Raw genomic sequence first — 72,089 nt, 5'->3', positions numbered from 1 at the left:
ATATATATATATATATATATATATATATATATATATATATATATATATATATATATATATATATATATATATATATATATATATATATATATATATATATATATATATGTGTGTATATATATATATATATATATATATATATATATATATATATATATATATATATATATATGTATATATATATATGTATGTATGTATGTATGTATGTATGTATGTATATATATATATATATATATATATATATCCACACACTTTGGCTCCATCGTAGATACATATATATATATATATATAATCATTCAATCAATCAGAACATTTGTAGAGCGCGATACTCACCCGTGAGGGTCTCAAGGCACTGAAGGGAGGGGGAGTGCCGCTACTGCTCGAATAACCAGGTCTTGAGGTGTTTCCTGAAGGTGAGATGGTCCTCGGTCAGTCGTAGGTGTGCGGGGAGGGGAGGGAGTTCCATGTCCTGCTGTGTCGTTCTGCAAATCCGTGGGATGGTAGCGAGGGCGAGGCTGGTGGAGCGGAGCTGTCGGGTGGGAGTGTAGAACCAGAGGCGGTTGTTAAGGTATTCAGGGCCCATGTTGTGGAGCGCTTTGTGTGTGTTGGTGAGCAGCCTGAACGTGATCCTCTTGCTGACGGGGAGCCAGTGCAGGTTTCTCAGGTGGGCGGATATGTGGCTGTGGCGAGGGATGTCAAGGATGAGTCGTGCGGAGGCGTTCTGTATGCGCTGAAGGCGTTTCTGCAGTTTGGCTGTGGTTTCTGCGTATAGGACTTTCCCGTAGTCCAGTCGACTGGTGACGAGGGCCTGGGTGACCGTCTTTCTGGTTTCGGTGGGGATCCACCAGAAGATTTTTCGGAGCATGCACAGGGGGTTAGAACACGAGGATGAGACTGCGTTGACTTGCTTGGTCATGGTGAGAGAGGAGTCCTGGATGAAGCCCAGGTTGCGTGTGTGGTCCTTGGGTGTCGGTGCTGTGCCCAGCGTCGTGGGCCACCAGGAGGCATCCCAGGTGGATGGGGATTGTCCGAGGATGAGGACCTCCGTCTTGTCCAAGTTGAGCTTCAGATGGCTGTGCTTCATCCATTCTGTGACATCTTTCATTCGTCCTGGATGTTGGCTTTGGCGGTGAGAGGGTCTTTGGTGAGGGAGAGTATCAGTTGGGTGTCGTCGGCATATGAGATGATGTTGATGTTTTGTTTGCATGCCATGGTGGCGAGGGGGCTCATGTAGATATTGAAGAGGGTTGGGCTGAGTGAGGAGCCCTGGGGTACGCCGCAAATGATCTTGGTGGCTTCAGAGCGGAAGGGAGGGAGGCGGACTCTCTTGGTTCTGTCGGAGAGGAACGGTGTGATCCAGCTCAGGAGCTTTCTTCGGATCCCAGTGTTGTAGAGGCGGGTTATTAGGGTGAGGTGACAGACGGTATCAAAGGCTGCCGAGAGGTCCAGGAGGATGAGAGCGGTTGTCTCTCCGTTGTCCATCAGGGTCCTGATGTCATCGGTGGCTGCGATGAGGGCGGTCTCGGTGCTGTGGTTGGCTGGAAATCCAGACTGGGATGGGATGAGTGAGATGTTTTCTTCGAGGAATGCGGTCAGCTGTTTATTGACGTCTTCTCAATGACTTTAGCTGGGAAGGGGAAGTCTTTGGGGTCCGCTGTTGGTTTCTTCAGAATGGCATTGATTTCTGCGTGTTTCCAGCTTCCGGGGAAGGTGGCTGACGTGAAGGAGCTGGTAATGACGTTCCGGAGGTGAGGTGCGATGATGATGTCGGCTTTGTTGAAGATATGATGAGAGCATGGGTCAGAGGGTGAGCCGGAGTGGATGGTGTTCATGACGCGGGTGGTGTCTTCAGCGCTGATGGGTGTCCATGCGCTGAGGCTGGTGGTGGGGGCCATTGGTTTGTGGCTGGAGGCGGAGTCTGGGGTCCGAAGCTGTTGTGTATATCTGCGATCTTGCGGTGGAAGAATGTGGCGAGGGAGATGCAGAGGTCTTGTGATGGTGTGATGTCGTTGTTGCTGGCGCTGGGGTTGGAGAGCTCTTTGACGATGCTGAAGAGTTCCTTGCTGTTGAGGGTGTTGTTTTCCAGCCGCTCTTTGAAAGATGCCCTTTTGGTGTTGTTGATCATTTGGTGGTATTCGTGGGTGGCACTCTTGAGGGCTGTCATGTTTTCTGATGTGTGGCACCAGGCTTTTTCAAGGGTTCGGCATGATTTCTTTGCGATTTGAGGGCGTCTGTGAACCATGAGGTTTTTCTGTTGCTAGTCTTGCCTGGGGGTTTCTTCAGTGGAGCAAGGTCGTCGGCGCAGTTGGTGATCCACTGTGCGAGATTATGTGCTGCGTCGTCGTCTGTGTCTGGGGTGTCGACACATGGGTTCTGGCTCAGGGATGTGGTCAGCTGGGCTGTGGTGACTTTTTTCCAGCATCTGCAGGGGATCTATAGCGTGTGGTGGTGGGATGTGGTCTTCTTGAAGGTGAAGTGGATGCAGCTGTGTTCGGTCCAGTGAAGACTGGTGGAGTGACTGAAGGAGACGTGGTTGCTGCCGGAGAAGATAGGGTCGAGCGTATGGCCAGCAAGGTGGGTGGGCGTGTCCACCAGTTTCTTGAGTCTGAGGTTGCTGAGGTTGTCGAGAAGGGTGATTGTGTTTTTGTCGTTGTTTTTCTCCAGGTGGAAGTTAAGGTCCCCTAGGAGGGTGTACTCTGGTGTGGCTAGGGCATGCGGGCTGATGAAGTCGGCGATGGTTTCCCTGAATTGTGTCCGTGGGCCTGGGGGTCTGTAGATGAGTGTTCCTCTGAGGGTGGTTTGGGGGTCGGTGTGGAGCTGTAAGTGTAGGTGTTCGGCGGCGATGAGTGTGTCTTCGGTGTTGGTCGTGACGCTGATGGTGTTTGCGTAGATGATGGCGATTCCTCCTCCAGTTTTGTTGACGCGGTCCTTCCGAGTGATTTTGTAACCGTCCGGGATGGCTATGGCGATGTCGGGGGCCAAGGAGGCGTTCATCCAGGTTTCCGTGAGGAAGGCGACGACTGGTGCTGTTGTATCAAGGAGTTCCCAGAGTTCGATAGTGTGTTTGTGGACAGATCGGGTGTTGAGGAGGATGCACTTGAAGTGGTTGTTGTTGTTGTTGCTGCGTTCGGAGGGTGGGGTGCAGGTTCGGAGGCAGGTGAATTTGCATGCTAGGTAGGTGAAGGGTCCGTGGGTGCGCCTCGGGGTGGCTCGGTGGCAGGTAGTCCTGTGTTGAGTGTGGTGAGGGTGGCGGCGTCGTAACTCAGTAGGGTGTCCAGGCAACGGCTGGGGCTGGGGCCAGGGGTTCTGGCACTGGGCACGGTCCAGGCACGGACTGGAGCTGACGGGCTTGCCTTTGGAGTGCCTTCGGTGTTGCGTGCCCGCTCCACGTGCCCACTGCGCGGCCTCCATAAGAGGCGAAGTGGAAGGAAGGAGCAGCTGGGAGGCGGGAGCAGGGTGGCCAATGGGCAAGTGGTAGGGGGTACAGAAGGCAAAAGGGGGCGGGCCGCGGAGAGCAGTGGCAGGAAACTGGGAGCGGGGGGGCACGAAGGGCCGCAAGGGGCGCCTAAATTACAGTACAATAGCACAAATACAAATACAAATGATGAAAAAGCAATTTACAATGACGAAAATACAATTACAATTACCAGGGAGGAAAGGGATGGCAGTGCAGGGGGGACAGGAACACAGTTATCAGGGGCGTACCGGAGGAGCAGTGGATCAGCGACTCGGGCAGATCAGGGAAGCGGTGCAGCATGGGGAGCGGCCTGGGGTCAGGTGACACTCACCTGCGCTGCGCAGCCTCCATAAGACCCCAAGTGGGAGGGAGGAGCAGCTGGGAGGTGGGAGCGGGGCGGCCAATTGGCAAGTGGCAGGGGGTACAGAAGGGAAAAGGTGGCGGGCCGTGGGCAGCGGCGGGAAGCGGGGGGGCACAGAGGGTCACAAGAGGGGCCTAAATTACAGTACAATAGAACAAATACAAATACAAATGACGAAAAAGCAATTTACAATGACGAGAATAAAATTACAATTACCAGGGAGGAAAAGAATGGCAGTGCAGGGGGGACAGGAACACAGTTACCAGGGGCGAACCAGCAGAGCAGTGGGGCAGCGACTTGGGCAGATCAGGGGAGCTCTGCAGCGTGGGGAGTGGCCTGGGGTCAGGTCACACTCACCTACGCCATGTGGCCTCCATAAGAGGCCAAGTGGGAGGGAGGAGCAGCTGGGAGGCGGGAGCGGGGCGGCCAATGGGCAAGCAGTGGCAGGAAGCTAACCTCTGCTGGCAGTTGCTTTTCGTCGCGCTGTAGTCCCCACAACCCCTTCGCATCTATGGGCTCACCTCCTTCCTCAGATGCGGGGTGGGCTCCCGTGGTCCTTCAGCTGTGTGGGGACTCTTCTCGGCGAGCCACAGCACTCTGCGAATCATCCGACACCCTGGTGAGCTCCCGCTCGGCTTCTTTCATACCCGGTGCCTTCTCGCTTGACCTGTGGGCTCTCGGGCACCTTTCCCCAGGGGTGCAGGCCTACTAGGTGTGGGATGGGCTCCCGATCACCTTCTTCTTCATGCAGGTCCGGGGCTCTACACATGCCCCTCGGGCCTTTCGGCGGGCTACGCACCTCCTCGTAGCTGAGGGGTGCCTTTCACATGGCAGCTCGCTCCCCCTTTTTTTCTCTCTGCTGGGCAGCTGCACACATGGGCACAGCCCTCTCGTTGCCATTGTAGAGATAACTGGCCCAGAGCTTGTGCACTCTGCCCCTTTTATTGTCAGGGTCACCTGACTGGTGACGCCAGTGGTGGGTGGCTGTTCAGTGTATGTTATAACATGCTAAAACACAGGAATTCTGATCGGACGATCACTACAAAGAGTAATGGATGGTTTCCCGGAAGCACCAGGCGTCTCCTTGCTTCCCGGCGCCTGCTGTCTGTGCCGAGCTCCGCTCTCTGCTGCCTATCAGCCCGGAGCCTGCCTCTCCCTCCCGCTCCCTCTGCACACAGCAGCAGTTCTTCTTGGTCGTCCGGAGCCCGCTCGGGCTCTGATCCGCTATTCTGGCTGCATTGCTGCTAAGGATTCCAGATTGCTATGTGTGACATTTCCATAATTTCAGAGTAATTATGAGTGACATTTCACCCACTATGAGTGACACTTTCTCACATGAAAAAATCAAGCAGAAAAGATGAGGGAAACACATAACTGATATTACACCCATTTGAGCAACGTGACTGCCTCAGCAAAAATAAATTTTCATAGCATAGCAAGTCAGTGCAACAGTAGATCTTGACTCACACACTCTTCCTGCATAGGGCAACTATGGTCTGAGACTGGCCTGATTCACCAGAGCACAGTAAGTAACTGTATCTGTTATAATCTGACACACTGTACATCCAGCACCCACTGACTGCAGGCAGCTGCCTGATCGTGCACTGCCAAAAAGGAATTTGCTAATTAACACACACACACACACCCGCGATGTAGCTGAATAAACTGAAGCACTACATTTAGGCCTTAACAAGAGATATTTGAATATTTCCTGCTAGGTAACTCCATGTAACCAGCATTGCTTGACTCATTTATATTAACTACGTAATGTATTCCAGGAGCTGTATGAAGTGCTGACCCATTGGGATTAGCTGGTCCAACTGAACAAAGCGACATTGTTGATTATTAAAAGAAAAGTCCAGGGCAGGCACATGTGGAGAGAGAGGGAGGGCAGAGAAGGCAGTCCGGCAGTGTGCAACTGCAGCATACGGAGTCTGGAGGGCTCACAGGCGCTTTCCAAATTAATGTATTTTGAACAACCTGCTGAACTCAAGAGCCATAGAGTTTGCTGGGAACTGTATACATGGGTTTTTGAACGTTCGTTCCGAGCTTCGCTCCCCTTCCCCACAATAACTTTACTTGATTGATCCTGTTCCAAAAGGAAAAAAAATACAATTTTTACAGAAACAGAACTCTTCAGAGGGAACAGGGAAACAGCAGGTTCTGCTAAGAACACCTTGCAAAACGTAGGTACAGAGAAGACATTTGCAAGCCTCGAAGATAATTAACTCTTACTTGTTTCAGAAGTTATTCTTCACACAGCATTGGCATAGCTAGAGCTTCTGGCGCCCTAGGCAGGTAGCGGGGGAGGGGGTACGTATTTGCCCTGGAATTTGTTTGCCAACCTACAGGATGTACACTTTACTCAATCAAACTTGATTCCCAGCCTTATCTGTGATGGTAATGGGCCAACCGCATTTCTACCACAGACTCTGGTTTCTTTCTATTACTTTACTTTAATACATAACAATAGATTCAGATATCCTATGACCAATTTTTTGCTTTTATTCTACATGTCCTCTTTCAGGGAATAGCCCACGCTCCTTTATACTCTCACTATGATGATGTTACTCTTTCTATGGGTTTTTCAAAAAATGATTGCTTTATTCTTAAATCAGCTTTAATATTATTCAACTTTTAGGTGTAAAGGATTTGTTCCAACGTTCAACCACTGAACGGTACCCTCATCAGGACAGAAGAAGTGAATTAGGACTCATGTATGAAGAAAGGTTTAATACTTTGTTATATGACTAAACACCCATTAATATCTAGGGAGTGGGGAAGCAGAACACTGTCCTATTTTACCATACAGTCAAGCAATGACAGGAGCAAACTGCTGCAACTAAAGATACCAACCAAACCTTTTCTCGATTTCGCTGTTGCTGAAACTAGAGGCACTTGGTTGAGGAAGTTGGGAATGGAGCTCTGTGAAAAGAACTATTTTGGGGTAATGACCGTTCTAAATCCCAAAATGAGTAGGCTCACCAAATATGCTTTCCTCCCCTTATGACAACCGTTTTTTAGCTCTTACCTCAGGTTCTTGTTGGCCATGTGTAGAGTCAACCGTGGTGGCAGGGCCCTTACCGTAGGCCGGTGTGTCGCTGAAGACTACAGGGTTCAGTTTCCTGCATAGTGGCACACCTTTGCACTCTCCGAGTGTCACATGACATGCAGGGGTCTTAAAGCCTCCCTTCTTCACCTGTCTCAGCCACCTTGCTGCTGTGTCCTGCAGTCTGCCACTGCAGAGCACCAAGTGTGACCAAACAAAGCACTCTCCCTTGACTGCCTACTGACAGCTTTACAGCCACAGACAAAAGCAGCACATAGAGGCCTGGCATCAAAGCACTGCTGCTTTGAAAAACATGACCTTTACATTTTATATTTATTCAGCGCGTCAAATTTGCACATGGTATAAATAACCCAGCAGCACCTACAAAAGGATATATCAAAGCCCATTCTGTTTTAAAGCTACAGGTTCAAATACGCTCAGAAAAATAAAAAAAATGCCATTTTGTGGTCAGAAAAAGCTGTCAATCTACTACTAAAGTGAGTTTTGGAAGGATGCAAATATATTCTGACATGCCATTGCCAAGTTGCTGCAAAGCATTTTGGGGTAGGGATTTTGGGAAGCATCCTGTCTGGGCCTTTGAGCCAGTAGGCTTTAATGTGGACAGTGGAGAGCTTTGAATTTTATCCTTGCATGCCCTGGGAGCTGATGCTGAGCTTTCAGGGCTGGGTTGTAGTAAGTTCAACACGCACAAAAAGAGTTATTCATTAGCAAACAGACGGCACGGAGCCGCCTCTACGGGGATGGGGGCGGGGGCGGAGCAGCATCTCCGCAAGGGTTTGGAGGGGCACAGAGCTGCCTGGGTGTTTATGAAACATCTACAGGGCACAGGCAGGCAGGAGATCATGACCATGCCACAACTGCTGCCAGGTGCGCAACACCCATTGGACTCATAGGACTTCAGCCCCCCGTCCTGTGTGGCAGCCCGGGATTAGACAGCTTACCGGGCACACACACAGCCGCACCTGAGCACTTCACAGGTCTTTAAAAGACCATTTGCATATTAATGAGCCCCTGCAGTTGTTTCTAAGAGCCCCTGCAGCTCTGCATGTTGCCTAAAGATTCAGCCCCCCCAAAAATGTGTATTAGCCCCCCCGGAATTTGGCTCTAGTTGCGTCTCTGACTGAGGCTAATTCATAAAACCAATACCATAGCCAACGAGGTGCGTCTGTACTACTGATGCTGTGTACGTGCGTGCGTGACCCTCGCCCTACCGCCAGTACCATCTCTGCAGTTCAGCTTTACTTCTCCTTCCAAGGGAATTAAAGTAGTTGATCTGCTAACACCACCCAGTTCCACAAAACTGCACAAAATATAGCTGTATTTCTTTTTCCCTTTTACTTACAAAGAGGTCATGTTGTAGTAAAATTGTTTTGTGTTGATCTAGAATCCCACTTCCCATTTTACATCCCATTGTTGTTTCCTATAGGATGGAATTTCACCAGACATGACGTGGAGACACAAACTCACAAATAACCACTAAACTTCTAGAGTCCAGACGCAATTGCTGCCACCTCAAAAAGGCCTGGAGGAACATCAAATCCACCGAAGCACTCAGCAATTTCTGAGCTGCTACCAATGCCCACCACCAACTCATCAGCAAAACAAAGAAAAAAGCAAATAAGACAGATTATTCACACACGCACACAACAGCAAACAACTCTTCAACATCATCAAGAAGTTCGCCCAACCCACCAGCATGTCGACTCCCTCACAAGAACACTGCAACAAACTCAGCACCTTCTTTCACCACAAAATCAAGAGCATCTACGACAACTTCGGCGAAGACAACCAACACACAAAACCCCCAGCAACCACTGCTGACACCCTGAAGCCAGCAATTGACAACTGGACAGCCCTCACCACCGAAGACACATAGAAGACGGTGAAATTATTCCACTCCGGGGCACCCGCGTACCCCTGCCACCTCCACATCTTCAGAAGAGATGCTGACACTATTGCACCCATTCTCCACCACACCATCAACCGCTCCCTGGCAACCGCCTCGTTCCCTGATGACTAGAAACACGCAGAGATCAACCCCCTCCTGAAGAAACCTTGGCAGACCCCACCGACCACAAGGCCTGCTCGCCCCATCGGCAGAAACTACGGACTCAACTTTGTGTCATACGCAGATGACACCCAACTCATCCTCTCCCTATCCAATGAACCCAACATCGCCAGAAACAACTTTTGAGAAGTCATGGAAGCGATTGCCAAATGGATAAAAAACAGCTGGCTACAACTAAACACCAACAAGACAAGTGCTCATAATGGACTCAAACCCCGACACCTGGAACAACTCCTGGTGGCTCCCCACCCTTGGAAACCCACTCACCCCCACGGACCACGCACACAACCTGGGAATCATCCTGGACTCCAAGCTCAAAATGTATGCCAGATCAACTCTGTCTCGTCCTGCTTCCATACCCTCCGGCTCCTACGTAAGACCTTCAAATGGATCCCCTGAAACACAGAAAGACCGTCACTCACACCCTGGTCACCAGCAGACTCGACTACAGCAACGCACTCTACGCCGGAATAAACAAAAACCTCACCACAACCTACAGATCATCCAGAACGCCGCCGCAAGACTGGTCCACAACCTTCCAAGACACTGCCACATTTCCTAGCACCTGCACACACTCCACTGGCTCCCCATCGAGGCAAGAGTCACTTTCAAGATGCTCACCCACGCACACAAGGCCATTCACGACACTGGACCAGCATACCTGAACAGCCAACTCAATTTCCATGCACCCCAAAAGACCCTATCATCAGCCCAGCTCTCCTGCGCTGTGGTCACACGCCCCAGAAGAACTAGATCAAGAGGCCATTCCTTTCTTCTCGCAGCCGAAACCTGGAAGGCCCTTCCGCTCCACCTCAGGCAGACTACATTGTTTACCATCTTCGCAAGAATCCACAAAACCTGGCTCTTCGATCGATAGACTGGAGCCTGCAAACCCCCCTCCCCCCAGCGCCTTGAGACCTTTATGAGTGAGTAGTCACAATAAACAAACCCACTCCTAAGACTGATTTGCATATGGCTGGGTCCAAACTGGGGTGGCATGGTGGGCAAAAGAACAATGGATTTAACCCAGATCTTTTGACTGGGGGAGAATGTTTGCATTGTCAGCATTCCGTCCATCATTTGTTTGCTGTAACACTTTTCGCCTTAAGTGGGATGAGTATGCACAGACGTGGGTCCCTTGCTCACTGTGCTACTGGATTCGGGCTAGCCTGCCTGAAGAAGAGTGACATACCCTGAAACTGTTTCCAGGATGCTTGTATCCGGTCCAGGGAGGATCTGGCCTGCTAGTTCGGTCTGCACTGTTCCCATGGGGCACAGGGTCAAGACTGATTTGCATATGGCTGGGTCCAAACTGGGGTGGCATGGTGGGCAAATGAACGATGGATTTAACCCAGATCTTTTGACTGGGGGAGAATATTTGCATTGTCAGCATTCCGTCCATCATTTGTTTGCTGTAACACTCACAGCAGGAGAGCAGTGCCAGTATTGGATAAAGGGGTCTCTTCCAGCACTCCTGAGAGCACTGGAGACCTGCGCTTTCTCTAACATGATATTATGCTATACAATACTTTTTTACTATATTTTTTAATATTGTTTACCATGATATCTTGTCATTGATCTCTAAAAATGTATTTAGATCATTAAAATTCATAATTTGGGACAACCAAATATAAAACAATGTCATTTCCAACTTTTCATTTAATTTTAGATAGTAGTGACTCTGTGAATCAGACCCCAAATCCATGAAATTAAGCACCAGAATCCAAAAGTAAAGCCATAGCTGAAAGGTCCACTTCCTGGGACATCTTAAGTAAACAATATTCCGGACCATTCTTAATGACACGCGTGTGTGTGTGTATTTTCATTTGTCAAAATACATTGCATTTGTGAAACACAGACAGAAATACTTTTGCAACTTTTGATGCTAGTGAGTGCTAAGTTCATAAAATAATAAGTGACATGCTACAGAGTTTTGATCAGAATATTGCTGCCTTTGCTACCGAAAGTCAAGGTGCTGAATGATACAGCTGCGTTTCTGTCACCCACCGCTAGACCCTCACTGACAGTTTATTTCACGCTTGGGGTTCTCTTTCTCTCCAGTCATTCTCTTCTTTCATCTTACCCACTTTTGTGTTTTTAATTCTTTCTCTGGATCATAGTCTGTTTCATAAAAAATAAATTAAGATTTTTTTAAATGAATGAGAGTTGGCCACAGGCTCAAAGTAATCACTGCTGAATGCATTTGTTTTTATAGATTTGGGCACCAGCCACAGAGTGGCAGCTGCCATGTACCCAGGAAGGTGAGGTGAGAGACTTTTAAAATGTGCATGTCTGGCTGGCCGTCCCAAGACAGCCGGCCAAAGAGACATGCGCAGTTTAAAGCACACAGCTTCCTGTTGCCACTTGGCAAGACTGGCCCGCCGTGTCCTGCCACTTAGTTCAGGATGGGTTGGTTGAGAAAATGAAAAGGTGATAAATAAACGTTATCACCAGTTTATTTTTTCAGTTCAGGTGTGTTGGGCAACGCTCCAACACTGAAACAGAGGAGCCGCCCCTGTCACCAAAGCGGTGTAAACATGGTGCCACCTTTGGAACATTTTCCAAACGACTTCCTCCGCGCATTGCTTCACAATATAGATTATCATGCATCTGAGGCGCCAGCTGGTGACTGCTGCTCCACAGCTGCCCTTCTACAACTGCACACCTGTAAGAGTCTGAAAAATGCATTCTCGAATGCCAACATCTCTATCACAGGGACAAATTGCTACTCGATTGATGCATTTAGAATTGTAAGGGAACAGTGTCAAAAAATCCAGTTTGGGCTGTAGCAGGCCGAGCTATTTATAACTAATCAAACCCAAAACAAAAATACACACACATACGTGCAAACTCACAGATGCATGATCCTGGGCAACTCCCCTTCCTTCAATCCGGCATCTCTTTGGCGAAATTGCCTAGGCCTGGCCCAAGCCCCTAAAGACCAGATTAAGAGCCTTGGTGTATGGCTGGATTGCTCCCTTACTTTAATTCAACAAGCAACTAAGCTTTCAGCACCGTGCTTTGGCCTACTAAAGATGCTTCTAAAGGTCCTCCCCCTTCTCCCTTTCCATGCTAGAAAAACCAGGGTTCAAGCTCTGATCCTCTCCCGTTTGAGTTATGAGAATGCCTTATACCTAGAAGCCCCGCAGTATACCATCAACTAGCTCCAAATGATTAAGAACTGCGCCACCCGCAGTCTTCTGCATATTCCTCGTTGGCTGCCCGTTAAACAAGCTCTAAGGAGCTTGCACTGGCTGCCGATCAGGGAAAGGATTCACTGTAAGGCTATGTGCCTGTCCCATAAAGCCTTTAGGAAGAATGGCCTGCCCATTCGACAATCTCTGATCATTCCTTATCAACGGAGGAGAGACCTTCGGTCAACTGACCCTTTTCTTGACCTTCATGCCAGAATAAGGAGAGCCAGATGTGGTGGGCTCTCCTTCTCATATAATGGTGCCATGGGTTGGAATGGAAAGAGCCTAAACGGCTCTCATTCCGAAAACTCTTAAAAACGTGTCTGTTCTAGATCTATAGTCACTTCTTACTGTTCTGTTTCCTTTACCTGTCTGCAGCTCTGGGCGGCCTCCGGGTAGCCATTGTGCTTTATAAATTGTATTTATTTCATTCATTCATTTATTCATCCACTTAGCGCACGCACAGACGTATTTAACGCACACACGCGTAACAACAAATCTATAATTCTAATTTACATTGCAGAATAGTCATCCCCCGAAGGTGGGAGGCACAGCACTAAGCAATCTCTTATATGCCAATGATTTGGTTCTTTTGAGCCTCACACGGGTCGGGTTGCAAAGGCTCCTAGATAAATTATTTAGCTACACCACCACGAACCAACTAGAGGTTAACCTAAAGAAAACCCAAGTGGGACCCTTTGGGAGGAAACGGCATGTCGGTGGTGGGTGGTCATACAATAATATAAGCCTTGTTACACGGAATACATATAAATACTGAGGTGTCCACTTTGACTCTAGGGGTAGCTATACCAAACAGTGTAATGAGATCACAGTAAAAGCTACGACTCTAGGGGTGACCCTTGCCAAGCTTTCAAAAAACCTGTCCGGTCCAACTCTATCGCCAGTCCTGAGAGCCTAAATTGGGCCTACCCTATCATATGGCATTGAGATATTTAGGCGCAAATTGAACACAGTTTTAAATCAACATGTGACTAAAATCTATAAAAGGTACTCTATCTGCCCAAAACTGCCTCTGCTGCCCAGATACGATTAGAGCTGGGCTTACTACATTACAAGGCTTCTAATATTGGGACTTACTTACATTTCTGCCATAAATTGAGACAAGCGGACACAGGCACACTAGAGTCCCTGGTCTGGCTAGAAATCACTCAGAAAAACCCAAGGGGCACGTATGGTCGCCTTTTTAAGAATTCTATTCGCGAAATGCCGGCTGGTGATCCATTGGCCCTCAACCCTAGCATGACAGCATTTAAAACCACTATTAAAAAATGTGTGAGAATGAGCTCTCTCATTATCGACAAAGCCCTTTTTGCCAAATGTAGTCATGCTTGGGCAACTACGAACTCCTATGGGCGATTGTCGTCTGCCATCTACTTGTCTTGTATTTAAAACGCAGCTTCATGGCTATTAGAATGGGTGATTGGCGATTCCTAAAAGATCTGCCCCCTTGGCGGCACATTACGGAAGACCTTATGTGCAGAGGGTGCGGTAAGACAGCAGAAACATTGGTCCACGTGGTCTGCCTTTGCCCCTCCCTTATCTCCCAATGTAGACGCAAACTTAAAGCTGAATGGAACAGGCTGGGCGTTCGGACCTGCAGACAAGCAATCATTGCAGCTTTGAACTCTGAAAACATAGACTTAAATATAGGACTAATAATCTATATACGGCAGGCATATTGTAATTTTACGCATAAGAGGCCCAGCTAACGCTCCCGCATTATTTAACCGTCTTAACCAATACGTACTTTTCCTCTAAGTTCTAAAAAGAGAAAGAGGGAAGAAGGAAAGAAAATAAAATGAAAGGGGAATAAAAGGAGAAAAAAGGAAAGAGGAACTTTTTATGTTTTAATGTGACTGGCCATTGTATCCAGGAGCACTCTCCAGAATACTGGATTGTTTTTTATATGTGCAATATCATTGCTTGTCAGCGCAACAACATTTTCTTGGCTTTATGCCATGCATCTGAACTATTTTGCACATTATGTCTCAACTTTTAATATGTAATAGAAACAGGAAGATCGTGATGCGGATGTTCAACATGTTACTATTGTAGTCCAATTGACCTCTTGCTTTTATTTACTTTTTGTACATGGTGAGAATTGTTGAAAAACTCTTTTAAGGATATTTGTTTTATATCCAAATAAAGATATATTATTAATATTACATTGCAGATCTTAAAGTGTGAAAAAAGCAGCTGACAGGAATTGTTTGATTTACATATGAATTTAATAATGAACATAAAACAGAACAGTTTTAGAAAAACATGCCTCATCGACAGACTATAACTCTCTTTCCTTGTTAATTATCCTTCTTGGGACACTCAGACTTGGGCACGCATGTGCGATCGGCAGCAGAGCGGAACACATAGCCCGTATCGCAGACACACCAGGGCTCGCAGTCTCTGTTGTCAGGTTTGACATCCGGATTTGCACAGGTTGCAGCATCGGATTTCAAACAAGGCTGAAAATGCATGTTCGCCGGGCACTTAACTTGGCATGCTTCATATTTTACACATTTCTTAGAGTCGCTGGTCTCGAATATGAAACCAGGATCACATTCACACCCTTGATCGCATTGCTTTGTACACGGACGGAGTTTGGTATCGCTTAGCTTTTCGCAATTTTCTCGACAGGTCTTCTTGCACTTATTTTGGGCGTTGGGTGGGCACTCTATAGGGAGACACAAATGTTTTATGATATTTTTGTTTTGATTTCAGCATCATTCACATTAAAATATTACACACAATAACCGATATTCACCGACAAAGTGAACTAAAAAAAAATTAAGAAATCAGTAATTAAAAAACAGGCATTCTTAATTATTACAGTGACATGTATGTACATGCATCTTGTAATATCACCAGCTATTCTTTAACTGAAGTACCCTATTCACAGTGCATTGATAGGACCTATTACCTCTTATTTCTCTGCCTACTTCTAATCCTGCACTGGGAAATGGCATCATGATTGCGTCTACGGCCCTGGGAGGAGAGTGTCTCCTAATATTTTTGCAAATACAAGCCCCGAGAAGCTGCACTGGTGAGTCTGAGGGCATGACTGCCACTTGTCCAGTCAATCCAGATACTTGACCACCGTCATTTCATCTGATCTTTATAATTTTTAAAAAGAATCTGTCAACTATAGGTGGGGTCCTAAAAGTCTGAATTGTAGTGAGTTGCAATCACGCCTACCTCATGAATATCAATAAGGTAGTTCACTATAATTGGATACCATCATAGGGAAGGTGGCTTGCAGCAGCCAGCAGACCATCATGTCTGTGACTTCCTTTCAAGAAAGTATTTCTTTTGAAATGCCGCCAATTTTTCCTAAAGAAAACAGGATTGCAATTAGAAATTAAAGAGGACAATTGTTTATTATTTTTATTTTAAAAAGGCGACCCCTTCCATTTTGTGTATGGATTGTCACCTCCTCTAAGATGTCAGTAAAAGGCAACATTTTGTTCAATCATTTAAAATGTCATATCGTTTTTTAGCCATTTTACACAATTTTCACAAAGGAAATTACATACATTTTGCCACGGCCAAGTACATTTTTAACTTTGCCTCCCTTGCCCAACAGGGCAACCTAAAGCACCTGGAAACAATTTAGTTAAGCAGTGTGTGCTAAGAATGCTAAGAATAAACATCAAACACCTCCACCAATACATAAGCCGTCCAATTAATTCCCAGCTGATAGTTATTTTTCAATCTTTCCTAATATACACCTCAAAGCAATTTAGCAGTACTTCGAAAGAGCTTTCCCTCCATACAGCAGTCTGTCCTGTTTTGCATCTTTCCGTGTCTAAAAAGAAGATATAAACACCTCAAAAAGGGATGGAGCAAAACAGTACACTTACATATGTCGGTGTCAGAAAGTGGAATGGGGTGGCCCATCAACCAAATATATTCTAATCAAAAGAGGGGAGGTGGAAAACGGATCCATTCATTTTCCAGGTAGATATCAACTAATCAAAGGGGAAGGATCACTTGTCCTGCTCAACCTTGAGTGTACAGGACTAGCAAGGGGTGTCCCAGTAAAAAGACCCTCATGCACGTGATGGGTAAGGTGGGTTTCAGAGCGGTATATCTTGGTTCTCCGCTTTTATGTCACGTGAGTGCATAATCATAAGGTCTAGTTTCGTTATGCAGCCTCCACCCGGAGGTATTGTACCCAAGGTTGGTGCAGTAGTGAGCCAGAAATAAAAATGGTTGAAAAACCAAAAACTCAGCAAAAGGAAATTTTATTCAGTCTGGTTTATGGTCTGGTAAACTCTCTAGTAGTGCAGCTTGTTAACTTGATAATGAGTTATAGTTGCACTGAGAGTCATAAAAATAGAAAAAAAGGGGGGGGGGAAGTGACTACAAATAGGTCGACATGTTTCTGCCTTGGCTGCCTGGGTGCTAGGACTTACGGGCATTCATCAGGACCAATAGTGAGTGGAGTGAAGGATTAAATAGTTAAAGTGCTCAAATGTTTAAAACGAAAAAGGTTATTGACCTGTTCCTATGTTTGGAGGTCTTATGGTACCTGTAACGAGTAAACACAAGTTTGCAACACTCATACAGGGAAGGGGGGATGGGGGGGACACACGTTAAGCAAACTTGCTTCTCATATTTACCAATTGTTAAGCTATAAACAACTATAAAATGACAATACTTTACATGACCGGTTATTGTTTGCGGCAATGTCAACGCCCATTAATACGACCCAGAAGCAATACCAACTGCTTCCGGTTCGGTAAGAGCAGCACAGCGCATACAGAGGGAAGCTGAGGAATGGGCGCAATAGGTATCGTGAAACACCGAGAGAACGCCTCCACCAAAAACCGCAAGTATAAAACTGTGCCCCATCTAACTTTCGGACCACTCTCTCTCTTCTTCCCGTAGCCCTTTCTAAGAGCTCTACCACTGAAGGGAGTGTGCATATTTTATGCGCGAGGTAAAGAAAGGATGTGATACACGTTGACGGTCACTTTGCCGCCGACCTCCCCACACGCATGTGAACCCAATACTTTGCACTGCGCTGTATATTCCTCATTTAGTACTGTGTCTCACCCAAAATACGCATTGCCAAGGAAGATTTCACTCACAAAGCGATTTATGTATACTCCATAGTGGAATGAGTGAAAAATAGAAACCACCATAATTAGTAGCAGTTTATATGCGCACAATATTGCTACACAAACCGAGTGAAACCCACACTCGTCCACAAGACATGCATGTTGATTCACCTAGAAGCATGCTATAGCCAACTGCATGAGACAGGAAAGCACGAGAGAGAGTTGACATTGCCGCAAACAATAACCGGTCATGTAAAGTATTGTCATTTTATAGTTGTTTATAGCTTAACAATTGGTAAATATGAGAAGCAAATTTGCTTAACGTGTGTCCCCCCATCCCCCCTTCCCTGTATGAGTGTTGCAAACTTGTGTTTACTCGTTACAGGTACCATAAGACCTCCAAACATAGGAACAGGTCAATAACCTTTTTCCTTTTACACCTTTGAGCACTTTAACTATTTAATCCTTCACTCCACTCACTATTGGTCCTGATGAATGCCCGTGAGTTATAGCACACTGGCAGCCAAGGCAGAAACATGTCGACCTACTTGTAGTCACTTTCCCCCCCCTTTTTTTCTATTTTTATGACTCTTAGTGCAACTATAACTCATTATCAAGTTAACAAGCTGCACTACTAGAGAGTTTACCAGACCATAAACCAGACTGAATAAAATTTCCTTTTGCTGAGTTTTTGGTTTTTTAACCATTTTTATTTCTGGCTCACTATTGCACCAACCTTGGGTACAATACCTCCGGATGGAGGCTGCATAACGAAACTAGACCTTATGATTATGCACTCACGTGACATAAAAGCGGAGAACCAAGATATACCGCTCTGAAACCCACCTTACCCATCAAGTGCATGAGGGTCTTTTTACTGGGACACCCCTTGCTAGTCCTGTACACTCAAGGTTGAGCAGGACAAGTGATCCTTCCCCTTTGATTAGTTGACATCAACCAAATATGACACATTTGCTAGGTTACAGTACAGTTCACTGTGAAATGGCTAGTGGTCCCCGAGTCGGTCGAGCACAAAGTTCCAGCCTTATTTTCAAGAGAAATGCGTGCTATATTCAAGCAGTACAAAACATAATTCAAGTCAAGAACACCATAACATTTCCAAACCAATTATAGGATGCTAAATGTCACAAAATGCTTAAAGTACGGTTAAGGGAACAATAGATATGAACTCATGAAGTGAACGCAAAAAAAATCCTTTCGAACAATGGGGCTGTAAAAGTCACTGTTTAAAAACAGCCAGTAGACAAGACAACAAGAATTACATGTAATCTATTCTAACTGAGAGAGACCAGAAACTCAGAGGCACAAAAGGTTGCCTTCCAGGTTGGTAATCTCCAATGCTGTCAATTTTCCTGGTGGTCTATTGAGGGACTCAAGTTGCATGTCCAAGAGTATGACAGAGTACCTTCCTCCTGATTTCCATTTCAGTAAGGACTCACACATTGCTGTAGATCATAGAAAAGACTCCGCTGGTCTCTCCCGAATCTCTCAAAAAAGCTCCTAGGGAGCAGGCCTCTCCCTAACCTAGGCTCCCATATCATCTACTCCGTTGCAATTCATTTCCAACTCAACAGCGAAATCATCCTCAAAGGAAAAAAGGGGCATATTACCAAGGCGGGCGATAATTCTATCGCCCTATTAGCAAGCTGTCGCTAACAGCAGTTAGCGACAGCTTGTAGGCGATAGCGAGCGGTTTGGGGACCACTTTGCATGTCAGCAATATTTATCGCTAATGACATGCAAAGTGGGCGATACTGAAAGCAGTCGTTAACGTCGCTATCGCATTAGCAAGGCAGGCGTAGCGATGGAAAAATTCACACTTAGCGCGAATATCTCCAAAAACGAATGCCTGCTCAGACCAGTTCTTAGCCGTTATATCCAATGGGAGTTGGATATTATGGCTCAGTCCTCATTAGCAATAATGCGTGAATATCACTGGATTACCAGCGATATTCATGCATTTCGCTGCTAACGCCGGATATTATATCGCTTTAGAGATAAACGTTGCTAATAGCACGTTATCTCTGCGATAATAATCGGAGATGCTTGGCGTTAAAAAAATACTCACTAAGCCCATTTAGCAATAAATATCGCTAGTTGTTGGTAATGTGCCCCTAAATCCTTCTCCATCTTCCTGTGTCCATAAGTCAATACATAAGACCATTGGGTGTAGTCAAGCCTGCCACTTGTCATAGGGACAGATAAAATGCACTACTAAAATATCTAGCAGTGTCATGGTCCTCTGAATCTTCATGCCAGCACAAAGCAGTCCATAAAAATGCGAAAATCTAATGAGACCTTGCAGAAAACATTATATTGCTAGAGTATGTATACTTCTGTGCATGTAACCACATTGCAAACATAACTGGAACACAATGAAGGAAGAGCAGCACAGAAGACTCGTGAAAGTTCATGGGCATTTAGAGTGAGGGAGAGAGAAGGTGGTAACTTTGCGGGTGAGATGATGTTATTCTGTCGAGATATGTCTCTTCAGTGGCCTTCTTTTTTTTGTGAATAAATACCTGGCACATTCAATAATAAATACAGTTTACATTGCAGTATTGATAAACATCTAATATACATACATCTGAAGCTTATACAATCATTCAATGCATTATACAATAAATAGATTAGGGCATGACTTTATAAAACAGTTAAAAATTAGAAAATAATTCATTATGTTATGTTATGTTATGCTATGTTAATAACATTTCTATAGTGCACAGCTGCCCCAGCCAAGGGGCGTCCCGGCGCTTCAGGAAGAGTACCCAGACATAACACAGCAATACAGGGCGGAGGCGTAGAAAGCAAGAACCTGAGAGCTATGCGGAAACAGATGCGTTTTGATAGCCCTCCTGAATTTTAGCAACTCATCCATTGCACGAATGTGAGGTGGAAGCGCGTTCCACAATTATGCAGCCAGAACCCGAAAGGAACGACCTCCCGCTCTGCATAGACTAAATCGAGGAACCATAACCAAGTTTTGGCCCAGAGATCTCAGAGGTCGCGAGGGCACATAAGGCCTCACAAGATTGTCAAGAATCTGAGGGGAGGCCATCTTAAGTATCTTAAAAGAGAAGCACAAGGTCTTAAAATGAATCCTCTGAGCCATCGGCAACCAGTGTAAAGAACGGATGGTACTCTCAGCTGAACAGAACCTAGGTAATCCCACCAGGGCTCTGGCTGCAGCGTTCTGAATTCGTTGCATCCGGGCGATTTCAGCCTGGTTGGCCCCCAGTAATAGTGAGCTGGCATAATCAAGCCGAGATAGGATGGATGCTTGTATAACCAGCTGCCTAGTCGAGGCATCAAAAAACCTCAAAATAGGTCTCAACCCTCTTAGGATGCCAAAACAAGTGGCCGCGACCTTCTTTGTATGGCCACAAAAACTGAGGGCTGGATCTAACCACACCCCCAAATTTTTTACCTCGGAAACTGGAATGGGGGTAGTACCTAGCTCAGGGGGCCACCACATGTCACCCCAAAGATCCGCTCGCTAGCCTACTATCATGCCCTCTGTTTTTTTGGCATTTAGCTGGAGACAGTTGGAATTCATCCAGCTAGCCACTGCCAAGAGTCCATCGGGGCATCAAGGTCGGAGTCCCCACTCAAGGCGACCGCCAGCTGCGTGTCGTCGGCATAGGAGACCATAGTCATACCCCATTGCTTGACGACAGCAGCCAGCGACCTCACATATAGATTGAATAGAGTGGGGCTCAAAGACGAACCCTGGGGCACACCCAGATCCAGGGGATGTAAGTTGGACGCAAATGGCGGGGTGGCAACCTTGAAGGTCATGTCAGCAAGGAAGGAACGGAACCAGTCAAGGGCAATGCCCTCAACCCCCGCTTCACGAAGACGTTGGAGTAAAATTCTGTGCGAGACCGTGTGAAACGCGGCACTAAGATCGAGTAGTACCAGTGCCGCAGTCTGACCAGAGTCAAGCACAGAGCGAAGATGTTCCGTCATTGCGAGCAGGGCAGTTTCCGTACTGTGACCAGCACGGAATCCATTTTGAGAAGGGTCCTGAAAGCCGGCCCTTGCAAGATGTTTGACAGTACCCCGTTCACATGAGCCTCCACTATTTTAGCAGGCCGAGGAAGGAGAGAAATCGGGCGATAGTTCTCAAGTTTAGAGAGGTCCAGAGTCGCCATTTTAAGAATAGGTGTCACAACCTCCTGTTTCAACTTAGTAGGAACAACACCCAAGGTGAGGGAAAGATTAATAAGATGGCACACTGAAGGAAGGCAGACAGCAGCCGATTCCCTAAACTGGGTAGGCCTTAGGGGATCATCCGGTGAGCCCGATTTAATTTTGGAAACCAGCTTATAAAATGACTCCATCGTCAAACTAGGCAGTGAGTCAAAGACTACATCAGAGACTATGGTAGGACTGGACAGCTCATCTACCTGCTCAACAATGGGAAAAGCACGATAAATCGTTACAACTTTATCAATGAAAAAAGCAGCCAGTTTTTCACAGTGCTCAACACAACAGACTTCTGCCACAGTAGCTTTTTTTGCCGTTAGGTCCTTAAGGACTTTAAAGATAAGCTTGGACGGATTGGAGCTGTTTTGGAATTCCTGGGAGTAGTGGGCAGCCCAAGCTCTACATACCGCTCTGGGATAGATTTTAATTTTAGAGAAGTAGACAGATTTTTTCCTAGCATCATAGGATATCCGCCAGTCCCTTTCAGCCTGTTTACAAGCACCAGGGAGCTGTCGTACCAAGGGCTGGGTTCTCTAGAGCGGCATTTAGTCCAAGTCACACGGATCAAAGCATCTAGGGAACACGAGACCCAATCACAGAATGCATCATACCCAGATTCTACGCCGAGGTGAGAGCCTAATAGGTTAACCTCCAGGAGATGGTGAAAGTCCTCCAAATTGAGTTTCTGCCAATGGCGCTTAAGCACCAGTCTATCCACCGGCTTGAATGGATGTTCTTTAGTTGCAAGATACATTTTCACTAAGAAGTGATCAGTCCAAGCCACTGGACTTGGCCTGGTGACCTTGGCCCCCGTCACATTTGTGAAAAACTGATCAAGAATATGGCCACCTACATGAGTGGGAGAGGTGACCAATTGATTAAGCTGAAGAGCCTCCAGATCAGCCACGGTATTGCTGACAGTGGGCACATGGCCACAGTCAAAGTGCAAGTTAAGATCGCCCACAAAACAAAAATTGGCGCAGCCCAGAGCAAGGGAACTGACATCACAGAGTAAACCTGGCTGGTATCTCCACACCAGAGATAGAAATACACATTCAATGCCCTTGATAAGCTAGTACATACAACAAAAGGATGTAGGGGATCTATCCCGGAAGCTTCTTACATACCGGAATCCTCCATCCCTTAATAGGAGCCCAAATATTCAATCTTAGTTCCCTCATTTTCCGACCGCTATGCATATATAGGGCGGATTCAATATTATGGATAATGAGGAGCCTACCCAACAACATCTTGAAGGATGGTGCTACAGTATCCTTCCATCTTGCCGCAAGTAAAATCCTGAGGCCCGCCACAGATATGAATACAAAGGCTTCCTCCTCCTTGTTGAGCCCCAGATTGCTATTGATTCCTATTATCATTAGGGCTGATCTTAACACCTAGAAGCCCCTCCCAAAATTTCTCAACTTCTCCTTGAATTGCACTTAATTTATCACAGTGATAAAGCGTATGCAGTAAATCAGTGGGCCCTTCCCTACACCGCGGGCAGCCTATCAATCATGCTTCCGCTCCAACTAACAGACGAGTTCCATCAGAAAACCGACAACATGATCTAATAATTCAAATGGCAGGACAAAAGGGCTATGATTAGTATCCAGAAACTGAGACCAACAAAGCAACATGGAGGACTTAATCTAGCGGATTTCCAAACATACCAGCTAGCGTTCTTGGTAAACCAGGGATCACAATGAGTGTCCTCCCCACAGGGATACTCCCCAGTGTGGCTCCAGGTAGATGGGCCATACTAAACAATAGACAACCCCTCACACCACTCACAACGAACACCTCCCCCTCCTCCTCCAAACAGATTTTCAAAAACACCAAGATAGCCATGAAAAAAGTAGACAAATAAATTGATGACCAGTATCAAGAGCTCCAAATATGAATCGCTATGGGCAAACCATAGAATCAAATATAGAGGGAAGAGCCTCAACTTCGAGACATGGATAGAGAAAGTTTTTTATGGCTAGGAATGTAGTCTGGGTAATGTGTATGGTGAGGATAACTAGTTTGATTCTGTAGTACTCTGTAACATGTGCCATACTTTGCTCTCTCTTTATTTCCCCCATCTCCCTCTTACTGTTCTCTCTCTGTCTTTTCTACCTTATAATACTCGCCTGAGAGTATACTGGACCTCTGCAAGTGAATTTTACGACTGTAATGTATCACCCATAAAAATCTAATAAAATATATATTTTTTTTAATTAAAAAGGGTCTTATGATGTTGGGCTCTCAGATTCGTGGAGCAAAAGAGTTTCCCCGCAAGTTGCAGTGCTTTATCTATATCCACATCTGGGTCCCCAAGTTTCGCTGCCCACAAGGCTTCAAATTTTTCCAAATCATCCTGAGTCCCCATAACAGGGACCCATGTATCAATTTAATCCTAGTTCCACCACCTAATAAAGAATCCAATATATTAATTCTGCCCCCAGGGGTAATCCGTGGTCTGATACCCATTAAAGTTTCATGGATTTGAAAAAACTCAAAGCCTTGATCGTCCGGGATGCCATATTTCTGCTGAATATCTTCAAATCTCATCAGGCTGCCCCCCTCAAAGATATCACCTATTCTTTTAATTCCATGCTGTTCCCAAAGTCTCCCCATCCTATCATTGCTAAATTGAGGGAACATACTGGAGTTCTAAAGCGTTGTAAAGTGAATAATTTTGGGGATTGTTATTAATGTTTGCATTAGTTTCTAGATTTTCCGAACACCATCTAAAACGTTATACCACATTTTCTTATAGTAGCACCTATCGGTTTTGTGGAGCAGAAGCCTGAGAGCTTCTCTGCCCAACAATAGTTCGAAGATGGAGGGTGGGTTAATATTGCCAAATGGAGTGTCCGCTAAATTTGAGGCCGGATCAAATAAAATCACCATCTGGCTTAGCAAACAAGCCCAATGATAAAATCTATTATTGGGGATTGCACACCCACCCTTTTTCTTGTAGAAGAGACAGATATCTCATAGAGCGCCTGATTTTACCATATTGCCAGATAAAATTCATAAAAGCTGCCACTACTGGCTTTATAAGGCCTTCCTCGATCATAAACGGGATAGAATAAAAGAGATATAGTACCTTGGAGAGCATGATCATTTTGAGTACATTAGCTCTCCATATTAAAGTTAGATGTAAGGCATCTATTCTTTTAAGGTCTGTATTCATTGACTTCAGGAGCAGGGTAAAATGATCTTTTATAGTTGCATCTGTTACAGCGCTGATACTGGCTCCCATATAAACCGCTGAATCAGTTACCTATGACCCTTCCCAGCCGTCTAGATAGAACCTCTGCATAGATCTTAGTGTCCATATTGGGCAATATGATCCGGGGTTCTCCTTGGGCTTCCCTTTCTTATGGAACACAATAATATTTGTTTCCTTCCAGGATTCTGAAATTAGATCGGAGCATGTTATACCGTTAAATAAATCCAGTAGCATAGGGATAATCTCATTCTGGATACTTTTATATACTTCAAGTGGTATACTATCCTGACGCGCGGCCTTTCCTACGGCTAATTCCTGAAGTGCTTCCACCACTTCACCTATTGCCAGATCATTCTCCAACATTTCTTTATCCAAATTACCCAGCTGGGGGTCTATATCCTCAAACCCCAGGCTAACAGCTTCAGGACCACCCTCTTCTTTGTACAATGTTTGATAGAAGTTTTTTAACATTTTCAATGTATCGACTGGTTCCATATAATCCCGACTCCCCTCTTGTATTCTTGAAATTATATTTCTGCTACTTTCTTGCCTGATCCGGAGTGCTAATAGCTTGCCTGCCTGCTCTCCCTTCTCATACATCTTGCCCCTATGTGTCTGATTGTCATCGGCAGCTTTCTGGGATAGCCACTTATGCAGCTGTGCTTTAATGGTAAGAATCTTCTGCTGGCTCACAGCGGCCTCGCACCCTTGCCCAATATCCTTTATATGCTGTTCTTTTGCCGCTGCTAGCTGGCAGACCAATCTCTCATTTTCTAGCCGAGCCACCTGTTTTAACCTATCTGAGAAGCTAATTGTCTCGCCTCTCAAGGCTGCCTTAAATGCTAAAAGAATGGCTTAGGATAACTGTCCATGGTATCATGATGACAGAATATTTAAGGGCCAACATAGCCCCACAGGGGCTCCTGGTTAACATCATAACAAGACTCTTTCTTGAGGACAGGCAGTTCAAGGGAGACTGATGTCAAGTATCTTGGAAATGTGCAAAAGACTTACTATTCTTAATTGTCAAAACAGCCAAGAGGTTGGCTGATGCACTACTAGTTAAAATCACAGCCATGGAGACGGCCATCAGGGGTACTTTGACTAAGACCCCTTTCACTACCAAACTGGCGGAAATCAACCAAGAGATTTCTGATAGTCAAGAATTCCTACTTAAACAAAAAATGGCAAAACTCCAAAAAGATGTGTCTAAGTTTGACAAGGAGAAGATATACCCGTATCTCAAAGATGGCTACACCAATAAAAAGACTGGCTACTCTTCTGATGAGAGCTCAGAATTCAGTAATCGTAGGGGCTCATCTAGTAGTGATTCCAGTGGAGGGTATCCCCCTAACAATAAACGCAATCAACAGCGGCCCAAATGGAACCAAGGTTACAATCAAGGCCAAATGTTCCAGGGACCGCCACAAATGATACCACCCTGGCAATACCCTTTCTATCCCCAGGGACCACCACCGTAATTCTTCCCTATGAATCCCCCTTTTCACGACAGAGGTTGGGGCAGAGGAAGAGGGCGAAAGCGAGGAAATCAGAAAGGGGTACAATTCCAGGACCAACAAACCGCATCAACATCGATGGAGACAACCAGAGGGAGGAGAGTTTAATAGTTTATCTCTCTTCAAGACCCCTGACCCTTACTGAGACGGATGTCCTTGAAAAGGGTTTAGGCTTTGTCCCCACCCCTCGCCCAGATACCTTAAACGAAATGTGTAAGGTGAAACAACTTTTCAGAAAAATACGCCTACGTGCTTACTTTGGTGAAAGATTAGAAAACGACCCAGAGGACACTGGATTACGTAAACCCTCCACATTCACCCCAACTGATGGCATGGTTCCACCAGAAATTTTGGTCTTTGAAAAGGCAGTCCTTAAGACCTTGGAGAACAAACCCAATATACATCCCTTCAAAAACCTATCAAATGTGGAAAAACGTGCTGTACAGAATCTAGGCAATGATAGCTCCATTGTCATAAAACAAGCTGACAAAGGGGGTGCCACTGTAATTCAAAATACCACAGACTACGATACTGAATGCAGACGTCAACTGGCAAATACAAACCACTACAGACTCTTGACATCAGATCCCACTCCAAGACTCACCACCGCCATCACTAGCTTGGTTGTGGAAGGAGAGACAAATGAATGGATCTCCAAGAACGAGGCTGAATTTTTACTCACTAAGGACCCGGTGGTTCCTTATTTCTACACCCTACCAAAAATTCATAAGGGTACCACCCCAGTTCCTGGGAGACCTATAGTCTCCGGCATTGGCTCACTACTAGAGCCATTGTCCAAGTTTTGTGATGTGTTCCTTCAGCCCATAGTAAATAAGATGCCTTCCTTTCTCCAAGATACTAGGGATGTCCTCCGCCTCATTGAGTCCATCGAGGGGAGTGAGAGCGTCAACCTCCTCCTTACTTTGGATGTGGAGGTGCTCTACACGAACATTCCACAGCAGGCTACCCTGGAAGCAGTTGAGAATACCCTCAGGATGGAGGATTGGATCTCACCAACACCCATCTCCTTCATAATGGCGTGTGCTAGTATGGCATTAACTGAAAACTTCTTCCAATACGGATCCCACTTATACCATCAGATCTAGGGGACTTCAATGGGTTCGACTTTTGCCCCCAGCCTAGCCTGCATTTACATGGCTACTTTTGAAAATGAGTGCATCTACTCAGATAACAATCCCTATAGCCAGAATATCACACTATGGGGCAGGTATATAGATGATATTCTGGTCTTATGGCAAGAGGATCGGAAGAGCTGCGAAGCCTTCTGCTTGTGGATTTACTGTCAAAACCAATTCCTCAAGTTCACAGGTACAATCGTTGACACCAAGATACCCTTCTTGGACCTTAACATCCATCTAAACCAAGAAGGACTGAGCACCTCCCTGTATCGTAAAGAGACGGACAGGAACAGCTTACTCCTTTTTGACAGCCACCACCCCAGAGCCCTTCGGGAAAACCTTCCCTTCGGTCAGTTCCTGAGGATTCGAAGGAACTGTACCACCACTTCTGACTATAAAAAAGAATCAGCCATGCTTCAACATAAATTACAAGATAGAGGGTATCCAGCAAGACTGATCCACAACTCACGCAAGAGCGCCCTCAATAACCCTAGAGAGCCCCTATTGGCTACACGCCAAAAAACACCTGCTGACGTGATTACATGCGTCACATGCTTCATGAAGAATTCTGCATTTCTGAAAAAAACTGTAAACAAACATTGGGGACTACTGAACACAGGGGACTAAGGATAATGGAATATAAGAGCAATATTTGGTGCTCAAAAACCCACACCAGACTCTATGAACACTATATCCAACATGGCCACCAAGCTGATAACATCAAATGGCTGGTACTTGAGTCTCACCCCTACATTACACAACAAGCCCTTTTCAGAATTGAACAACGATGGATACATCGCCTCCAATTAGATACCCTGGGTCTCAACGATTCTGTCCCATGGACATCCCCTGCCAGATGAACCACTGGTTTTCTCTGAAATTCTGGCCCCTGGTTGCCTTTGCTTTACCCGGCATTGAGATCCTTGCTGGGTATAATATATGACTGTCACACCATTAACTGAATATACAAATTGCTCGGACACTGCCATGGCAGTACTAGCCTACATAACCTATCCATACTCAATGAACTCCAGCTTTAGCGTCTCTGGGTATAATTGGAGTCTTTCCCTCCTCACTACTCCTGACCCCCTTTAAGGGTCTCTGAGGGTTAGGCAGTCACTCTGCAGAGACCATGAAGTGCAATACTTGTGTGTACTCTATTGGAACACCGGTTGATCCACCAAGCCCAACCTCTATACCAATATTGCTACCACGCTTTTCCAAACTATCATTTATTGGGAGCCTTTGATGATAAACTCCTAGGTTGGGACCATCGCTACCTTCACGCTATTGCACTCAAACTTCGCTTTCCCACCCCTCACTACTATGGGCGGATAGACAATGTGTGCATTAATATTAGCCTTGCCTCAGATTGGAGGCATAATTTCCCTACATAGCGGTTGGTTACTGCCTTCGCTACGAACTTTACCCCTGCTAAGATGGCAGCCGCATTGTTACACAACCCACAGCGGTGGCCTCGCGCTTCACGCGTCCACTGGAGCCGCGCATGCGCAGTCAGGAGCACAGGTGCCACGCCCACTGACGGGGCGACGCTAGGCGGAAATGCGGAAGTGCGGGATCCGATATTTAATCCCGGTTGCCGTGGCGAACCGGCACCAGCTGTTCCGCGCTACCGAGTGGGGCGCCTTCCATTGGGGGTAGGTTCCACATCCTGGTTGTTCTTATCTGAGGTAAGCGGTGTGAATATCATTGTGTAGTCGAGGCTGCCATTGTGTGGTGTTGTTCACTCTACAGAGTCTCGTTGGTGCAAACCCTGTTCTCTTACCTTGAGGGCATATTTGGAGTCATCCTGTGCCCTCATCTTTACCCGTGATTTGATGGGTTGTCATCGGCTTAGCCTTACCGTGCTACCATGGATTGGCCAAGGGGGATTGTTTGGAAAGGCTCTTTACCACGAGTTGAGATAATCCCATTGTCCTACCTGGATAATGTTGACACTTTCTCATCCTCTTGGAATGCAGTTGCTCCTCTCTCCCACCCTTTGACCTTCCCCTGCTGTGAACGGGGGGCCCCATGCACACCATCAATGGGGGTCTCTCTGAGGGACATCATTACCTACAGCTGCCTGCGATGCAGAGACAGGATCAACATTGAGCCGCCTTAGTCCTTAATAACAGAGGCTTATTCATGTCCACATAGCCTCTTTCTTTGGCCCGCAGTATACCTTAGTCTGCTTCCCCTGTGGTCCCATCAACATGCCATAATTCACACTCTGTAAACTACCTGTGTGGCTGTATCTGTTCCTCTCTTTCAGGTATCTCACCTTTACGAACAGCCCCACGGGAACAGACTGCGGGGCCCTTAGGGTTACTTTTAGGGTAAGCACCAGACCAATCATCCGTTAAAATATGATTGCCACTTCATCAACCCATGTTTAAGCTAACAGTGTTTAGATACACTGACAGTAGCACTGTTTCAGTACCACTGTGTTAGCTGTTGACAAACTAATTTTAGTCGCCCATTTTTGTATAATCCAGGACAGATTCTTGTCTTAATGTTATGCGTATGTGTGCTTTAATGATTACTGTGGTGACCTATGTTTGTTGAGATGATGCCATTGTTATTGTACCCGGCTAACTTCTACATATTTCTTTTAGGTCTCCCCTCTTAAAGCAGGACCACTTGGCCTGCTTCCTGATTGACCCAGTGAGGTTGTATCTATCTTTTCTTTTTATGTATCTTTCTCACTGTGTAGTACCTAGCACCCGAGGTCCTGAAGAATTGCCAGCAAGGCAAGAAACATGTCGACCCTTTTAGAGGGTTGAGTCAGCTTACTGTGCACCTCATGGTTCCTTCCTCCCCTCCCACCATTTTAACTAAGGGAGTTAGCCATGTGAATAAAGTCTCTAGTGTATTGACTCACCTTTTTTAAACCTCACCATTCCCTCACGACTACAACTTCACCAGACCCCTCACACGCACTCAAACCATTGGCTGGAACAAAAGATCTCCAACAAAGAGAGCCTTCGGCACCCAGCGGACATTGCAGCGCCAGTCTGACGAGGAGCAGGAGACCAATGATGAAGCATGACACCTAAGCTTCTGGGTGTGTGAGGTCTCCTAGTTCCAACAAGGGAACACCTCGTTCCCTGCTCTTGCTCTAATCCAGATTCACACACACATACCTCTTTTGTTGTCCCCGGGGAACTTTGTATTCTTTTGCTTAATGCCTTAAATGCATCCCACACATTATTTCTGGATGAGCTGAAACGATTCATATCAAAATAATCTTGGGCCATATCCTCAGGTGATCTACAAATCTGGGGTCAGCTAATAACTTCCTCTTGAAAGTCCACCTGGAATAATTTTTAGTAAAGTTATCTAAATCATACTGCAAAGTTAGTGGATTATGATAGGACAACACTTTAGGCATTTTATTAATATTAACATTCTCCAGTTCAGATGAAGAGATCAGGAAATAGTCCAGCTTAGTATATTTCTTGAAAGGGCATGAATGATATGTGAAACCCCGATCAGTAGGTTCCTTATGCCTCCGTTCGAGCTACTGCCAACAACGACAGACGGTGCTCGGCTCCACACAAGAAAGCACCTATCTTCTTAGCCACGGGATTGACCTTCAGGCTTCCCTCCAGGGTGCGATATTTCCTTCCTGTGATTCCAGACCCCCTGTCCCTCAGCCCTTCCCTGTCTTGATAAAGACCCGCCATGACCACCAATCGGGGGACCTAAGGGTCGAAACGTCAACGCATAATACTAGTCAAGAAACCTCCGGGAACAGGCGCAATAACCATCTGTGTCCTTGGAGCATTCACTCAGAACTCTGACCGCGCAAACCAAAAACTTTCCCTCCCCCCTTTTACCCATATACAATACTGTATGAATTTGTAAATAAGTGTCACTGAATTTGTTTCACTATTCACTTTGTTCACCAACAGTCACTCTTCACATGTTTTTAACATTCATTGAAACTGAAATGGAATGAAGAAATTCCAGTGTATTACAATTGTGACTTTTTCATACACAAAAAATTTGAACTAAATCTGTTCTCAGAGAGGTGTAATTGAATGTAATTGATTATCATTCTTTTCAATATATTAAGAGCTAACATAGCCTTTACTTAAAGTAATTCGTTAAGCCACTCGACAGAACCACTTTTTTGTTTAATCAGGACAACACTTTAGGCATTTTATTAATATTAACATTCTCCAGTTCAGATGAAGAGATCTGGAAATAGTCCAGCTTAGTATATTTCTTGAAAGGGCATGAATAATATGTGAAACCCCGATCAGTAGGTTCCTTATACCTCCAAATGTTTGCCAATCCGTGCGATCCCAATAATGAGGTCAGTGCCCGGTATACCCTGGGCTTGTGGCCTGCATAAATAATATTATTTGTAAAATCAGCAGAGATATTCAAGTCCCTGCATACTATAATGGGTCTCGGCCAGTTCGATAATTCAACTTCAAGATGTTCACATATCTCAGGGTTATCCAGGTTGGAACCATAGATCGTACATATTGCAAATCCTAGACCATGTTCTGCCAGTGCCCACCTCCCAGGGGAATATGCCAGATGGTGCATGGCCCCTCCCAAGGTAGATCAGGCCAGTATTGCCACCCCTCTAACTATAGATGTCTGTGAGGAGCAGTCCAATAACTCAAAACCACTTATTCTTAACAGATGGCTTTTTTGGCCATGGTAGATGGGTTTCCTGTAAACATAGCGCATCCACATGGTTCGACCTTACAAAATACCCCATCATTTGCCTCTTCGTCCAGTTATTTAGGCCCCCAATATTAACCGTACAAATCTTAAGTGTCCCCATTTAACCCTACTGGGATGCCACATTTCTTTTGAACCAGCCCATACATCTAATTAGAAACAGAAAGTCCTAAACCATCAAAAAAATAACACCAGGTATTTTTTCTTTTTTTGGCTTTTCCCCATTCCTTCCCATCCTCCTCTACCCCCTCCAATCCCCATCCTTCCCTCCCCATTCCCCCTACTCCCTCCACCCTTAAGAAGCACTCAGACCTATGTCGGTGCATGTGATGTCTGCAGCATTAGCGGCCTGGGTCCTTCCTATGCTAATCACCATATCTTCCTCCTACCCCCTTAATCCTACCAAAACATAAATCTTACACACAAAATTAAATCAGAAACCACAAACTGAAATATATATAACTCTGGAGTGTCTTAACACCCCTCTCCACCCATCCTCCCGTTAAACCATAGAACCACCACAACCAGTCTCTTTTATTCTCTCCTCTGCCTCCCTTTCTTCACCTCACAGCCAAACATTTTATTTGTCCAGCGCGCCCAGGTATTCTCTGGATTTTATCTCGGAGGAAAAGCAGCGTGTATGTCCCTCATGGATCACCTTATGTTGTGCAGGGTTAATTAGATACGTCTGGATATTCTTCTTGTGGAACGGTTTTATTAATTGTCTCAGCCTCCAGTGTCTCTCTACCATTGAGTGGCAGAAGTCAGAGTGAAGGAAAATGAGACCCAACCACTATATCTCTTTGCTTCTGGTCTGGCCTTCTCTGAGATACCCTGTTGCAATAGAAAATTCCCAAAGAACACCAAAATTGCTTGTGGTTTATCCCCCTCTCTCAATGGAGCTCGTAATTTAGTACGGTGTGCTCGTTGGATTTCAGCAGTCCAGTTGCATTCAAGCAGCTCCAGAAAGGCGGACTTAAACAGTTTGATTATGTATACCCTAGCGTCTGACCCTTCCACTGCCTCTGGCACCCTCAATACCCTGGGGTTATTCCTCCTCTGCCTGTTCTCAGATATCTCCAACTTCCACTGGATGTCCTTAATCTGTGAGCTTTGAGCACCCACCTGGGTTGATGCACTGGCTGCTTCTGCCTCTGTCGCAACTATTCTTTCCTCAAGGTTCGTCACTATCTCACCTACATTAAAACATGCCTTGGAGAGCTTCCTGATGACCCCGTGCATTTTCTCATGGCAGCCTGTGCCTTGTGAGTGTCCTGACGTTTTTCTTTCCTGTGGGAGACGATTGCCTGATGTATAACCTCCAGCATAGGAGAGGTGGTGCTAGTTACAGGAGGGGTTTACCAGAAAGTGGGGTGGCAGATGAATAGTGCTATCTTATGTCCTCTTTTCCACAGACTTGTACATCTCATTGCGCATTAGCTTTTTTAGTTATTGTAGGGAGGTCTAGATTATTGTCTTCAAGGTCTGAATCCAAGTTACTCCCCCCTAGTGATGAGCTCCGATCATCATCAGACCATTCGGCCTCTTCAGAGACAGAAAAAAACCTGTCACTAGGCTCCTTATCTTTATCCAGATCTAATCCGTCCTTACCCCCTACTGGGAGATCTGCTCCTCACATCACATCGCCAGTCTCCAGCATTGAGGCAGATTGCAGTAGCCCCCTCTCAACTGTCGCTCCTTCACAAACAGAGGCCGAATCTGCATTCTTACTGTTAGTTTCTGCGTCTTGTGTTACCTCCTGGGGGGAGAGAGATACCGTGGGCAGAGCTACTGTGTCATCCCCCCCGCATTCTCTACTGGAGAGAGACTGGCTACTGTCACTGGGGGGAGCTCTACAGCAGGTGGAGCACACTCACTGAGATCCCTAGTGGTTAAGTTAGATTTAGTGCCTTGAATGCCTTGAGAAGCTTCAACAGACCTGCTCGGGCTCACCTCCTCATTTTGCTTCCTTCTTGTATTTTTTTCTGTATTAGGGACCACTGCGCCCCCTACTGCCTATGTCTGTTGTTGCTCCTTGCCATGCATTAACATGTTGGCTACTGAGGGGGCGACTGGACAGTTCTTCCCAGATGCCCCGCCGCTCCCCCTCCTTGGCTGATCCGGCGTACGTGCCTGCTGAGGCTCACTCTGCACTTGTTCCAGTATACTCTGCTCCAACACCGCTTAGCCTGCGGCAGACTCATCCGCTGCCGTTGTCTTGGAGCCCACGGCATTAACCGCCATTTTCGGAGCCATCCCTCCGCTGTTCCACGTATACAGACTAACCAGGTGAGACAGAAACTTGGGTATGGAGTGCCTGATTATCCGGAGCCCACATTTTGTAACAAGTGCCCAATGTCTTTTACGGGAGTACCGCGCCCCCAACATAGAGTGGTATGGGAGGTATGGGGTTGGTATTTTCCAAACTCCTTAAGGAGTTAACCGTATTCTGCAAGCCTTTAGGGGTCTTCACATCATAACCTGACTCAGAGCGTCTTCGCTAGTGCTGCAAAAGGCCTCTAAGCGGCCGCAATCTTGCTCCTCCACAAACAAATGATTTTTGTTGTGGGTTGCCTCCTCTTCAGGGGCCTTCTTAATCACAGTGGAGTTGAACAGGTGCAATGTCAATGGGGATATGCTTCCAGATAATGGGTCTATAGACTGAAAATGTATGAACTTTTCCTTCCTGAGTTAGCTTATCTATAACCTAGCAATGGCCTGGCTCTAATTTTGAAATTGACCATGCAATGTGGCTAATTTCTCTGTCAGGTATAGTTGTGTTGCTTCTGAAGGTCTTGTAGGTGATGAGGGTGGTATTGAAAATGATGCAGGCTGTGAGAGGGAGCATGTTAAGTGATCAAATTGGTTCTGGTCCTAGATGAGGTGAAACTACAAGTGCTGGATGCCTTTCAGAGGAGCCAATGCAGTCAGTGATGTGGTAGACTAGAACACTGCCTCTATCTAGTTAGGAAAGAACTGGTCACTGTTTAACAGAAATCAAATTTATGTAGGAAAGGTTTAGATTTTTATGAGTGAAAAAGCTGTTTCCCTGCGATCATGTTAACTATAAATCAAAGCGATTTTGTATTTGATGTCGGGGTAAAGAAGTCTATGCTCGTGCCTGCTAGCCAAGCATAAATAAAAGGTTGGTTGACATTGTTGGAGAACAGTAAAACTTCGGTATTTATCAGGCTGAGCTTTTGGTCAGGTCTTGACATTCAGTTATTAATTAGCTTGATGCAGAATTTAAGTAGTTGAGTGTTATCAAGTGGACTGATTTTGATATACAGTTTTGTGTTTTTGGCAAATTAGTGTATATTGCCATTATTCTGAGTAAGTAATATCCCCTGGGGTTCCAGATTGAAGTTGAAGATGTAGGTATGGGATGCATCTTTGAGAAACTAGAAAGGATACAGGGAGTTTCGGCAATCTTGAGGCTCCCATCAGGATGAATGGGTTGTTGTTGACAAACTGATGCTGTTGTTTGATAACTCTCTTTTCTAAATTATTCTCCAGATAAATGGAAGGTGGTTGGTTGGTAAGGTTGGTAAGGTTGTCCAAGGCCAAAGTAGGGTTGCTCAGCAAAGATATGCTCTGTTTTGGTTTGGGATCATCCACAATGTTCCCTGTCGGAGGCAGGGTTGATGTTGTTGAGGTTGGCTGTCTCCATGAAGAGATTCTGTGATAAATGATCACAGCATTTTGTCTGTGTAGGATATAGTGATGAGTGACTTTAGAATGCCTGTTTATTAAGCATGCAAGAGGAGGTCCAAATCTAGTAACTTGAAGAAAAAGCAGAGTAGGTGTGTCTGCTTCATGTTCATATTGGTCAAAAGCACTGCAGTTGTTTACTTATTGTCATATTCTGTAATCTGGGAGTAGTGTAATGCAGTGCATGAGAGACTTAAAGAGAGATTTGTTTATATTAGTCATTGTTTTATGTCTATCTTGTAGAGGAGGCTGTAATTGAGTTGATTCACTAGCTTAGTGAAGTGCTTTGAGTTGGATGAGATTGACAAAGACATTGGTCTGGTTCAATTTCTTATCATAATTTCACATATTTCAATCATTATCTGTTAGTTCATTGGTTTACTAGTAGTGCACATGGATTTTGTTTTGAGGACCATGTTTTAATGATGCATTTATTGGCAAATGGTATTTTGAGGACAGTAATGTATTTGTTTTGATGTTTATTAAGATCTGATGAGGCCTGGAGTGTTTGAGACTTTAATGAGTTCCATTTAAAAGTCATCCTTGGCAAAGTCTTCAAGGGAAATGTTTTTGATTTTCTCTTTTTGGTTGGGTGTGATGCTTAAATCTAGTGTGGAGAGTAGCATAGTATTTCAGTTCAGTGGTAAAGGGCCATTACCTTATTATGGTGCAGGGTGCTGCTCTGAGAGTAAATAGGTTTGATGATTATTTTCTTGGTGTCAGATACTAGACACGTGTACATACAGATACTTTCACTGCTTTGGTTCTAAAGATGTTCAGAACATTGAAGTTTCAAAGGAGGTTTTGATGGGAGGGCTGAATGGGGCACTGGTAATAAAGGGCCACATGTACGGGCCGTTTGGGACCAGTAACATGCATTTTGCTATGTACAAACCCTATTTTGCAAGTTGGCAACCTATTACCGGCTCGCAACATAGGGGTTGCGAGTCACTAATAGGAAGGAGCATGCCAAGAGTGTCACTTCCTGATAGCCAGTCGCAGAGGGATGTACTATTGTTTTATGAACGGAATGCGGTTACAAAACAATCACAGTTTACCACCTACCTAAAGTAGGTGGTAAGCCAGTCACAAAAGGGGAGGGATCCCCAGGTCTTTGTGACTGGCAGTGTAAACATTTTTTACGAGCAGGAAGTGGTCCCACAGATCACTGCCTTCTCTTAAAAATGAAAGAGAAACTTTTTTGTTTCTTTTTGAAACACATCTTGTTTTCCTTTAAGGAAAACGAGCTGCATTAAAAAAAAGATGCTTTTTTAAAAACACAAACAGAGACACCACCAGTAGGCCACGATCCCAGTGTTAAAGCCCATTCCAAATGGGTTGCAAATTGCGACCTGAATCGTGAATATTGACGAGGTAGGTCCATAGCAACCACATTGGGAATCGCTAATGTGTCTGAGACACATTAGTACATTTCATTCTGCAAGTCTCCATTTGCGAGTCACACAAGCATAGCAATTACAGACACAAAATAAAATGGTTGCACATGAAGCCCAAAGTCTGAGATTTAAGAGCTTGTTGGAAATGGTCTTTGCATGATGCAGAGAGGAAGAAATGGGAAATGAAGAGGTTGTATTATGATTTGGGTGGTAGTAGTTCTGTGAGAATGCCCAGCCAAATAGGCTTGTGAATGATGGCAATCCCCTTTCACCCCATTCAGTGTATGGCCATTATGTTCAGTGATATAGTCTGCTGTGTCAAAAACATGATTGTGTTGGAAGTGGGCCATATTTACGTGATAACAAAATGCATCATAGTTGTTTTGTGCAATCATGCACCTGTTTCAAGACAATGTATTCAGCATGAGGTGGCGAGTTGGTGGGTTTGTTTTGTAGGTGGTGTGTGTGTGCTAATGAGCAGAATGCAATTTAGGTATAGGTGTTTGCTCAGTGGTAATCTGTGACACAGTGCACTCACTGTAGTGTGTGTATTTTGTGTGTGGTGTTTGTGCATGTGTAGCATAGTGTATAGGTGTCTCATTAGAGGCTCAGTGTTCTAGGTCTAGGCACTTTCTTTCCTGAACAGGCCGAAAGGGGTGACAACGTTGTCAGTGTTCACCTGGTAGACTGCACCTTAAAATTGTGACAATTAAGTACCTGGCTCTGATTGGCTAGACAATGTGGGACTCGATGGACCTTTCTGTGCTGTGTAGTGTGGGGTATTACTTTGTGGACCTCTGTCTATGGGAGCACAAGTTTTGCTAATGTGTAAAAGATGAGCTTGGCACTGATTGGCAGGGGCCAGAAGGAGGTGAGGGGAATGTCTGTGTGGTTCTGGCTGTGAAGTTCCTCAGTGGCCTGCTAGCCTTGGGATTGCTGATTGGCCTGGTTGAAAGTAGTAGTTATGTTGAAAAATGTGGTGGGTTTTGTTAGGCTGGGGCATTGTAGGTGTGAGTCAAAATAATATCCACAATTTTCTGAAAACATTTAATGATTGTCACTATACCATGCACACTGGGGCACTGCTGTCCAGTGCCAACTGCACATGCTCTGACCAATAAAAGGCCTAATCCCTGGTTGGTTTATTTAACCCTTCTGTAAGGCCATTGTTTATGGTGTGGAAATACACTTCTTGTGATATCCACTTCTGTGACAAAGGAAAACATGGCTTCAAGTGAATCATTGTCACCCGATTGCTGCAGTGTGATACCTGCAGTGTCACCTGTTAACACAACCCATATTAAGAGTTTAAGGAGTCCAATTTTAAATATTAGGAAGTCAGTTCTATGTAAATATTTTAGCCCACAAGCTAGGGTGCATAGTATTTAAAAGGGGGACATACAGAAAAGTAATGTTATCATGTCCCCACAGCAACAAAAAAAACTAAAAGCTATATTCACTGTGGCAGTGGTAGCTACCATGTGTATTGAAAATGAAGATTGCTATATCGAGAATGGGACAAGCTAATAAAATAATGAAATAACTATCTATAATAGGTATTAAAAGTCCAATTCAATGGTAAAGTTGGATTTTAATAAATATTTTTAGAAATGAACGTTTTAAAAGTTACCCTTAGCCTGCATGAACTGGTAGAAGGCTATTTAGCAAAATCCTCTGCCAGTTTCCAGTCTATGCTGAAGCACAGGAATTGATGTGAAATGCCCTCCAAGAGCAAACAATAGGTTCACCTGAATATGCAGGGATGACCCTTCTGAACTCCACTGAATGTTCTGTGTTGGGCATTGAGGGCATCCTGTTGATACCCCAATGTAAAATCCTGATTGATATACATTTTATACCGCATGTAATACTTGTGGCACATTTGAAAGGGAGTGAACAGGATGCCAAGACAGTTCTTGTGTATCCCATTTCTAGTTGCTTAAGGCCCCTGCGTTTGCCCTACCAGTCTTCCATCAGAGGCTTGTTTTCAGTAATGCAAAGGTCAGCAATTTACCCTAAAAGGCCCATGTGCGTTCAGGAGACATACTACTCAACTATAGAATGGATTGGAGAGTCAGAGTAGTGAGTTGCTTCGGCAAAATATCACATTTATTTTAAAAAGTTAAATGGCAGAAAGTTAGTTGGGAAAGATAGGTTTGCATAGTGGTAGTTGTAATATATGTCAGGTCAAGCGTCACAATTGAGAGCAACAAAAGGACCTGTAATAAAAGGGCCTGGTTGTGTTATACTCACATGAACGTATGTTTGTAGAAAGAGGGTATATTTTTAGATTTAAATGTACCTTGTTCTTTGCTTTACTCATCTTCTATAGGCTTTCAGAAAACTGGCTTTTGGGCAGTTTCCTCACAGCCAAATACTGTATTAAGCTGTAAATGAGATTGAAATTTAGAAAAAGATATAAAGTAACAAATGTGCTTCCTCTGCCATTTTGCAGTGAAGAACATTTGATTCCTTTAGAGGAATGTAGCACCTTTTGTGTAGTGTCCTCCTAAAAAACTGCTTAGAGTTGCTTTGCCATAGAGCTGGCACTGAAAGTGATCAAGGGAATGCACGAGGAAAGAGATAATCAATGCATTTAAAAAGTCCAAACTTCACCAAATGACTATGAAATACAAATCAAGTTCTTTGGGGGTAAAATGTCATACCTTTTGGAGGAGAATCAGCCAGAAGTGTGTTGACAAAGATCAGCAATAGACCTGAAAAGATACATAGTGTGTTAATGAGCAGACTGGGTTGTGGCAGCATCAGTGCCATATCACCCTTTTTCTAGGTACACTTGTACTCACCTAACATCAGGAGCTGAAGGTATGAGCTGGGTTGCTTCATGTTGTCCTCTCCTTGTTTCTGGAACCAATCAGTATCAGAGCACAATGATTAAGTAAGTATTTAAAGACAGCTATAAAGCCATAAATGTATAGATGCATACGCAATAATACCCTGTGCATAGAGAGATGTGACATACAGCTTAAACTCACAGCTGGGCAAATGGGAAGGCATTGGGACAGTGTTTAGGTCAAGGATAAAACACTGTGAATGATGAGGTGACCATAGGAAAGTTACAGCAGACAGAAGGAAATATGAAATTACTGCACATGCACATACCTGGACACAAAAACATTCATAAACAAACACACTGAACATCAAAAAGAATATTGTGAAGATAAGTATATGTAGGTAAATAGGTAAGTATAGGGTTACTGTATATCACTTCGCAAAATTTAGTGCCAATATATATATGTAATACAAAGGTCAAAGTGACGTTATACTTAGCTCAGATTTTACTCATACAAAGTCGGTGAAATTCAGCACTTATAGTCACCTGACCTAACTATAACTTACACCCCCGCAATGCACTGCTTATGACTTCACACATAGCATCACTCATGACATGGTCAGTGAACTCCATGATGACACCTGAATTGACATGCCTGATGACTTCAAAGTGAGCGAGTGCTTGAGAGTTCGAGGGGAGTGAGTGTGTAAGTCTCCGTGTGGGTCTAGGAGTTGGTGCCCAAGTGTCTAAGTGGGTCTGTGAATGGATGTATGAGTGTCTCAGTGGATCTGTCAGTGGGTGTGTGAGTCTCAGAATATGTTTGTGAGTCAGTGTGTGAGTGTTTCAGTGAGCCTGTGAATTTGTACATGACTCTCTCAGTAGGTATGTGAGTGTAGGCATGAGTGAGTTTATGAATGGTGTGTGAGTGTCTGAGTAGGTCTATGAATGGTGCATGATTCACTCAGTGGGTCTGATGTCTGTGACTGGATATGTGAGAGTCTGAGTGGGTCTGTGAGTGGGTGTATGAGTCTCTGAGTGGGTTACCAGCTTAGCTGTGAAGTGTAGGCTTTTTAAATGGATGTATGACGTTACAACGCATACTTTTACTCCGCATACCATTACAACGCGGTATTCACAACGCATACCATTACAACGCATAGCGCTTTGGGGTGCTGGATAGTGGTAAGTATAATTTACTATTCTAACTCCAGTCCCCGTGGACCCTAGGGAAGGTGTTGGATAGTAAATTAAACTTACCTCTTATCCTAGAGCGCCCCCCAGCGCAATGCGTTGTAATGGTATGCGTTGTAATGCCTGCGTTGTAGTGGTAGTGCGTTGTAAAAAATGCGTTGTAACAGGTGCATACCTTTTTAAATGAGCATAATACAGGCCCCTGCACCCAAGGGGCTGTAGAGGCCCGTGTTACGCTCCTCGCTACCCTCTGCTGCTCCAACCAGGATTCAATGTGCTATGGGACTGTGGGGAAGCCAAATTCAGCAAACTCAGTAATGTAACATCGAATTTGTCCACTGGAAAGTGGTGAACTTTGTTTTAATCTCAAGCTCGGCTACAGCAAACCCTTCTGGGTAAAGTGTATAGTGTAGGACCACAATCACTTTGGAGGCCCACTGAAGGGCATGATTGGTATTTCACCGGGTGAGCAGATGTCTGCAATTAGCTTGCTGGACTGCCAGGCATTTGTCATGTGAGCAAGAGCTGAGGAAGTCTGAAACACGTTAGGCCTCATGAAAAATAATTCTATATACGTTGCTGGCTTCGCTGTAGTCTGCAATAAAGACATTCAGAACTGAATCTCAGTGCGCCAATGTCAGAGGACAACCGACTCTCAAGAGTTGAAACCTTGATTGGAATGGGTCATACATGATTCCCCTCCCTTATGTCTTCAAGGTATATAGGTGTGGAGTTACAAATGGTCAATCTACGCATAGCAAAACATGCTTACTTTCACAAAATTCTAGTTGAGATACTTGGGGCACAACATTTTTGCATATCAATCGGTCTTAAATAAATCCCGAGTCAGTTGCCTCTGTGTCTGTTAAAATCGCCTTGCGGAAAACTGCAGCTTTTTTAAAATAACGGGTCTATCTCCATCTAAAAGTCGAGTTTTCTCCCCTGTATACATTTCCAAATACTGCAGCGTTTTAAATGATGGCAGAACAGGTGCTTACATTTTCTTAAGTAATGACGGCAAAGTCCACAATTAATATTTCACATGATTTGTCATCCCTTATTTCTTGCTCGAAGTATTCTTGACCATAAAATGTATCATTAGGCTGTTTGGATGTCTCTTTTATGTATGTGTCATTTCTATACCTTGTACCTAGCCAAAAGGCAGCAGAACGCTATGGTTTCCATATTAGAGTAGCCATAGAAATGGTAGCTCCGCACTAATTTGTAAAACGTTGAAATATCCTTAACTTTCTTTTTCAAAGAAATTAGTCTAATTTGACAGACAGAGAAGAATAAAGGAACAAAGTAGCAGCATATTCATTAACACAAGGAATCATGATATTTAGATTGTTATCCATAACACTATTTGATTCATTCATTTATTGATCCTTTAAATGACACATTATTAATTATAAAAAACTTCTCCTAGAAACATACCTCTCTCTCCTTTTATTGTGGATAGACTGTTCTGCACCTCGGCTTCTGTCTGATTCTAAAAGGCCACCTGCTTGCTTTTATATCCCATAGCATCGGTCACGCTCTTGGCATGCAAATAATATTGTTGGCGAAACAAACATTTGCAACACTATTACCTAATAGAGTAACAGAAACTTCCCAAATGTAATTAAAGCATGAATCACAGGTGTCCTTGCCCAAAGCCTATTGCACGTAGGTTTATTCTGAAGTGTAAGTGATGCTTTATGCCAAGTGACGGTTAGTGACCCACAAAAATGATGGGGGGAGATAAATAGAATACGTTTAAAAACATACATACAAATAAACACACATTTAACCCTTGTGCTGTCAGGCCTCCCCCAGTGACACCCTTTTTTTGGATTAGTTCGAGCCTAGGCCCCCATAAAATTCTGTTCACATAAGGTGTCCACACTTAGGGGCCGATTATGATCGCGGACGGACTTGCGTCCATCCGCGATCACTGAGGAGGAGGGGACGTCCGCATGGGCTGCGGAGTCCCCTCCTGTGCGATTAGGATGTGACCGCCACTCTGGCGGTCACATCTTCTATTTTTAACATTGCTGCGGGTGCGGCTTCAAGCTGCACCCGCGGCAATGTTAAAAATGCAGTCATTGCATTTGCATGCAGAAAGAGGCAGGCACCTCGCGGTACCTGCCGCTTTCTGCATACAAATGCAGGGGGGTACCATAGGTACCCCTATGTGCACCCCCCACACCCCCCTTCACCTAGGGGGCCCGCAACGGGCCCCCGCAGTGAAGTCACACATGCTTTTCCACAGCGGAAAAGCCGCCGCGGAAAAGCATGTTTTACATCCCATCCTAATCTGCCTGACGGTGTCTGAGAGACACCGTCACCAGATTAGAGCTTTTCCGCTGCGGTTGTAAGCCAGCCGCGGCGGAAAAGCTGCGGACGGAAACCAGGACCCACCAGCCATCCTAATGTGGCGGTGGGTCTTTGGTCAGTCAGCTGCCTTTTTTCCGCATCCTCTGGGCCGGGGGTGGCTTCCACCGGCCCCGAGGATGCGGAAAAACCGCAATCCTAATGAGCCACTAAATTTGTGTCCTTTTCTTCCAACATCTTGAGGATTCTAAAGGTACCGATGTTTGTGGATTCCCCTGGAGGGTACTGAGAAATTATGCAAAACACAGCTAAATGTGTTTTTGGGGGAGAAATGTGTTAAAAGTGCTGCAGAAGAAAGTGTCAGGATTCTTCCCTACAAATGGTATTAAAGAAGGGTTTATGCTGCTAAAATCACAATTTTCCCAGCTTTCAGGAACAAGCAGACTTTTGTCAGAAAACCAAAATATTCTATACAGGTTTGTCAGTTTACTGGACATAGCCTATTTTTCCTTTTTGTTGTTCTTTTAACCCCCTTCCAGTAAGTGGTAGAAATGGGTGTGAAAACAATAAAGGATCCTATAAAGCTATACATTTCTGAAAAGTAGACAAAAAATCCGAATTCAACAAGAGGTCATTTGCGTAGATCCTTCAATGTTTTCCCATGAACAATACCAGTTAAAAAAAAGAACATTGACATTTTGTTGAAAAAAACAGACATTTGTGCCTACATTTTCACCTGTAACTAATTCTAACTATGGTAAATTATTGAAAGCTGTATAACGTTACGTCCAAAAGACCCTTTGGGTTGCTGGGTTATATGAGGCTTGTAGGTTCACCAAAAACTGGCTGTACCCAGAGCCAGTAAATGAGTTGCACCTTGCAATGTTTTTTCATTATGTACAAGGTATGCAGTAATTAATTTGATAAAAAATGAAGAGTGAAAAATCAGTATCAAGGATTCCTATGAATTTCTAAAATTGGAACAGGATATGGAGCTTAGAAGCAGTGGTTCTTGGCAGCCTTCTACACTGTATGCCATCACACCTTAATAACACCCCTCTTCAACACTGGGATCCAAGGAAAGGCCCTGGACTGGATCACCTCGGACCTCTCTGACAGAACCCAGAGAGTCCGCCTCCCTCCCTTACGCTCAGAAGCCACCAAAATTATCTGCGGCGTACCCCAAGGATCCTTGCTCAGCCCAATGCTCTTCAATATCTACATGAGCCCCCTCGCCGCCATCCCACGCAAACGCAACATCAACATCATCTCCTACGCCGATGACACCCAGCTGATACTCTCCCTCACCAAAGACCCAGCCACCACCAAAACCAACCAGCAGGGAGGAATGAAAGACATCACAGAATGGATGAAGCTCAGCCGCCTGAAGCTGGGATGACTCCTGGTGGCCCTCAGCACTGACTCCGCACCAACACGCTCGGACCACGCATGCAACCTGGGATTCATCCTGAAATCCACCCTCACAATGACCAAGCAAGTCAATGCCATCCCGTCATCATGCTTCAACACCCTACGCATGCTCTGAAAGATATTCTGGTGGATCCCCACCAAAACCAGAAAGACTGTCACCCAGGCCCTCGTCACTAGCCGACTGGACTACAGAAACGCTATATACGCAGGAACCACCGCCAAACTCCAGAAATGACTACAACGCATACACCAAAGCCACATATCCGGCCACCTGAGAGACCTGCACTGGCTCCCTGTCAACAAGAGGATCACATTCAGGCTCCTTACCCACGCACACAAAGCTCTCCACAACATGGGCCCCGAATACCTCAACAACCGCCTCACGTTCTACACTCCCACCCACCAGCTCAGCTCCGCCAGCCTCGACCTCACCATCGTCTCACGGATCCACAGAGCCACAGCCCGAGGAAGATCATTCTCCTACCTGGCCGCCAAGACATGGAACTCCCTCCCCGCACACCTACGACTGATCCAGGGCCATCTCACCTTCAGACCATCTCACCTAAAGACCTGGCTATTCAAGCAGTAGCAGCACCCTCCCTCCCTTCAGCACCTGGAGACCCTCACGGGTGAGTAGCGCGCTTTATAAATGTTTTGATTGATTGATTGATTGGTTGTGAACTAGAGGATATTTTTCAAAAATTACTTCTTTTGTATACACTGTATTACATTTGGAAGCTAGAAAGACATTGAAATACAGATAGTAATAACATTTGTTGTACAATTCTGTGTTTCCCTAAGTCTCCTGATACAAATGGCACGTCACTTGTGTGGGTAGGCCCAGCGTCCGCAAAAGAAAACTGCCCAAAATGCATCGTTGGTACATCACCTTTTTTCATTGAAAATTGACCTTTTTGTTACAATGTGAATAACTGTGGATTTTGGGCCCTAACTCAGCTGGAACTAGGAGAAACCTAGGCAACCAGTAAATTCTTTTAAACTAGACACCCAGGGGAATCCAGGATGGGGTGACTTATGTGGCTCTCATCAGGTTCTGTTACTCTGAATCCATTGCAAACCTATTCCTCAAATTTCTGTGATGGAACTTTCCAGCCAGCACTCCCGCAATTCTCCTGATAAAAATTGTACCTCACATGTGTGGGTTGACTTCGTGTCTGCAACAGGAAATGGCCCAACATGCAACATGGACACATCATATGTTTCCAGTGAAACCTGCCCCTTTTTTCACAATGTGCCTCACTGTGGATTTTGGGCCCTAGCTCACCCGGCACTTAAGGAAACCTAGAAAACCTGTACATTATTTAAAACTAGACAACCAGGCAATCAGGATAGGGTGACTTGTGTGGCTCTCCCTAGTTTCTTTTACACAGCATCCTGTGCAAACCTCAAACTTTGTAAAAACAAAACACATTTTCCTCACATTTCTGTGAAGGAAAGTTCTAGAATCTGTAGGGAGCCACAAGCTTCCACCCAGTCAGCATTCACCCAAGTCTTCTGATAACAATGGTATCTCACTTGTGGCAAGGGGCGACCAATCGGTCCCCCCAACGTATGGCAGAGTACCACGATCCCCCCGGGAAGCCATCTTGGGCGGGAGGCGAGTCTCGGCTGGTATGCCCGAAGCGGCGTAGCCGGGGCGCGCCTTTTCCCGCCCTAGAGTGGGTTGGCCTAGACACTGACGCGGCTGGCCACGCCCTTGGGGCAGGCAGGGGCGGGTTTACGCCCGCCCTGAAGACGGATAAAAGGAGGAACAAGACCGGAAAGCATCCTCTTGTTCCTGTGCTCTGAAGCTGCACCTCCTCGCTGCACGTGAGCTCGAGACGGAACGAAGAGCCATTTTTGAGCGTTGTAATCTTTCTCGTTTGTTTTACAGATACTCTGTCGGAGAATGCCGAAGAAGGCGGGAAAGCGTATGACTACCGAACAGATGCTGCGGGTTCTCATGAAAGAGATGACCGACCTAAAGAGGCGGATGGATAAAAACGAGGAAGGGGGCCCGAAACGTCCTTTGGAGGGAACGGCCCCGGGAGGAAAAGGCAAGAGGCCCAGGAGAGGAGCAGCTGGGGGAGATACCCCGGGTCCCAGTGCCCCGCTCGAAGCATCCACTCCTGTGCCGGAGGAAGGGAATCCGATTCCCGTGGTGGTCACCCCCGTGTCCGGGGAAGACATGCCGCCCGAGCTGGCAGCACAAGTAGCAGCGTGGTTGGGTAAAAGTAGCAAGGGCGCCACGGCTGTCGACGCGCAGGTGTTAATGAAGCAACTGCGGGAAACTCGTGAAGCAGCGAAGGTATCCACGCCGGCTGCGGCCGTAGAGAAGCCACAGGGGACGGTTTTAGTCGCAGAGACAGCGTCCAGTTCAGGTAAGCGGCCATTGCCGATTGCGAGGGAAGAGTCGGCTCCCTCTCGAAGGGAGAGGTTGGGTCAGCATGTTCCTTTAGCTATTAAAGAAAAGATATGGGCAGGGGAATATGTAAACATCTTCTCGTTGCTTACTGATCATTATGAGATGGAGCATGTTAAAGGTCAGAAGGATCTCATGCATCCAAGTGTTTGGCGCGCAAAGATGGCCGCCTTTAAGGTTAATGAAAACGTTGGCAATTGGGGCAAGGCATGGGGAATTTTCACGTCGATCTTGGGAGAACGGAGGCCCGAATTGCTACCCGAGTTGCCGAGTTATCAGTCAAGGATCATGGGGTACTCGGTATCACACGAGGGTAATCATTGGTTTTGCTATGATAATCTTTTCAGAAAAGCAAAAGAACATGATAAAAACTTAACTTGGGATTGTTATGATTCTGTGTCCTGGTCCAAAATGAAGGAGACTGGTATGTTGAAAGTGCCATTAGTAGGGAGTAATGTGGGCGAATCCTCCCGTCAGTATGCGGGGACGCCTTTTCGATCAGGTACGGGTACCGACAATCACTCGAGGCCTACCGGTAATACGGGTAAAAAGGGGGTTTGTTGGAATTTTAACAGGAGTAAATGTACTAGGCCCCAGGGATCGTGCAAATTTAAACACGAATGTAGTGGGTGTGGGCAATCATCCCATCCTGAGTCCACGTGCAGAGCCAAAACGGGTGATAACGGGGGTAGAGGAGGTGCCAAACAGGTCTAACATAGTCCGAGGGGCGCCTTTACCTACCCCGATTGATACCTTGGCAATGATTCCCTGGCTCAGTGAATACCCGGATCGTGCTTCCGCTGGGGTGTTGCGGAATGGGTTTTCATATGGTTTCCGCATCCCAGTGGGGGACTTTCAGGGTGTGGAAAAATGTAAAAATCAGATATCGGTCTTGCAGCATACGACCGTGGTACAGGAAAAGATCAGGAAGGAGGTTACTCGAGGTCGAGTCGCCGGTCCGTTTAGTGTACCCCCGGTGGCTAACTTTGTCTGTTCGCCTTTAGGAGTGGTCCCCAAGAAGGACCCGGGTGAGTTTCGGCTGATACATAATTTGTCAGCCCCACGTGGTCTTTCCGTAAACGAAGCGATAGACCCGGAAATGTGTTCGGTACGGTACGCATCTTTCGATGAGGCCGTGGCCATTTTGAATCGCCTGGGGCCCGGGACGCTGATGGCAAAATCTGATATCGAGTCAGCGTTCCGGTTGCTCCCGGTACATCCAGACGATCAGCGTCTACTGGGTTTCATGTTTCAGGGTCAGTATTATATGGATAGATGTATGCCGATGGGATGCTTAATTTCTTGTGCCTATTTCGAGAAATTCAGTAGTTTTCTACAATGGGTCTTCACAAAGAAGACGGGTTTTCAACATGTGATGCATTATCTCGATGATTTTTTGTTCCTGGGGGCAGCCGGGGATCCGGAATGTGGGCAAGCTTTGGCTGCATTTTGTGTTTTAATGAATCAGTTTGGCGTGCCATTGGCACCAGGTAAGACGGTGGGTCCTTCGACTTGCCTCGAGTTTCTGGGGATCGAGTTAGACTCCGGAGAAGGTTGTTTCCGTTTACCAAGTGATAAAGTGTTAAAGTTCAGGGCATCCCTGCAAATGTGTTTGAGTGAAGCTAAGGTTAAGCTGCATCAGTTACAGCAGTTAGTGGGCCAGTTGAATTTTGCCCTGAGAGTTATACCTATGGCCCGCCCCTTTTCCCGTTCGATCGCTCAAGCCATGGTCGGATTGAAGGAGGGCCATCATCGCACGAGGCTCTCGGCCGAGGTCCGCCAGGACATGCGCATTTGGTTGGCATTTCTGGCAGATTTCAATGGTCGAGTCGTCTGGAATAAACCAGCCGTGTCCTCTGAGGAGCTGGGGCTGTGGACAGATTCTGCAGGGAGTGTAGGTTTTGGTGCCATTTTCGGTGCTCGATGGTCTGCACAAAAATGGCCGGCATGGTGGCATAACAGTGGACTGACAAGTAACATTGCTTTCCTGGAACTTTTCCCCATTTTCGTGGCCGTGAGAACGTGGCCCGAAGGGTTCAGAGATCACTCAGTGGTATTTTGGTCTGACAATATGACCGTGGTTGAGTGTATAAATAGTCAGGCAGCACGATGCAAATGGGTTTTGAGGCTGCTCAAGGAAATCGTATTACTGTGTATGCAACTGAATGTGTTGTTCAAAGCAAGACATGTCCCTGGGGTAATGAACCAGGCGGCTGATGCCCTTTCTCGTTTTCGTATGCAGGCCTTCTGGGGTTTTCTGCCCACAGCGGACCCGGAGCCGGCACCCTTTCCCGAAGCTCTTTGGTCTCTCGGTGCCCCGAACTTCGTAACCTCGTGGGAAAGAGTTTAGCACCCAGGACGAGGAAGGCATATGAAGGGGCGTTCCGGTCCTATTTAGCCTTTTTGGGGACTGCTAGAGAGGAGCTTTGGGGCCAGGAGGAAGGGGTTGTGAACTTTCTGATGTCATTACATCTGGCAGGGAAAACGGTGGCCACGGCCCAGAGGCATCGTGCTGCCATTTCCTTTGTTGCTAGGGCTCATGGGATCCAGGACCCGACAGCGTCTTTCGTTGTGCAAAAAGCGCTACGTGGGTGGCAACGCCTTGAGGGTCGCAGAGTAGATGAGAGGCGCCCGATAGGTTTGGATAGGTTGGCCCAGTTATTATCCAGACTCCCTACAACATGTTCGTCTCAGTTTGAGACAGTGTTATTCCGAGCCGCTTTTACGCTGGCATTTCATGGGGCTATGCGGGTAAGCGAATTAGTGGCAAGGAACAAGCAGGATGTGACGGGAGGACTGTGCGCAGAGCACGTTCAGATCAGAGGGGAGACGATGACTGTCTCGTTTGTGAGGTCCAAAACCGACCAGAGTGGAATGGGTGAATGCATAATTATACGCAGGATTCCCGGGTCGTCCATGTGCCCAGTGAAGTGTTTAGAGGATTATTTAACACAAAGGGTGGCATCATGGGGGGGGACCTTGTTGAGACACGCGGACGCCACCCCACTGACAAGGTTTCAGTTTCAGCGGGTGCTTGCGATGTCGATTACAGCTGCGGGCTTGAACCCGGGTGAATTTGGGACCCATTCCTTTCGGATAGGGGCTGCTACAGAGGCTACAGCCAGGGGTCTGAATGTGGAACAAGTTAAACGTGTGGGGCGTTGGTCCTCCAATTGTTATAAAAGGTATGTGCGTTTGCACATGTTGTGAAGCCGTAATGATGTACTCACGCTTCTTGTTTTTGTTTGGTTTTCAGTTACGCAAGCCTACGAGGCGGGGCGGACTATGCAGTCGACCCAACACCGGGCCAGCGGTCAGACATCACCGGCTGTTAAAAAGGAGGTGTGGGTCGTGGGCCACTCATACGTGAGGCGTGCCGCGGACGTATTGAAGGCAGGTGACATGGTGCACGTGGCTGGGGAATACGGGTACAGGGTGTCCTTCTACGGAAAGGGCGGTCTCTGTATTGACCAGTTCCAATCATTTTTCGAGGGTTTGCTAGGGCAGACGAGGTCACCGCCGTCTGTAGTCATAGTACATCTTGGGGGCAATGATTTGGTCACCACTGGTAGACGACTTCTCCTGGAAGCGATGCTTTCCACTGTAAGTTGGTTAGCGAGGAGAGTTCCAGGGTGCACGATTGCATGGTCCCATATGATCCCACGGAAAGTGTGGCGGGGGGCCTTTTCGGTTTCTGCTTTAAATCACTCGGTGAGAAAAATTAATAACAAAGTAAGTAGGTTGTTCCGTTCCAATGCACTGCATTCTATCGCGCATGGATGTATTAATGATGACAGTATGTACTTGGGGGATGGTGTTCATTTGTCTCGGATGGGGAATGAGTTACTCATAGGAGACTTCATAGCTTGGCTGAAGACGTTAAACATGACCTTTAGGTAGGAGTGTGGTGGGGGGTCCGGATAGCCGGTCAACTATCCGGACCTGTGACGGTAAGGTCATGATCGGTGAGCACTAATTGGAAGATCCCTATGAGTGGGCGTCACCCATTACGGATGGGGCGCTCGGGGGAGGTGGCCATTGGCCCCTCAACGGGGAGGCGGTCCCTTCTAAGGATGGGTCGCCGAAAGGAAAGGGAAGGCGGTCAAGGCCGCTTCATGGGTAGGAGGGGTTACAGCCCCCTCCTGGGGAATTTCCCGGGGCCAGTACGTCTGCGACGGCAGATGTGGTAAGTTGTGTGGGGTTTGGGGGGGGGTCTACGCTACCTTCTAGATACCTCACACGAGTCCTCGTACGACCTTTAAGTGGCGTCGAGTTTTATTGGGGCCCCCGTCAAGTCAAGGGAAATTGGTAGTTGCACTTGAGGTAAGCCTCCGTGCCGCCCCTCACAAGTGAGGGGGATATGTCTGGGTTAGGGATCTTGACACCGGTTACGACCTTGCCGTTGGCCCTTAAACGTTAGGATGTACAATTTCAAAAGTTAAGTAAATGTTTGGTAGGATGTTAGTTCGGCTAGGAGAACCTTTGTACTAGAGGATATGTTAAGGTTAGCCAAACATCGCAATGTGGTAATGAAATTGTACATAATATGAAACTGTTTATTTTAATGTTTTAATTTTGTTTCATATTTTAATAAATACGGCCCGGGAGGGTCACTCCCTCCCGTCTCCAAAAACTTCAGAACTGTTTCCGGTTTCCCATCCTTGGGGATTGTGTTGAGAGGGGGTGGCGGGTATCTCAGCCATATGTGGGTAGGCCTAGTGGTTGCGACAGGAAATGGCCCAAAACACATAGTGGACACATCAAATTTTTTAGTAAACACTGACCCATTTTTGCAATGGGCCTAGCTGTGGATTTTGGGCCCAAGTTTGGCTGGCACCTAGGGAAGCCTAGCAAACCTGTACATTTTTGAAAACGAGATACCTTAGGAAATCTAGGATGGGGTTACTTGTATGGCTCTCAAGAGGTTCTGTTACGCAGAATCTCTTGCAAACCTCAAACCTTTTAAATAAAATACATTTTCCTCACATTTCTGTTATGGAAAGGTCTTGAATCTGCAGGGAATCACAAATTTCCACCCAACCACCATTCCCCCAAAACCGCCTATGAAAATTGTACCTCACTTACGTGGGTAGGCCTAGTGCCCGCAAAAGGAAACGGACCAAAACGATGTGTGGATACATCACATTTTCCAGTGAAAAAGGACCCTTCAATTGCACTCTGCCTAGCTGTGGAATTCGGGCCCTAGCTCCCCCGGAACTTAGGAAAACTTAGCAAAACTGTAAATTTTTTAAAACTAGACACCCAGGGAAATCTAGGATGGGGTGACTGTGTGGCGTGCACGAGGTTCTGTTACCCAGAATCGTTTGCGAACCTCAAACTTTGTAAAAAAAAACAACACATTTCCTCACATTTCTGTGATGGAAAGTTCTGTCATTTTTGGGTAGCCATAAACTTGCACCCACCCGGAATTTCCCCAAGTCTGCCAATAAAAATGGTACTTCACTTGTGTGTGTAGGCCTAGTGCCTGTGCCAGGAAATGGCCCAAAACGTAATGTTGACCCATCACATTTTTCCAGTGAAAACAGATTCTTTTTTTGTAATGTGCCTAGCTGTGGATTTTGGGCCTAGGCTCAGCCGGCACCTAGGGGGGACAGTGTGGGGTGAGAACCCCCTTCTGCCTCCTGAGGGCACAGAAGACTGTCCTTTTTGTGTTGAGGGTGAGGGCATTGACATGCCCATTGTGGGCAATCCCCAGCCCTCTTTCATACAATAAAATCTTCCAATGTGGCTAGTAGGCCTTCTGGCTCCTGGGGGGGGGGGACTTGGGGCTATTACACTTCCTCTGCAACCCTGTGTTGAGAAGACTGTCCCCCTTTTTGAGAGGTAAGGGCATTATAATGTCGATTTAGGGTATCCCCCAAATCTAATTTTTAAAAATAAGGAATCCCTGGGGTCTAGTGTCCTTACTGCCCCCATCTGCACTCCAGAGAGGGGGTAGAAAGACTGAATAGACCCAAAATTAAAAGGGGGGAGCAAATTCCCTTGCCCAATGGGCAACTCCCCCCTCCTTGGTGTCTGGTAGGTGGATCCCTGTTTGGGGCTCTCCTTCCTGTGGTGATCCCCAACCAGGTGTCCACAGGGGAAGTATACCATTGAAAAGTGGAGATTCCCCTCTTTCCAATAATACCTCTCCCATTCACCTATATGCTTGAGGGGCTGAGATAGTCCCAGGAGCACATAGGCAGTGAAATGAGCCAACAGGCTCATTTCACTTTTACTTTCAGTGTAATGATATAGGCAGCCCGATCATCATTACTCTGAAAAACAAAAATGCTTTAGCGAGCTGGGGAAGCTCTTCCCCAGGTCCGGAGGCACAAAGAAACAATAAGAAGTCCCTCTGCTGTTTACAGCAGAGGGATTTCGTACTACTGTGCTGAGGACGTAATGGTTACATCCTTGGCACAGCAGTACCACAGCCGAGGATATAACCATTACGTCCTCGGTATAGAAGAGGTTAAATATGGGAATTAAAAAAAAAAATTTACCTGAGCTGCAGCACATCCTCAGTGTTCTCCAGTCCCCAGCTTCAGACTCCTCTGAGTGTGAGGTCTCACCGCTGCCACAGGTCCTGATCCAATTCAGACACTGCTATCATCACCTACTGTAAAGGGAGGTCACTACGAGATACCTTATGAATAAGGGTGGGCGTAGTTCGCGAAGTAGCGCTACGCGAAGCTACGCAAAGTGCACTTCGCACTACGCGAACTTCACGTAGCACTACGCGAGCTGCGTAGTAGCATGTTCGCACTGTGCAAGAAGTGTTTTCAATGATTGCACAGTGCGGACAAGCATCCGGCACTGTGCAATAATTGAAAGCGGCATCTTGCACAGTGCGAGCTGTAGTTTTCTGCTGCTCGAGGAGAATATTACTCGAGCTGCAGCTTTCTCAATGCGAACTGGTAGTTTCTCATTGAGAGCGCTAGAGAGAATGCGCAACCACTCACAATGAGAAACCTTACCTCCCCGCGTTGAGAATCTCGCCGGGATGTCATTTTGCTTGCTCGCGGTCGCGAACATGACGTTCAGGACCGCGAACAAGCAAAAAATGAGCTCTGCACTACGCTACGCTGCACTACACGTGTTCGCACTGCGCTACGTGCAGCTCGCGTAGTGCGAAGTTGCGCAAACTTCGCAAACTCAGCGAGCGTAGCGTAGGGCTTCGCCCAGGCCTACTTATGAAGGAGCCATGTTACTACTCCACGTGATACATGGCTCCCACCTAAACCACACAGCCTTTTTACCTGTTGGTCCTGTAATATTTGCCCTTTTGGTCTCAATTAAACCACTGACTTTACCTACAATACATCCCAAAAATATAGGATTAACAACTACATCAATTGCAACACTTCACATATGATATATGTGTTGGGCTGCAAATGTGATTTTATTCAGTACAGTGCATCCTCTGAAGGCCCATATTCAGGAACACCATAGAGCCATACTTAACAAGGATAGCCGGTACCCGGTCAGTGTACATTACAATGACACAATTTCCAGACGACTTATCTTTCTGGTTTCACGGAATCGACCACGTACCACAAGACAGCAGGGGTCCTGATCGAGAGTTAGCAGTTAGACATAGGGAAGCTAAATGGTTATGTTATTTGAAAGCAACCCAGATGGGCTATAATACTGATAGGGAGCTTCATTATATCCTGGGCTAGGTGGCTGACCCTGTACATTTGGTTCTTGTTATTTAACCCCTTTCATGCAGCTGCGATTCTGCACCTGTGCAGCAAAATCGCAAGTGGGTGGGTTCATGACAGCCCCCAGCCGTCATCAGCACACGAGCACCGCGGTGCATGACGGACGGGGGCCGTCATCATCATGCAAGGGGTTAATGCTATCTAAAAGTGAATTGTGTGTAAATCTGATAGGACATATACGCTGCATGTTAGACTTAAATTTAACGTACTTTTAAGTATTTCTTCATGTCCTGTTGTCCCCATCTGGTATTTTTGTTACAAATCAATATCTGTAAAATACAAAAATAAATTCGATCTCTGCCTACAATGTATTGATATTATGATGTTTCACTGGTTGGAACCGGTTTATCTCTTTACCCCCTCTCTAATCATTTTCCTTTTTCTTCCTGTATCCTTTTTGTGGTACTTATATTTCCTTAAATAGGGGGTTACAGTAGCATGGATGAAGGTGACGACCGTACGACTGGGATTTAGCTTCGATAGTATTTATTCAAACGTATACTCGCCCCTCTTTTGACAACAAATGGTCAGACATACACTATTGGGTACCCTTTCTTACTCTCAACTTTCGGTGGAAATATACATAATATGGATATATCACGATATTTTTATTGTGACTAAAATAGGTAATGATATTGCGATGTCACTATTCATCACATATATCAATTTCATTTTTCGTAAGACTTTGGCTGTAGTACTTCGCCTGAGTTTAAGTACCTCTTTTTTGTCAACCTTAATTGAAAAAGTCTTAAATAATTGGGTACCCACAGGTTAATTTTAAGATATATGATGGGCACATTTACAAATCTGCCAATAGTTTATGAGCAGCTGGTTCCATTCCAAGATGGCCGCCATATATGTTTTCATTATACACATATCGGGGAAGGCGGGATGGACCTTGATGATGCGTGACGTCCTCACCTACAAACGCAGACAATTGTTTGCCCTTTAAAAATGGAGCATAAGGTCAGGCGCCGTTTGTGCTGGCTTTCGGAGGTACAGGAAGATTTTGCGCCATATCACAGTTACGGGCTAAACCGAGGGGATTCTGGTTGCTCCTCGCGGCATTTCCTCATTTATAATTTGTGCTATTATTAATACAGGTGCTGGGATTTTGTTTCATCCACACTACGGGTGAAATTCCAACGGGATACATGGCGGAACATTTTGAGGGGAAGTGCATCTTGCCCATACGTTCCCAGTCTCTTCTCCGGGAATGGTGCCTGAATGTAGGTATGTTTTAAGGGCGAGTAGCCGTATTATGAGTTATGTGATTTTGTTTGGTTTGCCCTTTTATGAATGCCCTTTATTGCTCAATTCTTTTATTAAGATACGATGATGCGACATTCCCATGACGTCAAGGATTGTGAGGTGCATTCAATGATACTAGGCCAACAGCTTGAGGTATTTGGGCTATACCTATTATGGGGGGTGTTTCTATTTTTTCTTATATTGCTCGTACAATTGAACATGCCCCACGTCTCAGACTGTGGCATTCTTTGGGCTAAACACTATGGTATTTCCAATACTCAAGATTTCCCACTATTATTACGTTATGTGTGGTGGGGATTTTATGACCCCGTAGTTTTTAAAAAAAGCTGCTTTTGACAATATGGGCAGTATATAATTTGAGCTCCAGGTGCTAGTGTCACGCAACTAATATATATATCTTCTACATTGTAGATACAATGTATTTATACTAAGGCGGCATATTATCTACGAATCCAGCTGTTCTTATTTCAATTTGGAACACATATTGAGGTGAGATGGGACCTTGTCTGGGTGTCTAAATGTCTGATTATCTTTTTATCTATTGTTGATACTTATTCCATTTATGGTAGCATAGGATTGTGCCACTCAACTTTTAAATTCTCTCAACAGTTCGAACTAGAATTCGGATCATTATTTGGGGTCTTGAAAATTAGTGGTCATCGCAAGGTACGATTGTTACAAATGTTGTTTTTTTTCACCTGAATATGAACTTGGTGGTATCAGATGTGATTTTAATGTTTGGCATCATTTAGTTATCTGGTACTACTTAATATTAGGGCTTTCTGCTGCCTTGTATGATGATACCATGATTGTAAAAAAAAAATTCCAAGTTAACATTAAAGGGGGAAGAACGGGTGAATTTTTGGCCTTGGTATAAAACGCATGAGTGATTGTGTAACTGTTTTTTGAAACAATGGAGGACTCCCCAGACAGGAAGATAGTAATTATCGACCTATGAAAAGGATTACTCCCTTTGGAATCGTCATTGGTGTTAACTTTGTGACTACTTTGAGGTATATACATATTTCTGGACTCTATCTGATCTGCTCCCACTGATTGTTCTTTTTTTGCTTATCTCATGGGTCACCATACCAATTACTTTTGTATTTCTTATTGTTTTTTGTGAATGATAGTATTGGCGATTTTCTATAATTTGAGAATGTTTGACCTTGGTGATATACATTTGTGGACATTTCCCTGATATTAGAACTTGAATACCTGGAATGATACAACCTTGATGAGGCCGTTTTGTGAGGACTCTTGTTCAACTGACATAGATCACTATATTTGGGTGTTCTTTACGTAAGGTGATATGATATTGGATGATACTTCCTAATTGTCTTTTTACTTAAAATGTTAAATTTAGATTTAATTATATATTATGACTCGGTTCTTTTCTGTCACACACTTTTTCTATTTATTTTTCTCTTTCTCTCCTTTCCTTTCTTCATTTCTCTTGGCTCTACCCTCAACTTGATCCATATGTCTGGGAAGAGCAACTGCATTTTTTAATACATGCTCTTTAGTTAAAATATTTGAATGTGTACTGTTGAATTTCGAAGAGCCAATGTGCTTTTTTGATATCTTTGCTATCCATGTATTTTTTCTTTTTCCCATGGTTTTATAATAATTCTAAAAGTAATTTTTATATTTATGTCTTATGTATATGTGTACAAATGTTTTGCTTTGGGTCTATATATATATATATATATATATATATATATATATATATATATATATATATATAATATATATATATATATATATATATGTCGTGTAAGTTTTAGTATGTACAAATATATAATTTTGTGTATTGTTGTATATTTATGTTTTATATATGTATATTTATATTAGTGTATACTATGACTTTTTGCAGGACTGACGAAGTTCCCGTGGCACTAGGGGAATGAAACGCGTTGGCTGTGCCCTTTTTTTAAGAAAATGAAAGAAAATAAATAAAGAGAAGAAACTTTCAAAATATCCTTCTGCGCAATTGGCTTCATTGGAGAGCACCTTCTATTTTCTATGTACATTTTGTCATCTACACATCCTTTGGTAGTGGATGTTGGGGATCCAACAGATAATTGAAACAAATGGAATTAATGTGCTTGACCTTGGTCTGCTGATGTGTGTTTTTTTGGTACCTCACTGGAGACAAGCTGTCCTGTCTGACGAGGGCTGAAAGCCTGAAACCGGCCCGAGGATGCTTTATTCCAGTCCAGGGAAGACCTGGCATGGCAGTTCGGGCTGGGCGGTTACCATTGGGCGCAGGGTCAAGACTGATTAGCAAATGGCTGGGTCCAAAATGGAATGGCAAGGTAAGCAAAAAATCAATGGATTTAGTCCCAGATCTCTTTACTGGGGTAAATTTATGACATTATTCTGCATTCTATTCATCTGTTCTTTTTGCATTTGTCCCCCCGAGTGGGACAGTTATGCCCGGACGTGGATCCCATGCTCTCCACGGAATGGGAATCAAGCGATCCTGGCTGATGAGGGCTGAAAGCCTGAAACCGATCCTAGAATGCTTGATTCCAGTCCAGGTAGGACTTGCCCTGGCAGTTTGGTCTGGAGTGTTCCCATTGGGAGCAGGGTCAAGACTCATTTGCATATGGCTGGGTCAAAACTGGAAAGGCGTGGTAAGCAAATAAACGATGGACTTAGGCCCAGATCTCTGTACTGGGGTGAATGTATGACATTGTTCTACATTCTTTCCATCAATTGTTCTTTTTCATTTGTCACTTGGAGTGGGACGGGTATGCCCAGATGTGGGTCCCGTGCTCTCTATGTCACTGGAGTCAAGCTATCCTGGCTGATGAGGGCTGAAAGCCCGAAATCAGTCCTAGGATGCTTGAATCTAGTCCAAGGAGGAGCTGGCCTGGCAGTTCGGGTTAGACTTTTCCCACTGGGGGCAGGGTCAAGACTGATTTGCATATGGCTGGCTCCAAACTGGAATAGAATGGTGAGCAAAAAAACGATGGATTGAGGCCCAGATCTCTCTGTACTGGGGTAAATGTATGACATTGTTCTGGATTCTGTCCATCAATTGTTATTTTTGCATTTGTCACCCCGAGTGGGACGGGTATGCCCAGACGTGGGTCCCGTGCTCTCCATGCCACTGGAGTACTTGCTGATGAGGCCTGAAATCCTGAAACTGGTCCCAGAATGCTAGATTCCAGTCCAGGGATGGCCTTCCATGGTAGTTTGGGCTGGACTTTTTCCATTAGGTGCAGGGTCAAGACTGATTTGAATATAGCTGGGTCACAACTGGAATGGGTGGTTTTAGGCCCAAATCTCTGTACTGGGGTGAATGTATAATGTAAACAACAAGGACCCCCTGATCGGAATTATCAGTTCCTATGACAGGGACATAAGCAATGTGTAAATAATAGCACAATTCGAGCAAGCAAGAGGGAAGGCTAATGACATAAAAGATACTAACAAATGTATTCAGATATAAAAACTCTATTCCATTTAATAGGTATTCATGTAAAAAAACACATACATTACATACATCAATGTTACATAAAAAATAACAGGGACCAAAAAAACATAATTTATAAAATTTTCATAAAAATATATATTCACATAATATCTAAAAGAAACAACGAGTGGCAAACAATACTTGGGCTGTAAAAACATATTGGCAAAGTGGTCATTGTGCAGCCTGATGTTCTTCTCTTCGCCCCCAAGGGCCTAGTGCTGCTGCTGCCACTCGAGATGCCCATCAAAGATGAGATGCTGCTGTTGCCTCCAGGGCTGCAGCTACTGGAAACAAACAACTACCCACATCCACCTCCAGGGCTGCAACCGATGAAGACAAGCATCCACCGTCATCAGGCTCCAGGTCAACAATTACTGACCACAAGCACCCTCTTCCTTCAAACTGCCACAATTGCAGAAGGTGAAAAGATGTTTGTATTAGCTTAAAGGCTGCAACCTCAGACAAGCCTACAGACAATATTGCTGTGTACCAAGGCAGGGGCGGCCTTAGGCATGTGCAAGCTGTGCACTTGCACAGGGCCACCAAACTCCAGGGGCCACCACGCCAATTTATATCCTTAATATAATAATCCTCTGAGGTTGGATACACATTTGCGTGGCGGACCCTGGCAGGGATTTGGCAGCCTCTGGCTCTGTTCCACTTCCAAACACCCTGACCCTGCCCCTCTTCACTGGCCTCCTCGCTCTGTCCCACCCGGACCCCCTCTTCTGTGGCCCCCTACCTACGCTCCCTGCCCAGGGCCACCATGAGCCTAGAGCCGCCCCTGACCAAGGTATCTTATGGGGGCTAGACCACAACCCATGGTCTCCTGCCACAGTACAGAAATGTGAGTGTGAAAATGCTGATCTTACAGGTCCACAACAATGACTCACCAGTTTCACTGAGAATGTAATGTGGCACTGAGTCAGAATGAACTCAAATGCTGAAGGGCGTAAACAGAAGAATAGAGAAACTGGTGTTGCTAACAATAAACCTTCCTGGCACAGAATTGGGGAAATTACTACAGATGTGAACCTGAGTCTATTCTTTGCTCGAGTCTTAGTGAGATACATTAGAGAGAGATTGGGGTGGTTGACGCAGGCACTACAGGGACATTTTAATTTAATTTGATCCTGTAGGGTGTATACCACCCTGTAACTTAACTGCATTCGGAATGTGTAGCATTTAGTATTGCTGTGTGTTTAAAGTACTGGACTGAGCAAAACTTTGATGTGAAGTTAGCTGACTGCTGAGATTTGATCTGTTTCCATCACACAACCTCCTTAAGAAGCCTAAGTCTGCTCAGCCTCACAACACTTAAAGTCAAGAGCAAAAATGCGTGTACGTCCCCAAGTTTTCACAGCCATAGTAGGAAAGACTTGAAGATACCAGTGGTGTATGACCTCATCCACCACAGCTGTGGGCCGTTTTCTCTTGTTTGTTCAATTCAAGAACGTGGTCTGACAAAGGAAAGAGTGAAATGCCCAACCTTGTCTGCCTCACTTCAGAATACTAAATGTTAGGCTTTACATCCTTGGCATTGTGCTCCCTCAAACATGTTTCCTTCATCTCTCTTGATTTGCTGAATTTGTTTTTGTTGTCATGAGGACTCTGTGCACTTTACCATTGCGAATGAGTGCTAAAATGTCTGTGCTCGCTCTTTCAAACATGGTAAAATTGGACTACCACTATTTGGCAAATTTAATTTACTTGGAAGTCCCTAGTAAATGATGCTACCCATACCCAGAGCATGTAAATTAAATGCGACTGGTAGCCCTGAAGTAGCCATTGTGCCAACCACACAAGCATCCTTTTAAAACATGGCTCAGGTCTACCACTGCAGAATGTGGTACAATTTTCAGCTGCCATTTCGTCCTGGCACAATACACCTTTTGTAAGGCCTAAATATTTGTTTTTAATACTTATAATTCACCCCTAATGTCGGGTCAGCTGCGATTTCTCTATGGGGGCTTTAAGGCTCCCTCCCCCATTGTTGGCCTCCCAGCCACTGAAGTTAATGTAGATAAAATCTACAGTTTAGTTTACTTTTATTTTTATGAAGAGGGCCCGTGGTTTAGTTCCAGCATGACATCATGATGAGTGGGCTGGGCTTCGCCCTCTGGTTATTTGCACTCTCGCATTTCAAATTACTCATGTCAGGTTGGCCGACTATCTTTCTGTGGCAAGCCCGACATGCATATAAATGCCTTTATTACCTCTGCATACTGAGTGGGAGGGGGCATACTAGCAGTAGCTCCCTAGACCCAGATTGAGCATTGGTGCTACCTGCCGGATCCAATCCTGGTGCTGCTCTCAGCAAGGGAACAGTGTCTGGTTTGGCCAGGACACTTGGTTAGGCCTCTGGACACGGCACTCCAGGGAGTGGGGATGTTCGAGTCCGTGGAGCACCTGGCCAATCGCTGCATGGCTTTATTATCAGCTATGCAGTGATTGGCCAGTCTGTCCTGTGCCATCTTCCCTCCTTCCATTGCATGATGTGTTCTGCAGCTAACAGCATTGCACAAGTGGGAGTGGTTGAGGGGAGTCGTTGTGTTGTGGCTCCAGCCAAGTTCCATCCTTGCCAACCCTCTGCGACGTAGCGACGCCACCATGGTGTAAAATTCATGACTGAGGCTGTTTTAGTGAATATTTTGAAGATGAAAAGGTTTTTCGCAAGCAAAGATGTGCATTGTTAAGACTCGCCTTGGTCACGACGATGTGAAGCACAATAATAGTGTCTGTCGATGTAGCAGTCTGACATGCCTGAGTAAGCGCTCAGGCCCTTTTAAAAGCCAAGGGCAATTTCATAGTCACACTACGAAAGCCGAGCGAGATGCAGAACTGCAGGCTGCACACATTAAAACAATCAGTTCTGAGTTACTGTGACTCACGCAACCAGTATGTGTGTGCTTGTTTGAGGCCAACGCTCGCTCTGCGCATACAGAATCAATCAGACATCCTCCAAGCATCAGACAATCTGATCAGAAAATGCGTGGCATTATGGCAAGGCAAGTGGCAATATTCGATTTGTTTGTGGGGCCAGTCAGCAGAGTGTATATTAAAATCAATTGAATTGTGTGACATCCCGGGAGCTTAACCGATTCCCGCTTGTTTAAAAAAATGAACACCACCCTTAACTTACTGCATCTCAAAAATGGCGGCACTGCACGTACACTGCAGTGCCGCAAGTGTTCTTTCTGTGTTTGTAAGTTTGACACTGTTTGTCCCGCCCAAAGGTAGCAGTGTAAAAAACAAGCAGTGGCAATGCCAATCGGTCTCGCCGTTCCATGGTCTAGTCCTTATTATAAATTATCAATAGTATATGATTTTTATGAGATGCAAAAGTAGTGTGTAATAAAAAGCAGCAGATGTTTTAGATTTTTTAAACCAAAACTTTATTAACACAGCAAACAATTTATTGTATTTTTACATTCACAATATATATATCTTTTTTTTTACTGTAATAAAATTCTGACAGCATTGTGTAATATAATACTTCCATATATGTGGAAGAATATGGGCTTTTTAGGATCAAAGTAGCGCATGCAGGTTTTTGAACGTGGAAATGAAGTTTATAGGTAAGGGGATAATAGGGTTAAGGGTGTGTGGGAGACCATGTAAGAGAAAGATTAAGGAAGGCTTTGAGCAAATATGCAAAACAATTTTTTTTAGTAACATTTAAAACAATGTAATCCCAAAAATTTTAATTTTACAGTTTTGTTTTGCCATTGTTGCATTTAAAGTGTGTAAACAAATGATGTATACATATAGTGCTATATACAGGTAATGACATTTCCACATAGTAAACATTTTCTATAGCAATTATGCCTGTAAATAGATTTTTTTTAAAGTATTTTTTAATGTCACAATATTTGCATTGGTTTTAGCTATGTTTTGAAGCCGCTGTTAATCCAGCTATACATTGTAAAGTAAGGTAAGTAAGAAGTGTGGCTTACTGGTTAGAGCAGGCAGACCCTGAAGCAGAGGTCAGACCCGGGACCAGGGTTCAATTCCTGACGTGGCAGGGTCTTGAGCTCAAATGTCCACGGACTCGATAATTCTCGCTTCGGTGCCTGACCTAATCATGGGTTCACACTCTGCAACTCTGGGCATTAAGCTTGCTTAATCTCCACAACGGCCCCCGCGGCGGGATGCCTGGCTTTCACCTTGGGGATGCCCGTTAGGGGCTATCTCACAGGGAAAAGCCAGGACGGGTTCCCAAGGCAAGCGCCGAGATGCCTCCGGGTAGTCGAGCGCTATATAAGAACATATAAAAAAAAAAAAAAGATTGAAGACTACATGATGAATGCAACAGTAAGAAATGAAGACATGTGTACGAGAGAAGTAAGGTGAGATCCACAAATAATAGAGGAAGGGTGTAAAATTGACTGAAAAATGTAATTACTGATGGAAAATAAAAAGTATGAAAAGAATGGAAAAAATACAAAAACATTGTAGTTGTCTGTCAGTCATAATAGCTTTATTCGGCAAATAGTCATGAAAGCTGAATCCAATACAAAATATATGACCAAAGTATACAAAGCTGTTAAAAGGGAAATTTCCCACCATAAAAATGAATAAAACAACAGTAAGAATTTATATGCTCCTCTCAAGAATATATACAAATATTCAAGGGAGACTTTTTACATTTAAAATGTTAAAATATTAAAATATGAGGAAGACAACAACCCCAACCTCATTTTAGCAGCCAAGAAAATAGAGAATACAGCATAGAATATACATTACTTATAAAGCAGCAATCGCTTTAGATCTAATAATCCATGCCCATCTCAGAAATTTAGCTAGGGCTATAACAACTGGTGGCCATGTTTCGGTATGGATTAGTCTGAGTGCTACCTCGCCTTTCCCAGTACCCAGAACTCTACAGATTGGGGCCAGCCAAATATGCCGGACACACAAATAGCAGATGTGAAAGAGACCCCAAGTTTGCTTTACAAATAGGGAAGGAAGTGTCATCTGCGGTACCCCAACTTGCAGTGAAAGCCTTGACAGGTAACGTGCCTATGCTCATCTGGAAAAAGAGCTTTCTATTGTGAGGCTTCGTAGTGATGTCCCAGTAAGATTCTAGCTTTTGTGTTTTTTTAGCCACTAAGACTTGGCCCGTTAATGTTGAGGGATCACTATTCCTGAAAAGGGTGGCGTCCACCGATCCCCAGTATCGTACCTTCAGTTGTGCTTTAGAGGGAAATGGAGTATTTTCTGGATTTTCCCAAAGGGCAGCCATACCAATGTTTACTAGTTTAGACCTAACACTCTGTAACCATTGGATCTTCTTATAACTATCTGCTCATAGTAGATCTTTTTGGCCCTCAACATAGGGTGTCAGTTCAGGAGTTGACCAAATTCTCCGCCAGTACAGCAAGGGGCGTAATCTGGCACTGTCAGCCAGCGCCTTCCTGCCTAGATCATAAAGTAATAGTCCCGCTGGAGTGCTTTGGGGAAGGCAAGTCATTTTTTGTAGGAAAGTATTTTCAACTGCAGTCAGTTTAGAAAGATGTATAATTCCCCAGAGCTCTGCCCCGTATAATACTGCACTAATGATGCATTAAACTCAGCCAGAAAGGTACCTGTCAACTGGCGATTTTTCAATGCGGCCATATGTAGTTGCTTACCCCACCTCATGTCGCCCTGCATGAGGACCCCTAGATATGTAAAATCTTTTACCTGCTCCAGAGGGCGCTCATTCAGCACCATCGCTACTCTAAAGGATCTAAGCAGATTAAATATCATGTATTTTGTTTTGATTACATTTATCTCCAAACCCCGCAGGTGGCAAAATTCCTCGAAGAGCGTTAGGGCTCGCAGTAAGCCCCAGGTGTTTTTGCGATTAACAGAGTATCATCGGCGAACATAAGAACAGGAATTTTTATGCCCGCCAGTAAAGGCACGTCCATTGGATTAGCTTCCAATAATATTACAACCCCATTAATAAAAATTGAAAACAAAGGTGGGGCAATCACACAACCTTGACTCATCCCCTTTCCACTCTAAAAGGGTGGGGGTGACCTGACCTTGGCTACCCCACCTGATTTTTGCATAATTGTCCTCATGGAGTCTCACTATGAGAGTTAATAATTATTGGGGCATTTTAAGGTCTTGCAATACTCTCCACCGCCTATTACGAAAAACCAGATCAAAAGCTGATTTTAAATTTTCAAAGGCATCATATAGGCTCCCTTTTTCCAAAACCACAATTTTCCAATAAAATGGTGTGAAGCGAAAGGTTTGGTCAATAGTACTCATACACAAGATTTGTTGTCTACATTATCGAATGTGCATGTGACAAACAGTATGTAGGCAGTACTATTAAGGCATTGAAAGAAAGAATTGCAGAACATGTGAGGGCTCTACACCAGCACAACGTGAGATACTGTGTAGCCACCCAGGCCACACTTTGTACTGCCCAGGGTTCACGCAAGTCCTTTACCTTCTTTGGGATTGAAGCCATTAATCACAGCCCATGAGGTGGGAAGAGGGAGTTACATTTGAGGCGAAGAGAAGCCATGTGGATTATGAGGTTACACACAGTAGAACATGGTCTTCACTGTGATTCTGAGATGCAATACTTCTTGGGTGACTGAGTTCTCTGATGATAATTATACAGGTATGAGAGCTCCACTACTGCTGTCCTAATATGTATTCAGTGGTTGCACTTGTTGCCTCAACTAGGGGAGTACATGTTGTAAACTCATTCACTTTTACACGTTTTTTTGATTATGTTCATGATCGCCTTGTGGTGGATCACTATGAGTTTATTGTATAATATATGACAGGTATATCCTGTAAAGCTGTATGTGTAATTGTAAATAGGCAAAATAGTTATTGACACCCTTTTTGGAGAAATAGACAACAAACTGTCTGCTCATTTTGAGCCACTTTGCCAACTCATTTCATCATCATGCAAATCAGGGAATGATGTCTTCTTCTAATATGTTGATTTTTTGTATAATATATGACGGGTACATCCTGTACAACTGTATGTGTAAATGTAAATAGGCAATATGGTTAGTGACCCCCCTTTTTTGCAAAATAGACAAAAATCTGTCTGTTCAGTTTGAGTCTCTTGGCCAACTTATTTCAGCATCACGCAAATCAGGGTTGGATGTCTACTTCTAATATGATGATCACTAGTCTGTGTACTTCCCTTGTCTTGTTACTTTGTCTCAATCCTAGCCTAATGATATACAATTGACTATCTGTAATCTCTCCTTACATGTAACAAACCCCCATCCCTTCTCTGTTCCTAGCGTCACTGTTCGCAAATTCCAACAGTCCTCTTGACATATCATAGTAGCCTGACCACATTTCATTATATATTACTACTAACGAGTAGTCACGCCGTACCAATCTTTGCTCACCGATATATTATTATATATTTTGTAAACGGGCTTTCGTTTTGATTCCTTTTTCGCTTGGACTTTTCCACAAATGGAGTTTTTTTATATGTATTCCTATGAACAGTACTCCTTTAAGTTAGAGTACTTCTACTATGTCTGGTCGGGTCTTTTGCATTGATTTTTCTCCCCTTTATTCCTTGTTACAACATACATTTTACTTAAATAAGTTTTACATGCAGTTTGATACCAGAATTGCAATCTCAATGTGTTTTTTTTACTGGCCAGCAACTGTGCTCACCTTCACCGCCTTATACTTCCCACACGGGACTGGGACACAACCGTGTTTGACGCGCTCTAGTCTTTTCACCATGGTGAGAATTTAGTCACTTCCATCGAGCTCCTTCCTCACTCCACGGATTGAGGTGGAGCCACCAGGATACGATCTCCGCATACCTCAAAAGTAAGTTCTTGGGCTGCCTTCAATCGCGAACTTCTTTTTGTATTGCCTACCTCCGTTTATTACTTTGGAGTTGGGATTCTGATGCCCCTTTCTCATTCTGTTTGGCTCCATAGATTGTCAGACACACCACCCGTGTCTCGCCACGCTATTTGCCGCACCATTTGGACGTATACCCTCATGTAAGTGTCTCCCGTTTGCGCACATAAAGTTTTCAGGACTCATGTTGATATTGGATTCAGTCCTCATTGATATGTTTTTTTCACTTTTTTCTTTCCGCGCTCCAGATTAGGACCTACGTCATTTGCATGGACATGTCCTGCGGTTTGATTGTACTGGCGTTGTCGACCCATGAGCAAAACTCGTTAGGTGAGATTTGTTTAGCTTTTAAGGTCACGTTGCTTTTTTTGCACAGGAGAACCTAGCATACTTCAAATTCCGGTACGTAATATATACCTGTTTTGACACTCCTTGGATTGCCGTAGCCATTACCTTTTAAGACAAGTGAGCACCCATGATTCGGTTGGGAACTTTAACCGTTTTCACGGTGAGAATCTTCTTTGCATGCAAGCATTTGACCTCATTAGCACACAATCACTTTCGTTTTACAACCTATGGCTCACTCTGTCGTTTCCTTGTTATTTTTCAGTTTCCTGCCATCTGTGGCCCTATTATTAGGCATGCTTCATTTTTCTTTTGACTATGGCCTAACTATTACATGCAATATTGACTCTATTGCTATTAATTTTCCGTTGGACATATTTTCTCCTTAGCTCATGGCAATTCTATGACAGTTAATTAAATGGTCCTCTGATGCACTTATACCCCACATGTTTGGAATTATCACCGGCTGGGGGGAAGAATTAATTTAGTCCCTTTCAGTTATATTTCTCATGATCATCGTGTATCTTCACGGTCTCTGGGACGCGAGTATTAACTCCCGTCTTTGTCTCTTTTTTCTCCTTTTCTGTATTCTACGCACAGCCAGTAACCAGTGGGAGTACTTACCGTAGTTCACGAATGATGCTCCTTTGAGCTTTATTTCCAAAATGACAAATTTTAATGATGAGGATACTGACGCTTTTTCAATTCCGTCACAGTGATTGTCATATCTGTAATAGTCATGTGGCCTGTCTAGTCCTGTTCACAGCACAACAATTGTTTTTTTAGACTTGTATTCATACTCACATGATTTTAATAGATTAGAATATTCCCAAATAGCAATGTTGTCACCGAGGCTCTGAGCTCCTGATCAGTTCAACAGTGTGTTGTTTTTTATCAGTAGTGGCAGTAACCACAGGGTTAAGCCTGTCACCTCATGTTATGGGTCTTGTACCTTTCTTCTTTTCCAATTTGGTCTCCACGTGTGCCGGGTGATGTAAATCTTCTCATGTGTGCAGACAATTGTTTTCCGTTTATTTGTGTCATCCATCATGTGTCCTCAGTTCATGTTTTGTATCATTCCCAGCCCTGAAGATTCATAGATCACTGTTTCTCTGATGAAACACATGTTGGCTGGCTGCGTTGTGTAGAACTATCAATTAAAAGAAAAACAAGATACCATCATTGGATTTGCACTAATTTTGTTGTCCTTCCACTACCTACATTGTCTATTTTTAAGTTGTATGTGCGCTCGGGATTGTCTCAAGAGTACTTATACATGACTGGAAACCTTCCTAGAAAGGTGATAATATTTCCTGCTCACTAATCCATCCCTGAATTTTGTTTAGCACGAGGAGTCAAATAGTCTTTTGTAATGAGTCAATTAAGTCTATGGGTCTGTAATTCCCAGGCAAAGACTTATCCCCTTTTTAAATATTGGGATTATCTCCTCTTCTTTCCATGAGTAGGGAACTGGCTTACCTTTAGTGATTTCATTTTGTAAAATCAGAATATATCTGTTCCATTTAGATTTATTGGGTAGGAATATAGCAGCTGGGATACCATCAGGGCCTGGAGCTTAACCTCCCAGCACAGTGCCCGGAGCAATATCAACATCAACTTCATTAAAAGCTGGGCCATCATAGTAAGTATGTGAGAGCTCAGACATATCCCTATCGTCTGTACTGCAAGCGTATTGGGATTGAAAAAGGGTTACCCACTGATCCTGGCTTACATGATTTGTTAGGTCTACAGGGCGTCCATCTCTGCCCCATTTTACTGCATCCCAGAATTGTTTATGGTTTTTATTTTCACACTCACATTTGAGATCCTGCCATCTATTATTGTCCCACAGTTTCTAAGCTATCTCCAGGGTTTTCTTGTATTTCCGCCTGGCAGGCCGAACCTTGATCATATCACCTACCATAATTGCTTTCCTTATTGAACCATTTGCTTCCTTTTTAGGTCTCGCCTCTCAATGCGCATGCGCATTGAGCGGAGCGAGACCATACGGGCTTAAACAGAGGTTTAACGATTTGATGCTGTGCCCGTGCTCTTTTAGGTCAATGCGCAAGCGCATTTGGTTGCGCCGCGAATATGATGGGTTTAACTAAAAATGTGACTGACTCTGCCTTTCACCTTTCTAGGTGGCTGAAATGTTTACCGTTTGGGTTGGGTACTCCTCATGCTTTTTATAGCACTGTAAAATTGTGGTGCAGTATTTGAAAAAAAATGTTTCGTTTTATAATAGCCTTCTCTTTTGGTGACCAATGTTTCCTACACAGTAGTGGCAGCTACTAAGCACGGGTGGTGGGGTGGAGAGGTGAATAATAAAAATAGGCTCACTTACCTGAATGCGCAAGCGCATTCCCTCTCTGTCCCCCTGCTCCTTCTCCTACTCTCCCTGCTGCACCTGTTGCCCTACTCCCTCCTGCCTGTGGCGGCCTGCTGTAAGTAATCCGGCCTCTGACTATTACTCGACATCGTCTTTCCCTGGAGAGAGCTGATGCCAGTCGATCGTCCTAATGGTACTCCTTTCATCCCTTTCCGTCTGTGCCTGGCCAGTAACAGGGATGCGCTGATAAACAAGGACCGCCTGATGTAGTTGTGCCTAATTTACTGTGGCATGAGTGTGACTTACCCTTGACCTTGCGTACCTGCACTTCCTGTCTCTTTGTCTCGTTTTTTGTATGTTCTTTTTCATCCGTACTTTACACCTATGCCACTGTTTTCCCTCCATCCTTGTTTTTTTAGGGGACTTGTTTGCATGTTTTGACGTGGCTGCATTTTCGTCACAATAAAATACACTGAACATATTCTTCACAAAAGTTATTTTCAATAGTTTAAGCTATTGCTAATATAAATTACAAGAACTTTTATTTAAATATTAATTATTGAAAAAAATTAAAAGCCATTTGTATTTGTTATATGAATACATGTAAGTCACGTACAGACAAAACATGTGGCATTACAAATGCTATAGGTGTTACATTTGAAAAAGTTAAAAGTATTGGCATTGTAAATGACAAAGCTATTAATTTTGCTATTTTCAAGACCAACACATAAAAAAATTGTTATTTACAAAACCAATAGCTCCAACTCTTCTAATGCGAAACCTATTGCATTTCCAATGCTTGTTTTTGTTGTGTACCTGTTTTTTTACTGTTTTTATAAAAATAGGTGTGTAGCTGGTTGAAAAACTTAGCATGAAATCCGATAACCAACTCAGGTGGTGCCAAGTAGGGCTGGGCGTAGTTCGTGAAGTAGCGCTACGCGAAGCTACGCAAAGTGCACTTCGCACTACATGAGCTACGCGTAGCACCACGCAAACTGCTTAGTAGCCTGTTCGCACTGAGAAAGATGCCGTTTTCAAAGATGGCCCAGTGCGGACAAACATCCGGCATTGTGCAATCACAATGAGAAACCTGACCTCCAAACGTTGAGAATCTTGCTGGGAGGTTTATTTTCCACGCTCGCGGTCGGCAACTTGATGTTGCTGATCGCGAACGAGGAAAAAGTTTCGCCGGTATGTCATTTTGCTCTTGGTTGCCAACTTGACAATGAGGGCCGTGAGCAAGCAAAAAATGACTGCGGCACTACTCTAGTCTACGTGTGTTTGCACTGTGCTACGTGCAATTCGCGTAGTGCGAAAAGTGGAAACTTCACAAGATTGTTAATTTGTATAGTGATTTTATTTATCATTTTATAGTAGTAACAATTTTGAAAAAAAATAGAATAATTATTATTAGTGATGAATTGTTTTCTATATATTAAAAAACTTACATACGTACTCATAGGTTTGTAGTTTTAGTTAGAGTGTTTTAGATACGATTTTATGTAATTCTATAGTAAAAAAAAGTGCATGAGTACCAAGCATTGATCGTGTATTTTGAGAGCCCAATTACAATCTCGCTAAGAAAACCCTCCAAACGACTCGGATCCGGAGGGCTTTTCAAGTGAATCGTGCTGTGCTAGTCTGATCGAGCGAGTATGATGCAGCTGTATGCTGACGGATTTGGTACGCTTTGACTCCCATTGAACTCTATGGGAGCTCATGTACTGACCCATACACAGGCTCCCATAGCAAAAATGAGTGGGTGGTGA

General features: G+C 44.8%; 1 protein-coding gene across 1 annotated transcript; it reads right to left on the bottom strand.

The window, feature by feature from the left end:
* Positions 1-14,377: 14,377 nt before the first annotated feature.
* LOC147662643 (zonadhesin-like) lies at positions 14,378-42,669 on the bottom strand. Its single transcript, XM_086951028.1, has 4 exons — positions 42,575-42,669; positions 39,960-40,017; positions 39,819-39,869; positions 14,378-14,842 (listed from the first exon to the last, which is right to left on the bottom strand). The coding sequence occupies exons 2-4, from the start codon at positions 39,997-39,999 to the stop codon at positions 14,472-14,474; spliced, it is 462 nt and encodes a 153-aa protein (XP_086807154.1). The 5' UTR covers positions 40,000-40,017; positions 42,575-42,669; the 3' UTR covers positions 14,378-14,471.
* Between the last annotated feature and the right edge of the window lie 29,420 nt (positions 42,670-72,089).

This window comes from Lissotriton vulgaris, unplaced genomic scaffold (assembly GCF_964263255.1).
Source record: "Lissotriton vulgaris unplaced genomic scaffold, aLisVul1.2 SCAFFOLD_1815, whole genome shotgun sequence".
Lineage (NCBI taxonomy): Eukaryota > Metazoa > Chordata > Amphibia > Caudata > Salamandridae > Lissotriton > Lissotriton vulgaris.
Note: the sequence above shows the minus strand (reverse complement) of the source record. Positions and strands in the feature narration are given on the sequence as shown.

What these genes read in the sequence shown, in the direction of transcription:
- LOC147662643 (XM_086951028.1), bottom strand. Translation starts at nt 39,999, where the DNA reads ATGAAGCAACCCAGCTCATACCTTCAGCTCCTGATGTTAG. An exon ending in CCTTCAGCTCCTGATGTTAG is followed by an intron (nt 39,870 to 39,959) that starts GTGAGTACAAGT and finishes GTATCTTTTCAG; the next exon opens with GTCTATTGCTGATCTTTGTC. An exon ending in GGCTGATTCTCCTCCAAAAG is followed by an intron (nt 14,843 to 39,818) that starts GTATGACATTTT and finishes GTCTCCCTATAG; the next exon opens with AGTGCCCACCCAACGCCCAA.